The sequence below is a fragment of the Crinia signifera genome, chromosome 8, assembly GCF_055691185.1.
Source record: "Crinia signifera chromosome 8, ASM5569118v1, whole genome shotgun sequence".
NCBI lineage: Eukaryota > Metazoa > Chordata > Amphibia > Anura > Myobatrachidae > Crinia > Crinia signifera.
In genome coordinates, this window is record NC_139224.1 from 11,304,158 (window position 1) to 11,376,246 (window position 72,089).

At 48.9% G+C, this 72,089-nt stretch overlaps 1 protein-coding gene across 2 annotated transcripts; it reads right to left on the reverse strand.

The window, feature by feature from the left end:
- Positions 1 to 11,203: 11,203 nt before the first annotated feature.
- On the reverse strand, positions 11,204 to 33,299 carry LRRN1 (leucine rich repeat neuronal 1). 2 transcript variants are annotated; one of them, XM_083155754.1, is made up of 2 exons: positions 33,030 to 33,299; positions 11,204 to 16,028 (listed from the first exon to the last, which is right to left on the reverse strand). In XM_083155754.1, the coding sequence occupies exon 2, from the start codon at positions 15,912 to 15,914 to the stop codon at positions 13,758 to 13,760; it is 2,157 nt and encodes a 718-aa protein (XP_083011880.1). In that variant the 5' UTR covers positions 15,915 to 16,028; positions 33,030 to 33,299; the 3' UTR covers positions 11,204 to 13,757. The 2 variants fall into 2 exon arrangements, with proteins under 2 accessions (XP_083011880.1, XP_083011881.1); XM_083155755.1 differs by lacking the exon at positions 33,030 to 33,299 and adding an exon at positions 30,869 to 30,885.
- Positions 33,300 to 72,089: the final 38,790 nt, after the last annotated feature.

Here is a 72,089-nt window from a genome sequence, read left to right on the forward strand (position 1 = left end):
TGCCCCCCTCTGCTCCCCTCTCCCATCTCCCCCTCATACACTTCTGACCACACCGCATGATGTCCCCTCTGCTCCCCTCTCCCATCTCCCCCTCATACACTTCTGACCACACAGCATGATGCCCCCACTGCTCCCAACTCCCCCTCATACACTTCTGACCACACCGCATGATGCTCCCACTGCTCCCCTCTCCCATCTCCCCCTCATACACTTCTGACCACACAGCATGATGTCCCCTCTTCTCCCCCCTCATACACTTCTGACCACACCGCATGATGCCCCCACTGCTCCCATCTCCCCCTCATACACTTCTGACCAGACAGCATGATGTCCCCTCTGCTCCCCTCTCCCCCTCATACACTTCTGACCACACAGCATGATGCCCCCCTCTGCTCCCCTCTCCCATCTCCCCCTCATACACTTCCCCTCTCCCATCTCCCCCTCATACACTTCTGACCACACTGCATGATGCCCCCACTGCTCCCATCTCCCCCTCATACACTTCTGACCACACCGCATGATGTCCCCTCTGCTCCCCTCTCCCCCTCATACACTTCTGACCACACAGCATGATGCCCCCCTCTGCTCCCCTCTCCCATCTCCCCCTCATACACTTCTGACCACACCGCATGATGTCCCCTCTGCTCCCCTCTCCCATCTCCCCCTCATACACTTCTGACCACACAGCATGATGCCCCCACTGCTCCCAACTCCCCCTCATACACTTCTGACCACACCGCATGATGCTCCCACTGCTCCCCTCTCCCATCTCCCCCTCATACACTTCTGACCACACAGCATGATGTCCCCTCTTCTCCCCCCTCATACACTTCTGACCACACCGCATGATGCCCCCACTGCTCCCATCTCCCCCTCATACACTTCTGACCAGACAGCATGATGTCCCCTCTGCTCCCCTCTCCCCCTCATACACTTCTGACCACACAGCATGATGCCCCCCTCTGCTCCCCTCTCCCCTCTCCCCCTCATACACTTCTGACCACACCGCATGATGTCCCCTCTGCTCCCCTCTCCCATCTCCCCCTCATACACTTCTGACCACACAGCATGATGCCCCCACTGCTCCCAACTCCCCCTCATACACTTCTGACCACACCGCATGATGCTCCCACTGCTCCCCTCTCCCATCTCCCCCTCATACACTTCTGACCACACAGCATGATGCCCCCACTGCTCCCCCCTCATACACTTCTGACCACACCGCATGATGCCCCCACTGCTCCCATCTCCCCCTCATACACTTCTGACCACACAGCATGATGTCCCCTCGGCTCCCCTCTCCCCCTCATACACTTCTGACCACACAGCATGATGTCCCCTCGGCTCCCCTCTCCCCCTCATACACTTCTGACCACACAGCATGATGTCCCCTCTGCTCCCCTCTCCCATTTCCCCCTCATACACTTCTCACCACACAGCATGATGCCCCTACTGCTCCCCTCTCCCATCTCCCCCTCATACACTTCTGACCACACAGCATGATGTCCCCTCTTCTCCCCCCTCATACACTTCTGACCACACCGCATGATGCCCCCACTGCTCCCATCTCCCCCTCATACACTTCTGACCACACAGCATGATGTCCCCTCGGCTCCCCTCTCCCCCTCATACACTTCTGACCACACAGCATGATGTCCCCTCGGCTCCCCTCTCCCCCTCATACACTTCTGACCACACAGCATGATGTCCCCTCTGCTCCCCTCTCCCATCTCCCCCTCATACACTTCTGACCACACCGCATGATGTCCCCTCTGCTCCCCTCTCCCATCTCCCCCTCATACACTTCTCACCACACCGCATGATGTCCCCTCTGCTCCCCTCTCCCATCTCCCCCTCATACGCTTCTCCATCGATGGCGTCTGCACCAATGCCCATCCCTACTCTGCAACAGGCAAAAACCTTTACTACCCCTCATTCCCGAACACCTCTATCACTGCCCTGCCTCCTGTTCTCCTGCCCCTTAACTTCCGCCAGTGGGGACCCGCTCACCCTGTGTTGCCCACATTCCCCTATCATGCTTTACCACCCAGCCTCCTGCTCTCATGCACCCTAACTCCCACCCAGTAGGAGGAGTCGTGACCTCCGCCAGTGGGGAGCCGCTGACTCAAAAACACCCTACTATACTATTGCACACACACACCTAAACAACACGCACGCACGCCCCACACCCACAAATGTCACTGTACCATCCACACTATCAATGTACATCTTACTCTGTAACCGCTTTTTAATTAAACAAAACAATACACACCCCCTTCCACATCATATGCTCTCTATTTAACACATTTCACCTATAACTCAAGTTGCAATACAGGGCATCTTTCATACAATTCTAACCATCTTTCTCATATACAAATGTTCACAAATTAAGGGGGCGCAGCCCCTTACGACGGTGTGAAGAGCGCCCGTAGGGCGCGATGAATCACCTAGTGCTACATAAGTGCTGTTTGCCAGGGGTTCCATGCTCGTTGCCATGTGGGATTCCATGCTCATTGCAAAGGGGGAATACTTTGCTCGCAGTAACTGGGGGACAGCCACCGCCGGGCAGAAATGACAGTCATTGACAGCTGGGCAGCGAGCAGGGGGCTGCCCGGCTGTATTCAGAGCACTGCAGGTCCCGGCTATTTGAAACAACACCAGAAAATGCAGGGATTTACCCGGTAATATGATCCCAGGATCATGCAAGGACATTCCTGGGCTGGCCCCTTTTACATCAACCTAGTCCCTGCAAAAAATCACTTTACCCGCAATATCTCTAGAACCAATGAACTCATATGGACGAGGTATCAGATTGAAGGACCAGCAATTTGGGTTTGACTGAGCTCTACCTCGAGCTTCTGTGATGCCAGGTGGGAAATGGCAGCCGTTGGAACCTGGTTCTATGTTATCCTATGGGGAAAACGTTCCAGCTTTGCTTGGCGGTATCTCCGGTTCCCGAGGGGCTAGGAACGCCGGGCCAGGCTTGTTGGAAAGCCCTGTCTCTCAGCTACAATATGGGCCTATTTGGAGAGTGGGCCTGGAGCTGTAGCTCCTAACCCCGATGAAGCCCCGCCTCCAGGCTCTTATTGGCTCATAGCTCATTTAACGCTAAAGCATGGGTGGCCATCAGCGGTTAAAACCATTGATAAATCCCTTACAGATGGATTCAAATCATCAAAGTTATCTATCCATGGTACTATCAATGGTGACCATCGATGGATATCTCTCCGGGTATGGGTCTTAGGGTCGACAGCACTAAAGTCGACATGCATTGGCTTGACCACTGAAGGTCGACATGGGCCAAGGTCGACAACTGAAAAGGTCGATATGGGCTTAGATCGACACAAGCATTAGGTTGACATGGACAAGGTCAAAAGCTCCACATGGGGTTTTTCACTTTATTTGTCCTGAATGTCGACACAGTTGACATGGACACCGTATTGGTGCTCCGCTGCACTCGCCATGCTTTGGGCACAGAGCCTCGATACACTCATCACACTATATTATTCTCCCACCACGCCCTAGTGGATGGCAAGGTATGAAATACGGCCTGTCGGCACATGTCGGCTAAAAAGTGAAAAACCCCCATGGAGACCTTTTTTATGGTCGACCTTTCCTATTTCGATCTAATGCTTTTGTCGATGTAATGATCGGTCTACCTAAGCCCATTTCGACCTATTCAAATGTCAACCTTGGCCCATGTGGAGCTTCAGTGGTTGACACAATGCATGTCGTCTTTAGTGCTGTCGACCGAACGAGTGTATACCAACTCTACGATGGCTATTCCTTGTCTAAACCTATCAAGCCCTCCGAACAGCCCCCTCCACTCCTTTGAACTGTAGTTGCAGGATTTCTAGCATTGCCTGTAAAGTGACAGTTAGGAGCTGCCTGAAACTTTATCTCTCTCCTAAATGTGATAAATCCCCACCACAAGCTCCATAAATAAACTCTCCTGGTTGTGGAACGATTTGTACTATATACGGAGCAACACCTGAAATAAAAATACATTTTCTGTATCATTTATTCCAAAATAGAAACAGCGATGGGCCGCGCCAGGCTGTTCGGGGTGCACCGCTGCCACAAGCGGATGTCTAACCCTCTCCAAGCAGCTTCCGCGCGGTGCAAAAAAGTGGGATAAAACCTAAATCCAAATGTTTGTTTTAAACCTATAAAATGTATGTATACGTCTGGCCATGGGGGTTATTCTGGTTCACTCCTTCCGGCAAATTCCTTCTCAGATGGACAAAACCATGCTGCATTGCAGGTGGGGCAGATGTAACTTGTGCAGAGAGAATCAGATTTGGGTGAGTTATTTTGTTTCTGTGCAGGGTAAATACTGGCTGCTTTATTTTTACACTGCAATATAGATCTCACTTTGAAGTAAAACCCCACCCAAATCTAATTCTCTCTGCACCTGTTACATCTGCCCCACCTGCAGTGCACATGGCTTTGTCCATTTGAGGAGGAATTTGCCAGAAAGAGTGAACCAGAATAACCCCCATGATGATTATTCCCCATACACCATCTCAGCGTCCTGGCAGCTGCAGCGTAATTTGTGCCGCAGAGAAGTTTTGACGGACACATTATTATTATTTTTTTACCAAAACTCATGTTGACCGTTTTTCTGTGTCGACCTTGACTTTTTCAAGGTCAATCTTGTCTATTCCCACCTACTGTCTATATCGATCCTTGTGCATGGTGACCTTTTGTTGTCTATGCCTGTTGACATTGTCGACGCTATCATCCGCATACCCACTGACTTATTCCTACTCTTATCTGAATAAATGAATTTCACCCCAGTTCTACGCGTGTGACCCCCCCTTCCACACATTGTTTATTTCCCAGCAACCCCTGCTGCAGAACTAGAAGTCTCAGCATGCCCAAGGGTGTCTATGGAAGCGAGAGGGAGTCACATTTGCATTAAACAGATTCTCTTTGCCTATTTTTAGAACATAAAGATCAGATGATATTTTAGGTAACGCCGGTTCCAGAGCGTACAGACGGCACTGCAGACCGTCACTCCCTATAATGATGTGACCAGAGGCAGAGCATGTGCCATATAGCCCTGATCTGGACACAGCATGAAATCTGATTCACACCTGGTAGCAAGGCTACATTTATAGCAGATGGACAAGCCCATGCTGCACTGCAGGCGGGCAGATGCAATGTGTGCAGAGAGAGCTAGATTTAGGGGGAGTTATTTTGTTTCTGTGCAGGGTAAATGGGATGCGGTCATTTGGTCTACAGCATGATGGTCGACAGTTATTAGGTCGACACCATTAGGTCGACATGGGAAAAGGTCAACATGGGTCTAGGTGGACATGGGAAAAGGTTGACATGGTTCTAGGTCAAAAGGTCATTAGTTCGACAGTGTCTAGGTCGACAGTCAAAAGGTCAACATGGGTTTTTCTTTGAGCCGACATGTGCCGACAGGCGGTATTTCATGCCTTACCATCCACTAGGGCATGGTGGGAGAATAAAATAGTGTGCCCGAAGCATTGCCAGCGCAGCGAGCGATGCGAGGGGATGTGGTGCACTTTAAACTGTGTCCATGTTGACTGTGTTGACATTCGGGTAAAAAACCCAGTGAAAAACCCCTTGTCGACCTTTTGACTGTCGACCTAGACATTGTCAAACTAATGACCTGTCGAACTAACGACCTGTCAAACTAATGATCTTTCGACCTATAACCATGTCGACTTTTTCAGATGTCGACCTAATGGTGTCGACCGAATGCCTGTCGACCATCATGCTGTAGACCAAATGATCCCAACCCGGGTAAACCATGTCGACCTTTTCAGATGTCGACCTTTTCAGATGTCGACCTAATGGTGTCGACCGAATGCCTGTCGACCATCATGCTGTAGACCAAATGATCCCAACCCGGGTAAATACTGGCTGCCTTATTATTACACTGCAATATAGATTTCAGTCAGAACCCACCCAAATCTAATGCTTCTACTTTGCAAAATTACAAAAAAAGGTTCTAGAACCCCCTATTCAGCCGGCTGAATCCATTTATATATTGAGTTATGTACACAGCGGAAGTTTATGTTGTTCCCCCCCATACCAGTGATAAATCTGGCCCATGTACATAGCCCAGAGGGCCATCTGGACAGCCCCGGGTGCCGGAGGTTATTGTTAAACGTTGGCGACTGAAATAGATCTTTCTCTGAGACATGTACAGTATGACATTGCTGTGGAAGCGCGGCGGTACAGCGGCCTATTATCTTCTATGCCCTAACAGAATATTCCATGTCTCTGTTACATCTGCTTTCTAGTACTGTGAGCAGAACAAGGGGAATCTTATCCCAATTGTAACTATGGGATGAGACAGGACAAGTACCGGCGGCTCTGCTACTCCGCTTGCAACCTGATCCGAGATCTGTCACTTCACATCATCTGCCTGTTCCCCAGGAATGAGGGGGGGGGGGGCTACCTGCAGCTTCCGCACCGCTCATGGAGAGAGACTATGATAGCTTACACCGGTGCCTGGAGGTCTGGGGTGAGGGCCGGGGAGAACTCTTGCTTAGCTGGGATCTGAAGCCAGTACAATGGGTGCATGGTCACCCCCCCCCCCCTATTTTTAGACTGTGCACCCTGGCATACTTATAATCAGGATTACGGCACAAGCATCTCCACTGATGTTGGCATTCTGGTGCCGGTATTGCTGCCCGCCACATGGGATACTGGCGCCAGTATTTCAACCGCCGGCATCCTGATTTCCACCATCGTAAATGCATCCCGTTAAAAGCGCCAATAAATTTAAAAGGCAAAAATCGATCTGGTTTTGCCATTTAAATGGTCATTTAAAAAATATGGGCTTGCTGGCCAGAATCACAACCACTGTGGTACCCTATATTCTCCTAGTGGTCTCAACCCAAATACAGCTGTGTACTCATTCATTTAGGGAGGTATGGCTCCTTGTACTTTATCGCAGTGCAAAACAGACGCGAGATGAGTGTGTTATCCGGCAGACAGACCAAATGGGGCAATTTGGGACCATTGGACGACAGGTGTATGTGGGCCCATCTGTAGACCCACAATACACCTGTGGGGTTCATATTAGGGAGAAACTCTTTGTCTGCACCAAACCCCCCTAGATACTGCCTCTGTATGAGGGAATCTCTCTCCTGATACTACCACTCCTGGGTAGAGCTATATAACCTTCTAACGAGGTCCAAGGGAGAGGTGCCCATAGAAACCAATCAGCTAGGAGCTATTATTTAGCAATTTGCACAGGGCCAGATGCACTACGCATAAAATGGAGAGTGATAAACAGCCAGCCAATCAGCTCCTACCTGCCATGTCACAGACAGTGTTTGAAAAATATCAGGCAGGAGCTGATTGGCTGGCTGTTTATCACCCTCCATTTTATCCCTTTTGAAACTTAGTGCATCTGGTCCAGTCTGTGACATGACAGCTATAACCTCATTGGTTGCTATTCACAACTTCTTCACCTCTCTGGGACTCCCGTACTGGGCCCCAGACATAAAGGGGGCCCGGGACTGAAGTATTTCAAGTGTAATTTGTCATAAAAAAATAATTTGTCATAAACAAAGTTGACATTTCCCTTACAGTAATGTAGAGTAGTGCGGCCAGTACCGCCGACACCCGCGGTCTCACCAGACACACCACGGGTCCCAGAAGGGGCTCTATTTAGTCAGTCCCGGGCCCCACAACTTCTGACTGGCTGTGATTTTGCTATTTATCACCAGAGCCATTTATATTTCTTGCCCGCTATCTACCCTTATTTCTGTATTTTGCCATCACACCCGCTGTTGGTTATACAGACACAATCGGCCCTTTGATTTCCCCCTTACAATGACGGACGATGGCTGCAGGTTTTCCCATTCCACATTAGGGTCACTAAAAGCCCCTCAGGGAGAGAACAGAGAAAAGCTTCTAAGGCTGAGTATCCGCAGCCGGAACAGTAATGCGAACGAAGACGTATTGAGCGCCGAGGGGCCGTAGATTTCACTGTATCGATCGGCTGCCTGTCCCTGATTCGCGCTCGTTAACTCTTACAGCTGGACAAAGACCGGGAGACGGGCGGTCTCGCTGCTCCAGGCCTGTGTCACTGACCCTAGCGGTTATTATAACCACTGACCCAGCAGGGAAGTGTCCCATCCGCACAGAAGACAGTACATTATCTATTGTGACATACATACCAAGCCGGTGTCCTAGAGACCATTAATGGGGAGCAGAGGGAACATTGGAAGTCCTCATGGGGTTTACGATATCGCTCAATGTGTATGCGCAATATCTTCTGTCCGGCAGCACCGCCAATATTGCTAACGAATCCCCCAGTGTGTACGCACCTTAAGGGTTAATAATATCTGTCAGAGTTTTCCTTTAAGTACTTTAATGTGGCCTCTTCTTTGGTCATCAGCTGTCTGTATTTACGAAATAAAATACTCGGCATTGGAGAGAGATAAAGTAGCAACCAGCCGGCCCCTAACTGCCATGTTACATGACAGGAGCTGATTGGTCGGTACTTTATACCTCTATACACCAATATGCCATCCATGTCTTTATCTAACTGCATCCCCTCAGGACTGTCTTGTAATCTGGTGGGACTCCCATGCTATGGAATCCTATCCTTATGTATCCCTCCTATAATACCTATAGACTGTAAGCTTACGAGCAGGGCCCTCCTACCTCCATGTTGGTTTGTATCTACCCAGTTTGTTTAATCACTGTTGTTTCCAATTTGGAGCTCAACGGAATATGCTGCGCTATATAAGGAACTGTAAATAAATAATGTCTACATTATAACTGTGTCGGTATTTTAACATGCTCGGCAATATGATCATGTCGATATGTTGACTGTAGGCATTCCAGCAGTCGGTATTATGTGTCGGGATATTGACCCATTGGTATTTACACCCTGCCGGTATAACCGTGTTGGTTTGTCAGTTGTAGGTAAATCGTACTGATCCCGCTTTGTCTTTTCCAAGCGTTGATAAATTATCTGGCCACTGTCACCGATAGATTTAGGTGACATACAAGGACGCAGGCGGCTCTCATATAGGATTCAGTATTAAATCCCGGCGGTCGGGATCCCGGCGTTCAGAATCCCGATCACCGAAATCCCGACAAGGGGGGGGGGACGTGGATCGCCCCACCTTGTGGGCTCGCTGCGCTCGCCACGCAGCGGGCCCGGTGCGCTCGCCACGCAGCGGGCCCGGTGCCTCGCTGCGCTCGGCACACTAATTTAAAGTGTCGGGATTTCGGCGATCGGGATTCCAGCGTCAGGATTCTGAACCCCGGGATCCCGACCGCCGGGATTTACACTGCATCCCCTCATACAATAACCAGTGACCTTACTACGATATATCACACAGCTGACCTTCGCTATTTAACTAGAACCAGACAACAGCAAACTGCTGATTGGTTGATTTGGTCCAGTGTGAATTGGGAGCGCCATTATGATGCTGGGGGATATCGCTGGCCCCCAGACCATTTACAGTCTGCACGCTTATGAATACGGAATTCTCCCACCAGACGCCTGCCGCGCTGTATAAGGAATCGGTACCGTTGTAGTTGGGCTGATGCACATTTATTTTGTGGCAATTCTCCCTTTTCCCCACCATTGATAAATACAGTAGTCATTGGAGTCATAGCACAAATATATGGCGCCTTCCAATGTGTCCAGATTTCAGGATTCTATCTTGATTGGCCGAATATTGGGAAGGGTAAGTACCATTAACCAGCACAGAAGCACCCGGTAAGTTCCTGTGACATGTTCTCATGCTTGCTTCCAAAGCGCGCAACTGCGGCGGACCCACTTAGACCACTACAATGTTGTGCGGCATACAGACGTTCTACAGTACATTATACAGGCAAAATGGGATGCGGTCATTTGGTCTACAGCATGATGGTCTACAGTCATTAGGTCGACATGGGAAAAGGTCAACAGGTCGTTAGTTTGACAGGTCATTAGTTCGACAGTGTCTAGGTCGACACGGGGGTTTTCACTGTTTTTTTGAGCCGACATGTGCCGACAGGCGGAATTTCATGCCCTGCCATCCACTAGGGCGTGGTGGGAAAATAAAAGAGTGTGCCGAGCGCAGCGAGGTGTTGCGATGCACTTTAAACTGTGTCCATGTCGACTGTGTTGACATCCAGGTAAAAAAAAACAGTGAAAAACCCCATGTCGACCTAGACATTGTCGAACTAATGACCTGTTGAACTAATGACCTTTCGACCTAGAACCATGTCGACCTTTTCCCATGTCGACCTAATGACTGTCGACCATCATGCTGTAGACAAAATGATCCCAACCCGGCAAAATACCGCCACATCTCTTTTTAAATGAGGCCCCGGACGCCTTGTATCGCGTTCCTTCCCACTGACTGATCCATATTCCCCGGAGTACAGACGCTTTCATTCGTCGGGCTAAGATTCTAACAAGAAACCTTAAAATAGAGGTGTTGGAAATGGACCAAAATATAATCCAGAATCATAAAGAGGCCAAAATCTCCGCCAAGGAATAGCCGGGGAGTAAAGTGAAACGTTTGGGACAACCGCCACAGAAACTGTTTAATTATCACTTCAGGCTGATTAACTCCGCGCACTTCATTAATTCCTGGAGTAAGTCATTATCGATCTACATGTGCACCCCCACCCCGTAACTAAGGCGATTACTGAGAAAATTATTTTGGTTTCCCCGTCAGCTTAGCAAATCCAATAAGACTGGTGCCGCCTTTATTCCCAGTGAATAGCTGCCAGCATTCTGATTGGTTGCTGGCTGAGCTTCAGCTCATCCACCAATCAGAGTGCAGCATTCTCTAGCTGCCCCTAGCCTGCAGCCAGATGGTGAGTGTCTGTCAGCGTGCTGATTGGTGAATGTCTGTGGAGCTGTCCAGCAATCTCAGTGCTGAAGTTATTCACTGTATGAAAGCATGGGGATAGACAGCAAGGGACTGCAGGAGGTAAAATGGCCAGACCTACAGTATAACGTAGCATCATGTCCCCATATTCTTACCCTTCCCACAACTGCGCCTCAGTCGGCCTTCTTTGGCGCCCTGATGATGTACAACGGCGATAAATGAATCATTTTACGCCACAACTTGTGGAAAACAAAAAAGAAAAGATTTTATTTGTATTTTTTATATAGAAAACAGCATATCGTACAGGATAAAGTGTAACTAAGTTCTATATAATTGCTCTACGTTAGGCTTTATTCAGGATGGGGGGGTTTGTACGCTACGCTCTACAGTGTCTCTAGGGATCGGCGGAACAGTCTGACATTGTGCTTTAACGAGGAAGGTGACATGCGGTAACAGTCATGTGACAATCAGCTGACCCGATGGCGCTGACATGCGATAAACTACGGTGAGATGGCGCTCGTCAGGTTGAGAGGCGTCTTCTTCCTGAGGTCTCTTTGAACCTTGAAATGCTATTTTAAAAAAGGTGTGTGTGGGGGGGGGGGATTACATAAAACGAGGAAGCTCGACATGGTGAGAACAGCCGCTCATCTCTCACACATTACAAGGGGACAGTATGTAAAGAGCGCCCAATGTCTAAAGCGGAGCCAGCCATTTTATTTTTAAGGGTCCATCAGTTAGGCAGTCAATGAAATCACTCGGAACCTATGACATCACAGAGAAAGCAGCCTATCATTTCACTCCGTGCCTCACCGGCTCCTGGTAAGGTTGATGGGCCACATTTTCAAAATGGCTGCCCGTGACGAGTGCAGAGGACCCTCTCTGAAGGGCAGGAGGGCGTATTGCTAAAACAGCTCTACAAGGAAGCTTAATCTTCTACTACAAAAGAAGGGATCCAGGCTTCTGTTCCCATCAGTCCCAAAAAATTCCAGAGAAGAAGTTGATACAACGATACAGTCAATTCACTTGTTTTTTGGCGGAGAAGGATCTCTGAAGGCGAAAGGGTGGGGCGGGGCCTTTAGTCCTCCGGGGTATGGCCTCTAAAGATCTGCCCGCGCCAATGCAACAAGTGTTCACGTGGAAAGCCCGCTTGTTAAAAAGCCGGCCCTTTCAAAACGAAAAAAAAAATAATCCTAAAAGAAAATACATTTGGGAGTGGGAGGAACATGAAAGAAAATCACCCCAAATCTTGCCGCGATACGCTATACTAAAATAACCAAAAAGAATCCGGTCCAAATAACATTTGCTGCCAAATCAGCAAAACCAAAGATACACATCTGGGTGCGCGGCCCGGCCAAAACGGCAAATAATTTATTCACTCGCTCCGGTTCAGTGCCATATCTCATCTATGACAGGGCCCTCAGCCAAGGGTACGCGTCATGTGCTACATAGTGATCCAGGGCGGTCTTTTCCGGCAGAACGGAGGCAGTTTTATGTTCATTCAACTCTTCCCTTGGATAACCAATGGGAGGTGAATGGAGCTGTACGGACCATTACTAACCTAGGCCATAGTTACCCACAATGCTTAGGGAAGCCTCTGCTCCATTGGTGCCCAGTCTACGTATGGATTGGTACCCCTTAAGCTTATACATATATAAAGCCCCACCATAGTGTGGGTAAAGGGTTAATGTATCTTATGCTATAATCATACAATAATTACTAACACAAGGGTTTTATGGGAAAATAAATTGTGGGTGTTTATGTTCTGTAACTTTTACTAAATTTGGGGCTGATTCAGCCCTGCACGTTGCGCAGAGATTTTAGGCTCTGTATTGATGTCAAACTCATGGCCCTCCAGCTGTTGTGGAACTACACATCCCAGCATGCCCTGCCACAGTTTTAGCAATCCATTATATCAAATCTGTGGCAGGCATGCTGGGACATGTAGTTCCACAACAACTGGAGGTCCATGGTGAGTTTGACACCACCGCCCTATTGCTTTTCCTTTACATATATTTCTATAATGATAGGTCAAACTCACATCCTATATAATACAAGGATAACGCTGCTCATCATCTTTAGGGGAATTACTCCTTTGTGTGCTAAAAAAAGCCATCACAGAAAGTGAAAAGCAATTTTCGCAGGGACACTCATCTGTTTCCTACTTGCTGGATATGGAGAGAGGGAGCTGGGAGGACAGAGACTGGAGGTAGGGACTTTGTATAGAGTTTGTGGGCTAAAAACTGTCACAGCTCAAAGTGAAAGTAAAAACGGTCACAGCTCAAAGTGAAAGTACTTTGCAGAAGCCGTCATTGTGACTGGCTTTTAACTAGTTATAGTTAAAACTAGTTATAACTTGCGTAAATTGACATTTTAAAAAATGAAATAATTTATCTAGAGTTGCAGGAGTGCGTTGAACCTGCACAGTTGCTCTTGGTTACAGGACATTGCTGGGGATGGGGCACGCAATAGAGATTGCAGCTGAGACAGCGCTATGGAGATCAGACCTTAGTCGCATTCAGAAAACAATGGCTATTTAGAGCGTGTGCCCCAGGCTCGGCTGGGAAAGGTAATGATGAGATGGCACTTCTGTAAGCAGCGGCCTGCTGCGTGGCTTTAGAAGAGGGATTAAATTGATGTTCTATAGTAATCTAATAGACAAGCATCTTCAACTCAGAATGGAGAAAATCTATTCAGTTGCCCATTCAGCCCCGGCACAGGGGACGTCAGCGGCTAACGTTTGGCAGATTTTCATGTTTTTTTGGCCGGGCAGCGCACATCATTTCATACAATGAAGAGACAAAAAGAAATGAACGAAGCAAAGATAGAAGGGGGCATAAAGGAGAACCTAGGGGAGAAATGTTGGGGTGTTGTAGACATCTCCACCAGTCTTTGTGCTCTTCAACGGTGTCTCTGTTCTGGGAGTTACCACATGTAATAGCTCCGGGATGTATCAACTTGTGAGGCTTTGGCCTCCGCTGTCCCTTCCTTCTCCTTCTCGCTGTCCCCCTCCCACAGGCTGATCAGAGGTGGATACAGCTCATTCAGCGGGATGGACGACGTCTTCTGCATGTACTTCTTCAGAGAGTGGCGATAGTTTTTCCGCTGAAATCTCTTGGCTGCGTAAACAGAAACAGAAGCAAAACTGATCAGCGCAAAAAGAGAGCCCATGACAGCGGCCAGGGCAGCACTGGTCTCCTGGTCAGTGACGGCCAGCGAGTAGGAGGTCCCCTTGGTGGTGACATTGATGCAGGCCCTCTGAGCTTGTTGGTGTAGGCCAGATACTGTCAGACATACTTCGTACTCTGTGGCTGGCTGGAGATGGGTCAGGTTGTACTCATGGACATCAGCAGGTACCCGGGCGGTGTACGTGATGTGGGGGTTGTCGATCTTCATCGTGGCTGATGACCACTTCAGATTAGAAGCCAAGAAACTGGAGCTGACTTTCCAGGACACCAGGACCGAGCTCGGCTCAGTCTGTTGGACATAGAGCCTCAGAGCCTGTGACCCATCTAACAGTGTCCCATTGATGCGCAGTGTGGCAACCCTGGTGTCTGCTCCTTCTGAGTTTTGTGCCACACATGTGTAGCGGCCAGAGTCCTCCACCTGGACATTGGAGATCTGCAGTGTGCCTTCTCCGCTCAGACGTAATTTATCAGACAGTGTCTCTGTGGTGACCTTATGGCCCAAGGGAGTCACCCAGTAGATGTCCGGCTCAGGTTCTGCCATTGCCCGGCAATCCAACGAGACGGTCATACCCAGGTCTAGGCTGAGGTGGCTAGGGAAGGTGTCTTGAGATATCATGGGTAGACACTGCTCCCCGGCAGGGTCCTGAGCCAAAGCCTCTTTTACAGGCTGGCCACGATACTCTGGGGGCAGTGCACAAAACATGGACAGCGGCTCCATGAAACGGATGGTGGTCTGGTTGGAACCCATCCAGTGTAGGACACAGTCACAGCGCAGTGGATTGCTGTGGATGCTAATTTCCCGGAGATTAGGGAGGGACTCCACTGTCCCTTTATACACAGAGTTCAGTGCATTGTTGTTTAGCATTAAGCTCTCAAGGGTAGGCACATTGCGGAAGGCGGACCGGTGGATGTAGGACAGTTTTGGATTATTAGTGGCTTCAAGCTTTGTAAGCTCAGGGAGGTTTTCTAGAGCACACCGGTCTAGAGATACTAGCTCCGCCATGTTGTTAATTCCAAGCTCCTTCAAACGTAACATGTTCTTGAAGTCGCCTTCTTGAATCTTTCGAATAGGGTTTTTATTAAGGTCCAAAAACTTTAGGTTAGGTAGTTTCTGTAGGGCAACCCGGGGCACATTGCTTAGTTTATTGTCATAGAAGGATAAACTCTCCAAATTATCCAACCCCAGAAAAGCATTCCCTGGGATGTCACTAAGGTACATTCCTGCTAACACCAGGCTTCGCAAACTGCCAAGAGGTTGGAAATTTAAATCCAGTATGCCAATAACTGGGTTTTCCCCAATCATCAGGATCTCCAAATTGGGTGTGGACTCAAACCAGCGACTGTCGATAATCCGTAGTTTATTAGAATTTAGATGCAACCGGAGTAAGCTGCGCAAACCTGAGAAGGCACTAGGTGAGATAGAACTTAGCTGGTTATGGTTGATGTAGAGTTCCTCCAGATTGGCCAAGTCTTGAAGACAGTAGTCCGTCATCTCAAAGACTTGATTCTCTTCCAGGTGCAACGTTGTGAGCTGGCTAAGGTTGGACAAGCCCACATCCTGAATGGAGGTGATGTTATTCTGGGAGAGGTCTAGCTCTGTGAGGTTCACCAGTTGTTGCAATTCTCCGTTGGTTCGTTCAATGTTGTTGCTTTGCAGAAGAAGTACTTGTGTGTCTGCAGAGAGATTTGCTGGGATCCTAGTCAAACGAAGGTCATTGCAATCCACGGTTTTAGCCTCACGGTAGGTGGACTGTGGCGTAAACCAAGGTCGGCTGCCACAGACGCAGAGCTGTGGGCATTCATTAGTGGGAAATGAAGATTCTGTTAATGAGCTGGTGAGAATTCCAACCATCAACTGCCAGGCAGTCAGCACAAGGATACGATTTGGACCCATGGCGGCTCTTGTGACAGCAGTGTTGAAGAAAACAGGGTGGGTGTTACGGAGAATTATGTGAGAATTATGTGTCCTGTTCACGTTTTGTCCCAGATGCAGCCAGATTTAGATCACCTGAAAAAAAGCACAGGAAAACATATAAGTTTTACTATATACAATAGCGTCTCTCACATCTACTAATTTCTCCATCACTATCAGAAGCCCTAACCAATACAATATGCCCAACAGACCGAGGTGCCCCGGCCCAACAGACCGAGGTGCCCCGGCCCAACAGACCGAGTTGCCCCGGCCCAACAGACCGAGTTGCCCCGGCCCAACAGACCGAGGTGCCCCGGCCCAACAGACCGAGGTGCCCCGGCCCAACAGACCGAGGTGCCCCGGCCCAACAGACCGAGGTGCCCCGGCCCAACAGACCGAGGTGCCCCGGCCCAACAGACCGAGTTGCCCCGGTCCAACAGACAGAGATGCCCCGGTCCAACGGACCGAAGTGTCCCGGCCCAATGGACCCAAGTGCCCCGGCCCAATGGACTGAGGTGGCCCAACACAATGGACTGAGGTGCCCCAGCCCAATAGACTGAGGTGCCCCAGCCCAATAGACTGAGGTGCCCCGTGCCCAACAGACCGAAGTGCCCCGGCCCAATAGACTGAGCACGGACAATGGACACTGTGGTAGATAAAACAACGCTCTATGACTTTCACACTATCATTACACAAAATAATAATGTTAATGCCGCAAATAACTTGTATGGGGAAAATTAAAACACTATAAATATCCCTATAACAGGCACAGAAAAGTGTCTGTAACAGATCAGCCTGTACTGTAGCTTCCCACACACCAACCCCTTCCATAGATCCAGGACGTACAGACCTTCACACTCATTGTTACCCAACACATCCCCGTCCCCCCTCTCTTTGTCCCATTCATAAACAAATGCTGCAGCTGGGACTGGAAACTTTAGCTGAGGTCATAGAGCGTCACCCCAGGGGAGACCCGGCTGGTGCTACAGACCTCTAATGTTAAAGGCGGGGGATGGAGCAGGGTTGTATTATGGGAGTCCCACGTGTATAAATGTTTCTTTATAGAAGTATACAAATGCAGCTGAGTAATACCTCTGTCACATCGCAAATGCTGGGTCGCACCTCGGATTTGGACAGGGGTCCATCGCGGTAACAAGTGTGCACAGTATGAAAGGGGTAGAATATATTTCACCAGGTTCTCGCACTAGACACCATACTATGCACTTGACGGCATACACACTGCGCACTGGACGCCATACACACTACGCACTGGACACCACACACTGCGGATTGGACACTATATACACTGCGCACTGGATGCCATACACACTGCGCAGTGGACGCCATACACACTACGCACTGGACACCACACACTGCGGATTGGACACTATACACACTGCGCACTGGATGCCATACACACTGCGCAGTGGACGCCACACACACTGCGCACTGGATGCCATACACACTGCTCACTGGACGCCACACACACTGCTCACTGGACGCCACACACACTGCCCACTGGACGTCACACACACTGCCCACTGGACGTCACACACACTGCCCACTGGACGCCCTACACACTACATACTGGACACCACACACTGCGCACTGGACACCATACACATTGGACACCATACACACTACACACTGGACACCACACACACTACACCATGGGTCCTCAAACTGCGGCCCTCCAGATGTTTTGAAACTACAAATTCCAGCATGCCTTGCCACAGTTTTAACACTCCCTTATAGCAAAACTGTGGCAAGGCATGCTGGGACTTGTAGTTTCACAACATCTGGAGGGCCGGAGTTTGAGGACCCATGCACTACACACTGGACGCCATACACACTACACACTGGACACCATACACACTACACACTGGACACCATACACACTACACACTGGACGCCATACACACTACACACTGGACACCATACACACTACACAGTGGACGCCATACACACTACACAGTGGACGCCATACACACTACACACTGGACACCATACACACTACACAGTGGACGCCATACACACTACACAGTGGACGCCATACACACTACACAGTGGACGCCATACACACTACACACTGGACACCATACACACTACACACTGGACACCATACACACTACACAGTGGACGCCATACACACTACACAGTGGACGCCATACACACTACACAGTGGACGCCATACACACTACACACTGGACACCATACACACTACACACTGGACACCATACACACTACACAGTGGACGCCATACACACTGCCCACTGGACGCCATACACACTACACACTGGACACCATACACACTACACAGTGGACGCCATACACACTGCCCACTGGACGCCATACACACTACACACTGGACACCATACACACTACACAGTGGACGCCATACACACTGCCCACTGGACGCCATACACACTACACACTGGACACCATACACACTACACAGTGGACGCCATACACACTGCAGACTTACTATCAACCTGATTCAGGCTGGATTGGACAGGGCCGGATTTTGGCAGCTGGTAAGATGCAGATAATGCATATGAACTGATCTGGGTACTTGTGTATTAGCACAGCGCCCACGATTTCCATCTTATGGCATCTTATACAATTTAAAATTGTATACCATTGTATATGGCATACGATGAGATGAGATTTTAAATTGTATAAGCACCCTAATGGGTGCTTTCAATGTTAATTGGCCTCCCTATAAGATTTTTAATTGTATAAGCAATGGGTGCTTACAATGTTAAATGCACCCCCACGCCACCCCCACTATCAACGCCAACCCCAAGCGTGGCGAGCGCAGCGAGCCCGCGAGGGGCGGCGGTACGCATCCTCTGACCTTTTCATACCCCCACTATCCATGTCGGCGTGGAGTTGATTTTATATAGTGTGGCAAGCCACCAAGCCCGAAGCGTGGCGAGCGTAGCGAGCCCTGCAAGGGGCCGCGTTTTACTTTACATATATTACGCGTCCGCTCGCCACGCTTCAGGCTCGGTGGCTTGCCACACTATATAAAATCAACTCCACGCCGACATGGATAGTGGGGGTATGAAAAGGTCGGAGGACGCGTACCGCCGCCGCTCCGAACGCTTCGGGTTGGCGTTGATAATGGGGGTGGCGTGGGGGTGCATTTAACATTATAAGCACCCATTAGTGTGCTAATACAATTTAAAATCTCATCTCATCTTATCATATGCCATATACAATGGTATACAATTTTAAATTGTATAAGATCGGGTCCCATCGCAGCACATCTCATCTCATTGCATACCATCTTAAGCCTTATGGTATGCAATGCGATGGGCGCCGTGATAATACACAAGTACCCTGATCTGTTATAAAATAATACTTTAGTCTTGCAAAGCCAATGTATGGTGTGTCCTTCATTTTTCCTGATGGATGCAGCGGTGGGAATAGGGCCCCTCAGTAATGGATGCAGCGGTAGGAATAGGGCCCCTCAGTGATGGATGCAGTGGTGGGAATAGGGCCCCTCAGTGATGGATGCAGCGGTGGGAAAGGGGCCCCTCAGTGATGGATGCAGTGGTGGGAAAGGGGCCCCTGGGTTACTGATTTCCATTTGTTATCCTGTAACATTGTATCCGCTATTCAGTTCATTTATTTTAGCAGAAAACAAATAGATGTAAGAGGAGGGGTTGGCGATCTGCGCCAGGACTGGGATTAGTTTCCTGGCACCCGATGAAGAGGTGGACGGCTCCTGATTGAGGGTCTGTGTCAGGCGAGCGTGGGGCCCAGTCCTGGCTGCCACTGCCAATAGATTGTGCTGTGCAGAACCAGGAGCCCTGACAGAGCAGAATGGAGACTGCACAGGGGGGAGTGCACATTGCCATCACCCCTAACTCTGTGTGTGTGTGTGTGCGCACACACACACACTCACACACAGCACCTACCACACCTCCAACCCTACCGAGCACACACTCACACACACAGCACCTACCACACCTCCCACCCTACCGAGCACACACACACAGCACCTACCACACCTCCCACCATGCCGAGCACACACACACACAGCACCTACCACACCTCCCACCCTGCCAAGCACACACACAGCACTTACCACACCTCCCACCCTGCCGATCACACACACACACACACACACACACACACAGCACCTACCACATCTCGCACCCTACACACACAGCACCTACCACACCTCCCACCATGCCGAGCACACACACACACACACACAGCACCTACCACACCTCCCACCATGCCGAGCACACACACACAGCACCTACCACCCTACCAAGCACACACACACACAGCACCTACCACATCTCCCACCCTGCCGAGCACACACACACACACACAGCACCTACCACACCTCCCACTCTGCTGAGACCACACACACACACACACAGCACCTACCACATCTCCTACCCTGCCGAGCACACACACACAGCACCTACCACATCTCCCACCCTGCCAAGAACACACACACAACATCTACCACACCTCCCACCCTGCCGAGAGCACACACACACACAACATCTACCACACCTCCCACCCTGCTGAGCACACACAGCACCTACCACACCTCCCACCCTGCCGAGCACACACACACAGCACCTACCACACCTCCAACCCTGCCGAGCACACACACACACACAGCACCTACCACCCTGCCGAGCACACACACACACACACACACATAGCACCTACCACACCTCTCTCCCTACCGAGCACACACAGCACCTACCACAACTCTCACCCTGCCGAGCACACACACACACACAACTTATCACACTTCCCACCCTGCCGAGCACACACACATAGCACTTACCACATCTCCCACCCTGCCGAGCACATACACACACAACATCTACCACATCTCCCACCCTTCTGAGCACACACACAGCACCTACCACACTTCCCACCCTGCCGAGCACGCACACACACACACACACAGCACCTACCACACCTCCCACCCTGCTGAGCACACACACAGCACCTACCACACTTTCCACCCTGCCGAGCACGCACACACACACACACACACAGCACCTACCACACTTCCCATCCTGCCGAGCACACACAAACACACACAGACACACACACTGCACTCTTGTTCGACAGATTCATTATTGTGTAATAAATTCCTCCAGATGAACACTGAACGAGACATCTGTCCCTGGTGCCTCATTGCCATGCAAATCACGGCACTGGAAGGGGGCATGGCTGGTGCGAACCCACACCTCAGCTGGGTACACAAAACTCAGAGAACTAGGAGGGTCCTCTGATCAATACAAAAGGATAGGTATGCGAACAGGACGACTCAACAAAACCCCTATACACCGAGGAGGAACAAAGGCTGAGCTGCAGTACACACAGCGCGGCAATAATCACATCTGTAACTAGCACAATACAGAAAATGAACTACACAATTATACACACAAACACACTGTAGCAAAACAAAAACTCCTACAGATGGGGTTCAGCATATGTGCCCGTCTTATGCCAGCCACACCCAAATGATACCACTTTGCCAGGCACATATATGTGTATCTGGGAGCTGATCTGCATGTGTTTGCAATGGCTTGTACACGCGTGTACCTGGGCTGTGATAGGACACTCCCACTTTCTCTACCAATTTGCACTGCAAAGCGACTCTACCGGAGTAAACTGGTTCCCAGCTCACGTTCCAATTAGCTTAATTAGTACGAGTCTGAAGTTAGCTTCTTATTCAGAAAGTTTACTTTTCCAAGGGTTAACGAGTGTTGGGCCACAAATTTGACAACTAAAATCATCGGGGGGGGGGTTCACTTACATATGACCCAAGTGTATTTTGCCTGGCCCAATGCTGGTTTGGGCATAAAAAATGCGAGCAAAGTGGGCACATGCAAATATGGTGAATGTGCCCACTTTGCCCTCGTTTTTTATGCACAAACCAGCTTTGGGCCAGGCAAAATACACTTGGGTCATATGCTAGTGACACCCCTCTGTTGATTTCAGGTGTCAAACTTGTGGCCCAATACCTGTTAACCCTTGCAAAACTGCAACTTATTCAAAATTGTTAAATATGGTGAATGTGCCACCTTTGCCCATGTATTTCATGCCCAAACCAGCGTTGGGCCAGGCAAAATACACTTGGATTATATGGTAGTGACACCCCCTGTTGAATTCAGGTGTCAAATTTGTGTCCCAAGACTCATTAACTCTTGCAAAAGTGAATGTTCTGAATAAGAAGGTAACTTCAGCCTCGTTTAATTAGTGGAATGTCCTTGTTGGGAGGGAATCGGTACATCTGTTAGACTGAACTTAGGTCTACAGTCATTAGGTCGACATGACTTAAGGTCGAATTTGCATAAAGGTCGACATGAGGAAGGTCGACTGGTCATAACGTCGACATGGGTTTTTCACAGTTTTTTTATCCGGATGTCGACACAGTCGACATGGACACAGTTGGCAATGAGAATCGGACCCTCGCATCGCTCGCAATGCTTCGGGCACGGTGGCTCGCTTCGCTCGCCACAGCTTTAATAACCTCCTCCACGCCCTAGTGGATGGTAGGGCATGAAATACCGCCTGTCAGCACATGTCGGCTCAAAAAACAGTGAAAAACCCCATGTCGACCTTATGACCAGTCGACCTTCCTCATGTGGACCTTTATGCAAATTCAACCTTAAATCATGTCGACCTTAAGTCAGGTCGACCTTCCTGCCAGTCGACCTAGTGGGGTCGACCTAATGACTGTAGACCTAAGTTCATTCTAATAGATGACCGCTTCCCGTTGGGAGCTACAGAAAAAAAAAAGCCACAAATCACCCCGAAATCAACTATTTTGTATGCACCCCAAGTATTATTTATTGAAAAATAATTGATGTTTATATTTTTTTTTAAAGTCACCACAAAGACCCCTAAAATGATATGGAACTACAAGTCCCAGCAAGTGGAAAATCCATTCCCATTTTTTTAAATCCGGGATTCAGCGTGATTTATAGCATCACACCAGGTTTTCCAGGCAGCGCTTGAGCCGAACGCTACTGGCGCTCATCGCTGCCCATCAGAAAGGGATGAAATGTGCATTTAAATCCCAAAATCCCAGCAGAAATTGCCCTTAATCCTGGGATTACACCGATCTCGATCCCGGGCAAGGGCGTAACTACCATAGGTGCAAGGGGTGCAGCTGGGGCCCAGAGCTGAAGGGGGCCCATCTTTACAGTCTAAGTTATATGTTTTACATACATTTATCACCATCAGTTGCTAAATAGCGGGACCTTACAAACTTTTGCTATGGGGCCTATAAATATCTAGTTATGCCCTTGGTCCCGGGATTGGCATCCCTCCCAGCAAGCCTTACTGCAGCTTCCTTACGACAGGGTATCCGCGGGGTTCCGTCTCTGCACGCCGGTGGCACACTAATGGTTATTGCTGCAGGACACCGAGTTCCAGACGCTGGTCAGAGGCCTACCTCTGCAGTATTGCACAGTCCTGCCGAGTAACACAGAAATATGGCATCTACCTCCCTACATTTCATGTTTAATGAACCGAATCATTAGCTCAGCGCTCAGGGTAAAGCTGCGCAAATCACCTCCATCAATTTTTATTTCATTTTTCTTTGATGCCTGAATCCTCTGGGAGCTCCCCTTAGGACCGTGTATCTGGTATCTGCCTCGCCGCTGACAGAACGCACTACACGGTCCCTGGCTCATTCTCAGGGGAGCGACAAACAACGCCCCGGGTTCTGAACGGCCTGCGCTTTTTAGTACAACAACAATAGCAACTGTAACCCCATATAATTTGGTCATCAGGGGCCAAACTGAACCCTTAAAATAAATGCAGACCGGTGTCAGATTGTTTTTTTTTGGTCATCCCGGTAATCGCGGGAAATTTTCGCCAAATTGGAGGCTCCAATATGAGAACTGCCCACTAGAGCCCCATAGACACTGAGCGATATTATAAATGATATCGCTCATTTTAGCCCTTCTGACCGATATTTCTAATATCGTTCAGAGTGTACGCTCAATATCGTTCAATATGCGCGCTCCTGTGCTGCATGCTTAATACGGACTATATCGCCAACAATGTACGCGGACAATGTCAATGACAATATCCTTCAGTGTTTATGCCCTATATTGTTCCCCCGGGAGCTCCGGCGTTATCGACATAGTCGACATGGACACAGTTAAAGTGTACTGCTGTCCATGCTTCGGACACGATGCCTCGCTGTGCTTGTCATGCTTTGGGTACGATGCCTCGCTGAACTCGCCATGCTTTGGAGTTGGGGAAGCTGACGCGGGCATTCCGCTGAAAGCAGCTTCGTTCAAAGACACATCATGGCTGCCGTTAGAGACAGGTCTGTGGTGTCAGATAATCAGATATCTGGTGCACTGTAGCATTGTGCAGCCCCAGCCGCATAGTAATACCAGCACCACGTAACCAGGTAACCAGGTATAGCTTCCACATTACACAGAGGAACTGGGGTAATAAACATCATTACTTCTGCAGCACAACGGGACACACGAGCAATAACCACACATACACAATGTACTGGGTTTAGTCATTAATATAGGAGACAGTAACCGCTGCATGTGAATCAGACAAAAGGCTGCAACCGGAGGGCATTAATCCTGCCATTAGTGTATAAGTAGATATTAACATCATATACTGCATTAGCAACATGTACACAGCAGCACCAGATTACCTCTAGGACAGGGCATGTACACGTAATGTCACCATGCACCCACGGTGTATGGTCCCCCTGCTCACTCTGACCCCTAGTCCCATAATGTATGGTCCCCTGTGCACTCTAACCCCCCAGTCCCATGTTGAATGGTCCCCTTTGCATTCTGACCCCCCCAGTCCCCCTGTGCACTCTGACCCCCCAGTCCCACTGTGTATGGTCCCCCTACGCACTCTGACCCCTCAGTCCCCCTGTGCACTCTGACCTCCCCCCCCCCCAGTCCTTAAGTTTATGTTCCCCCAGTCCCACAGTGTATGGTCCCCCTGTGCACTCTGACCCCCCAGTCCCACGGTGTATGTTCCACCTGTGCACTCTGACCCCCCAGTCTCATGATGTATGGTCCCTCTGTGCACTCTGACCCCCCAAGTTCCATGGTGTATGGTCCTCCTGTGCACTCTGCCCCCCCCAATCCCACTGTGTATGTTCCCCCTGTGGGCCCCCAATCCCCCTGTGTATGGTCTCCCTGTGCACTCTGCCCCCCCCCCCCCCCAATCCCACTGTGTATGTTCCCCCTGTGCCCCCCCCCAATTCCTCTGTGTATGGTCTCCCTGTGCACTCTGACCCCCCAGTCCCACTGTGTATGGTCCTCCTGTGCACTCTGACCCCCCAGTCCCACTGTGTATGTCCCCCCTGTGGGCCCCCAATCCCCCTGTGTATGGTCCTCCTGTGCACTCTGACCCCCCAGTCCCACTGTGTATGTCCCCCCTGTGGGCCCCCAATCCCCCTGTGTATGGTCCTCCTGTGCACTCTGACACCCTAGTCCCACTGTGGCAGGTCAGAGTGCAACCCGGAAAAGTGTGAGATAGCAGTGATCAGAACTGACCCCTACAATAAGGAATAGATTAGTGACACCAGTTCTATTCATGGTTCACACAACAATCACATCGCACTCATACAACAAGAGATCACTGACTCGTCACTAGTACATAGCAAGAGATCACTGACTCATCACTAGTACACAACAAGAGGTCACTGACTCATCACAGATCACTAGTACATAACAAGAGATCACCGACTCATCTATAGTATATAACAAGAGGTCACTGGAACATCACAGATCACTAGTACATAACAAGAGGTCTCTGACTCATCACAGATCACTAGTACATAACAAGAGATCACTGACTCATCACTAGTACATAACAAGAGGTCACTTAAACATCACAGATCACTAGTACACAACAAAAGGTCACTGACTCATCACAGATCACTAGTACATAACCAGAGATCACCGACTCATCGATAGTACATAACAAGAGGTCACTGGAACATCAGAGATCACTAGTACATAACAAGAGGTCTCTGACTCATCACAGATCACTAGTACATAACAAGAGATCACCGACTCATCGATAGTACATAACAAGAGGTCACTGGAACATCACAGATCACTAGTACATATCAAGAGGTTACTGACTCACCACAGATCACTAGTACACAACAAAAGGTCACTGACTCATCACAGATCACTAGTACACAACAAGAGGTCACTGACTCATCACAGATCACTAGTACATAACAAGAGATCACCGACTCATCGATAGTACATAACAAGAGGTCACTGGAACATCACAGATCACTAGTACATAACAAGAAGTCACTGACTCATCACAGATCACTAGTACATAACAAGAGGTCACTGACCCATCACAGATCACTAGTACATAACAAGAAGTCACTGACTCATCACAGATCACTAGTACATAACAAGAATTCACTGACTCATCACAGATCACTAGTACATAGTAAGAGGTCACTGGAACATCACAGATCACTAGTACACAACAAGAGGTCACTGACTCATCACAGATCACTAGTGTACAACAAGAGGTTATTTTTATTCTGTGCAGGGTAAATACTGGTTGCTTTATTTTTACACTGCAATTTAGATTTCAGTTTGAACACACCCCACCCAAAAGTAACTCTCTATGCACATGTTCCATCTGCCCCACCTGCAGTGCAGCATGGTTTTGTCCATTAAAGAAGCGTTTGCTTTTGCAAACCAACTAGAATCAGGCCCTGTATGCACGTCCCAGTGCAGATCACTAGAATATCAGAGATCACTAGTACAGCACAACAGATTACTAGAATATACATCACAACAGATTGCAGGCCCATCACACTACAGATCAATAGTACAGCACAATAGATTGCAGACACATCACACTGCAGATCACTATTCCAGCACAACAGACGGCAGACACGTCATGCTACAGATCACTAGTCCGGCACAACAGATCGCAGGTGTGTCACGCTACAGATCACTAGTCCGGCACAACAGATCGCAGGCGCGTCACGCTACAGATCACTAGTCCGGCACAACAGATCGCAGGAGTGTCACGCTACAGATCACTAGTCCAGCTCAACAGACTGCAGGTGTGTCACGCTACAGATCACTAGTCCAGCTCAACAGATCGCAGGTGCTTCATGCTACATATCACTAGTTTAGCTCAACAGATCGCAGGCGCTTCATGCTACAGATCACTAGTCCGGGACAACAGATCGCAGGTGCATCACGCTACAGACCACTAGTCCGGGACAACAGATCGCAGGTGCATCACGCTACAGACCACTAGTCCGGGACAACAGATCGCAGGTGCATCACGCTACAGACCACTAGTCCGGCACAACAGACTGCAGGCGCGTCACGCTACAGATCACTAGTCCACCTCAACAGATCACTAGTCCGGGACAACAGATTGCTGGCGCTTCACGCTACAGATCACTAGTCCGGCACAACAGATTGCAGGCGCGTCACGCTACAGATCACTAGTCCAGCACAACAGATCGCAGGCGCACCACGCTACAGATCACTAGTCCAGCACAACACATCGCAGGCGCGTCACGCTACAGATCACTAGTCCAGCACAACACATCGCAAGTGCGTCACGCTACAGATCACTAGTCCAGCACAACAGACTGCAGGCGCGTCACGCTACAGATCACTAGTCTGGTACAACAGATCGCAGGCGCGTCACGCTACAGATCACTAGTCTGGTACAACAGATCGCAGGCGCGTCACGCTACAGATCACTAGTCCGGCACGACAGATCGCAGGCGCGTCACGCTACAGATCACTAGTCCGGCACAACAGATCGCAGGCGCGTCACGCTACAGATCACTAGTCCAGCACAACACATCGCAAGTGCGTCACGCTACAGATCACTAGTCCAGCACAACAGACTGCAGGCGCGTCACACTACAGATCACTAGTCCAGCACAACAGATCGCAGGCGCGTCACACTACAGATCACTAGTCCGGCACAACAGATCGCAAGTGCGTCACACTACAGATCACTAGTCCAGCACAACAGATCGCAGGCGCATCACACTACAGATCACTAGTCCGGCACAACAGATCGCAGGCGCGTCACGCTACAGATCACTAGTCCGGCACAACAGATGGCAGGCGCGTCACGCTACAGATCACTAGTCTGGCACAACAGATCACAGGCGCGTCACACTACAGATCACTAGTCCGGCACAACAGATCGCAGGCGCGTCACGCTACAGATCACTAGTCCGGCACAACAGATCGCAGGCGCGTCACACTACAGATCACTAGTCCGGCACAACAGATCGCAGGCGCGTCACGCTACAGATCACTAGTCCGGCACAACAGATCGCAGGCGCGTCACGCTACAGATCACTAGTCTGGCACAACAGATCGCAGGCGCGTCACGCTACAGATCACTAGTCCGGCACAACAGATCGCGGGCGCGTCACACTGCAGATCACTAGTCCGGCACAACAGATCGCAGGCGCGTCACGCTACAGATCACTAGTCCGGCACAACAGATCGCAGGTGCGTCACGCTACAGATCACTAGTCCGGCACAACAGATCGCAGGCGCGTCACACTACAGATCACTAGTCTGGCACAACAGATCTCGGGCGCGTTACACTACAGATCACTAGTCCGGCACAACAGATCGCAGGCGCGTCACACTACAGATCACTAGTCCGGCACAACAGATCTCGGGCGCGTTACACTACAGATCACTAGTCCGGCACAACAGATCGCAGGCGCGTCACACTACAGATCACTAGTCCGGCACAACAGATCGCAGGCGCGTCACGCTACAGATCACTAGTCCGGCACAACAGATCGCAGGTGCGTCACGCTACAGATCACTAGTCCGGCACAACAGATCGCAGGTGCGTCACGCTACAGATCACTAGTCCGGCACAACAGATCGCAGGTGCGTCACACTACAGATCACTAGTCCGGCACAACAGATCGCAGGTGCGTCACACTACAGATCACTAGTCCGGCACAACAGATCGCAGGCGCGTCACGCTACAGATCACTAGTCCGGCACAACAAATAGCAGGCGCGTCACGCTAGATTATGAGATCAGTAAGACAATGAATATGAGTCTCACTAGTCAGAAGTGATATTAAATGTCTACCAGAAGGAATCCCACACTCTGGATTACTGGTATTGATCACCGGATTTATTTATAGCCTCTGATTTACACTGATATACAGATTGTTATTAGATGTAATCTCTTACAGAGCAGCACCACTAATATCCTTTCTCCAGCCAGATGGTGTCAGCTAAGACTATCCTATGGTGCCCCTGCTACTGTATTATCAGCTGGTGCCAGGGTACCTCAGTCATATGATACACGGGCACACCCCAGGGCACCGCTATCCTGTATACACAGTCATATGATACACGGGCACACCCCAGGGCACCGCTATCCTGTATACACAGTCATATGATACACGGGGACACCCTACTCATGATATGATACACAGGGTAACGCTGCCTGCCGGTAGTATACATGGGTAAATCTCGAGGGCGCTGCTGTCCTATACACACATGTGATACACAGGGTAACACTGCCGGTAGTATACACGGGTACACCGCAGGGCACTTCTATCCTGTACATACATATGATACACATAGTATCGCTGCCAGCCGGTAGTATACATGGGCACACCCCAGGGCGCTGCTATCCTGTACACACATATAATGATACACAGGGTAACGCTGCCTGTGGGTAGTATACACGGGTACACCCCAGGTCACCGCTATCCTATACACACATATGATACACGGAGTAATGCTGCCAGCCGGTAGTATACACGGGTACACCCCAGGGAGCCACTGTCCTGTACACACATGTGATACACAGGGTATCGCTGCATGCCGGTAGTATACATGGGTACACCTCAGGGCACTGCAATCCTGTATATACATATGATAGACGTGGTAACACTGCCAGCCGGTAGTATACAAGGGTACATCCCAGGGCACCGCTATCCTGTACATACATATGATACACATGGTAAATCTGCCAACTGGTAGTATACACGGGCACATCCCAGGGCACTGCTATCCTGTACACACATATAATGATACACAGGGTAACGCTGCCTGTCGGTAGTATACACGGGCACACCCCAGGGCACCGCTATCCTGTACATACATATGATACATGGAGTAACGCTGCCAGCCGGTAGTGTACATGGGCACATCCCAGGGTACCGCTATCCTGTACACACATGTGATATACGGAGTAACTCTGCCAACCGGTAGTATACACGGGCACATCCCAGGGCACTGCTATCCTTTACACACATATGATACACATGGTAAAGCTGCCAGCCCGTTGTATAAACGGGCACATCCCAGGGCACTGCTATCCTGTACACACATATGATACATATGGTAAAGCTGCCAGCCTGTTGTATACACGGGTACACCCCAGGGCACCGATATCTTGTACACACATTTGATACACGGAGTAACTCTGCCAGCCCGTTGTATACACGTGCACGGATTCAGTATTGAATCCCGGCGGTCGGGATCCCGGCGTTCAGAATCCCGACAGCCGAAATGCTGACAAGGGGGGGACGTGGATCGTCCCCCCTTGCGGGCTCGCTGTGCTCGCCATGCAGCGGGCCCGGTGCCTCGCTTCTGTACTGTATACACATGTACTGCACCATGCACTGAGTGTACACACACATACTGTACTGTATACACATGTACTGCACCATGTACTGAGTGTACACACACATACTGTACTGTATACACATGTACTGCACCATGCACTTAGTGAACACACACATACTGTACTGTATACACATGTACTGTAACATGCACTGAGTACACATGCACTGTAACCATGCACTGAGTACACACTGCACTATACACATGCACTGTAACCATGCACTGAGTACACACACCTATTTACTGTACTTACATAGTATTTAAGACTGAATAAAGACCCATGCCGATCCAGTTCAACCTTGGTATATTAGCTTCATCCCTTGTTATACATAGAGTATACTGATAACCAATAATATAGTGTTCTATGTACAAATGTACTGTACCATGCATTTAGTACACACACATATATACTGTACTATATACACATGTACTGTACCATGCACTGACACTCACACATACATATATACTGTACAGCGTGTGGAGTTTGTACATTATCCCCGTACTTGCGTGGGTTTCCTCCGGGTACTCCAGTTTCCTCACACAATCCAAAAATATACTGGTAGGCTAATTGGCTCTCAAAAAACTTAACCCTAGAATGTCTGTGTGTGCGTGTACATGTGGTAGGGAATATAGATTGTAAGCTCTACTGGGGCAGGGACTGATGTGAGCGTTCAGATATTCTCTGTACAGCGCTGCGGAATATGTGTACGCTATATAATTAACTGGTAATAAATATAAAATATACACATTTACTGTACCATGCACTGAGTACACCCACATATATACTGTACTATATACACATGTACTGTACCATGCACCAGGTACACCCACACATATACTGTACTATATACACATGTACTGTACCATGACTGAGTACACACACGCACAAATATATACTGTACTATAAACACATGTACTGTACCATGCACTGAGTGTACACACACACACAAATATATACTGTACTATAAATACATGTACTGTACCATGCACTGAGTACACACACGCGCACACATATATACTGTACTATACACACATGTACTGTACCATGCACTGAGTACACACACGTGAACACATATATACTGTACTATATACACATGTACTGTACCATGCACCGGGTACACCCACATATATACTGTACTATATACACATGTACTGTACCATGCACTGAATACACCCACATATATACTGTACTATATACACATGTACTGTACCATGCACTGAGTACACCCACATATATACTGTACTATATAAACATGTAATGTACCATGCACCAAGTACACCAACATATATGTTGTACTATATACACATGTACTGTACCATGACTGAGTACACACACTCGCACACATACATACTGTACTACACACACATGTACTGTACAATGCACTGAGTACACCCACATATATACTGTACTATATACACATGTACTGTACCATGACTGAGTACACACAAATATATACTGTACTATATACACATGTACTGTACCATGACTGAGCACACACACGCACACACATATATACTGTACTATACACACATGTACTGTACCATGCACTGAGTACACACGCATAAATACTGTACTATATACACATGTACTGTACCATGACTGAGTACACACACACAAATATATACTGTACTATATACACATGTACTGTCCCATGCACTGAGTACACACATGCGCACACATATTTACTGTACTATACACACATGTACTGTACCATGCACTGAGTACACACGCATATATACTGTACTATATACACATGTACTGTACCATGCACTGAGTACACACACACACTGTACTATATACACATATACTGTACCATGCACCAGGCACACACACACATACACTGTACTATATACACATATATGGTACCATGCACAGGGCACACACACACTGTACTATATACCATGCACCGGGTACATACACACACACACTGTACTATATACCATGCACTGGGTACACACACACACACTGTACTATATACACATATACTGTACCATGCACCGGGTACACACACACACACACACACACTGTACTATATACACATGTACTGTACCATGCACCAGGTACACACACACACACACTGTACTATATACACATATACTGTACCATGCACCAGGTACACACACACACACACACACACACACTGTACTATATACACATATTCTGTACCATGCACCAGGTACACACACACAGTACTATATACACATATACTGTACAATGCACCGGGTACACACACTGTACTATATACCTTGCACTGGGTACACACACTGTACTATATACCATGCACTGGGTACACACACACACACACACACACACACTGTACTATATACACATGTACTGTACCATGCACCAGGTACACACACACACATGCACACTACACACATGTAGAGCTGCTCGGGGAATAGAGTGCACTCACCTCTGTGTGTCCTGTACCCCCCAGTTCCTCATGCCTCCTGTCACTGTCCCAGTGCCTCATGCCACTACTCCCAGTGCCTCATGCCTCCTCTGTCACTGCCCTCTCTCGCCCCCCATGTAACCTCTCCCTTCTGCAACTTCCCCGGGACTGAGCGGCTGCTGCTCTGCTCCTGCCCCTGGGGTAAGTCCGAGACTGGTCAGCTGATCCGCGGGATGTGATTGGCCGCTGCCGGGAGCTCCATCTGCACCAGGAACAATGGATGGGGGGAGGTAAGAGCATGTGTAGCCGGGAGGGGAGGGAGGACCCCGGCTGGGAGAGAGGAAGGTGCCGGGAGGAGGAGGGGGAGCAGGTGGATGCAGAGCCTGCAACTTCTGCTACATTGTATCATCACTGGCCAGACACACATTGACACACAGCTACACAGTAACACACTGACACACACTGATACACTGACACACAGCTACACAGTAACACAGAGCTACACAGTGACACACACTGATACACTGACACACAGCTACACAGTAACACACTGACACACAGCTACACAGTAACACACTGACACACACTGACACACTGACACACAGCTACACAGTAACATAGTTATACAGTGCCAAACAGCTACAAAGTAACACACAGCTACACAGTGACACACAGTTACACAGTAACACACTGACACACAGCTACACAGTGCTATACAGTTACACAGTGACACACAGCTAAACAGTGCCATACAGTTACACAGTAACACTGACACACATCTACACAGTAACACAGCCACACAATGCCATACAGTTACAAAGAGACACACAGTAACACACTGACACACAGCTACACAGTACCATACAGTTGCAGTGAAGCACAGCTACACACTGACACACAGCTAAACAGTGACACACAGTTACACAGTGACACACAGCTAAACACTGACACACAGCTAAACAGTGACACACAGTTACACAGTAACACACTGACACACAGCTACACAGTGCCATACAGTTACATAGTGACACACAGCTAAACACTGACACACAGTTACACAGTAACACACTGACACACAGCTACACAGTGCCATACAGTTACACAGTAACACACAGCTACACAATGCCATACAGTTACACAGTGAAATTCAGTAACACACTGACACACAGCTTCACAGTACCAGTTGCACAGTGACGCACAGCTACACACTAACACACTAGAACAGCTACACAATACCATGCAGTTGCACAGTGACTCACAGCTACACATTAACACATAGCTACACAGTAACACACTGGCACACAGTTACACACTGACACACTGACACCCAGCTACACTGAACCAGACACAGTTGCACAGTACCATACAGTGACACACTTACACACAGCAGCTACACAGTAACACAGCTACACAGTACCATACAGTTACACAGTGACAAACAGCTACACAGTAACACACAGCTACACATTGACACACAGCTACACAGTAACACACAGCTACACAGTATCATACAGTTATTCAGTGACACACAGATACACAGAACCATACAGTGAAACACAGTTACACAGTACCATAGAGTGACACAGCTATACAGTACCATGCAGTATCACAGTGGCACACAGCTACACAGTAACACACAGCTACACAGTACCATACAGCTACACATTGACACACAGCAACACATTGACACACAGCTACACAGTATCATACAGTTACACAGTGACACACAGATACACAGAACCATACAGTGACACAAATTACACAGTACCATAGAGTGACACACAGCTATACAGTACCATAGAGTGACACACAGCTATACAGTACCATGCAGTTTCACAGTGACACACAGCTACACAGTAACACACAGGTACACAGTAACACACTGGCACACAGCTACACAGTAACACACTGACATACAAGTACACTGTAACACAGTGACACAGAGCTACGCAGTAACACACTGACATGCAGCTGTGTGAAAGTGCTGTGTTATTCGTGTAATAGCGCTGTGTGATAGTGCTGTGTTATTGGTGTGATAGCGATGTGTGATAGCGCTGTGTGAATGGTGTGATAGCGCTGTGTTATAGTGTTGTGTGATTTGGTGTGATAGCGCTGTTGGATTGTGCTGTGCTATTTGAGTGACGGTGCTGTGTTATTGGTATGATAGCACTGTGTGATTGGTGTCATAGCGCTGTGTGAATGGTGTGATAGCGCTGTGTGATTGGTGTGATAGCGCTGCATGATTAGTGTGATAGCGCTGTGTGAATAATGTAATAGCACTGTGTGATAGCGCTGTGTGATTGGTGTGATGGTGCTGTGTTAGCGCTGTGTGATTGGTGTGATAGCGCTGTGTGATTGGTGTGATAGCGCTACATGATTAGTGTGATAGCGCTGTGTGATTAATGTGATAGCACTATGTGGTAGCGCTGTGTGATTGGTGTGATGGTGCTGTGTTATTGGTGTGATAGCACTGTGTGATAGTGCTGTGTTATTGGTGTGATAGTGCTGTGTTATTGGTGTTATAGCGCTGTGTGATAGTGCTGTGTTATTGGTGTGATAGCGCTGTGTGATTGGTGTGACGGTGCTGTGTTATTGGTGTGATAGCACTGTGTGATAGTGCTGTGTTATTGGTGTGATAGCACTGTGTGATAGTGCTGTGTTAATCGTGTGATAGCGCTGTGGGATAGTGCTGTGTTATTGGCGTGATAGCGCTGTGTGATTGGTGTGACGGTGCTTTGTTATTGGTGTGATAGCGCTGTGGGATAGTGCTGAGTTATTGGTGTGATAGCGCTGTGTGATAGTGCTGCGTTATTGGTGTGATATCGCTGTGTGATAGTGCTGTGTTATTGGTGTGATAGCACTGTGTGATAGTGCTGTGTTATTGGTGTGATAGCACTGTGTGATAGTGCTGTGTTATTGGTGTGATAGCACTGTGTGATAGTGTTGTGTTATTGGTGTGATAGCGCTGTGTGATAGTGCTATGTTATTGGTGTGATAGTGCTGTGTTATTGGTGTGATAGCGATGTGTGATAGTGCTGTGTTATTGGTGTGATAGAGCTGTGTGATTGGTGTACCGGTGCTGTGTTATTGGTGTGATAGCACTGTGTGATAGGGCTGTGTTATTGGTGTGATAGTGCTGTGTGATAGTGCTGTGTTATTGGTGTGACAGCGCTGTGTGATAGTGCTGTGTTTTATTGGTGTGATAGCTCTGTGTGATAGTGCTGTGTTATTGGTGTGATAGTGCTGTGTTATTGGTGTGATAGCGCTGTGTGATAGTGCTGTGTTATTGGCGTGATATCGCTGTGTGATAGCACTGTGTTATTGTTGTGATGGTGCTGTGTTATTGGTGTGATAGCGCTGTGTGATAGTGCTGTGTTATTGGTGTGATAGCGCTGTGCGATAGTGCTGTGTTATTGGTGTGATAGCGCTGTGTAATTGGTGTGATAGTGCTGTGTTATTGGTGTGATAGTGCTGTGTGAAAGTGCTGTGTTAATGGTGTGATATCGCTGTGTTATTGGTGTGATATCGCTGTGTGATAGTGCTGTGTTATTGGTGTGATAGTGCTATGTGATAGTGCTGTGTTATTGGTGTGATAGCACTGTGGGATTGTGCTGTGTTATTGGTGTGATAGCGCTGTGTGATAGTGCTGTGTTATTGGTGTGATAGCGCTGCGTGATAGTGCTGTGTTATTGGTGTGATAGCACTGTGTGATAGTGCTGTGTTATTGGTGTGATAGCGCTGTGTGATAGTGCTGTGTTATTGGTGTAATAGTGCTGTGTGATAGTGCTGTGTTATTGGTGTGATAGCGCTGTGTTATTGGTGTGATATCGCTGTGTGATAGTGCTGTGTTATTGGTGTGATAGTGCTGTGTGATAGTGCTGTGTTATTGGTGTGATAGTGCTGTGTTAGTGGTGTGATAGCGCTGTGGGATAGTGCTGTGTTATTGGTGTGATTGCGCTGTGTGATAGTGCTGTGTTATTGGTGTGATAGCGCTGTGTGATAGTGCTGTGTTATTGGTGTGATAGTGCTGTGTGATAGTGCTGTGTTATTGGTGTAATAGCGCTGTGGGATAGTGCTGTGTTATTGGTGTGATAGCGCTGTGTGATAGTGATGTGTTATTTGTGTGATAGCGCTGCGTGATAGTGCTGTGTTATTGGTGTGATAGCGCTGTGTGATATTGCTGTGTTATTGGTGTGATAGCGCTGTGTGATAGTGCTGTGTTATTGGTGTGATAGCGCTGTTTGATAGTGCTGTGTTATTGGTGTGATAGCGCTGTGTGATAGTGCTGTGTTATTGGTGTGATATCGCTGCGCGATAGTGCTGTGTTATTGGTGTTATAGCGCTGTGTGATAGTGCTGTGTTATTGGTGTGATAGCGCTGTGTGATAGTGCTGTGTTATTGGTATGATAGCACTGTGTGATAGTGCTGTGTTATTGGTGTGATAGTGCTGTGGGATAGTGCTGTGTTAGTGGTGTGATAGCGCTGTGTGATAGTGCTGTGTTATTGGTGTGATAGCGCTGTGGGATAGTGCTGTTATTGGTGTGATAGCGCTGTGTGATAGTGCTGTGTTATTGGTGTGATAGCGCTGCGTGATAGTGCTGTGTTATTGGTGTGATAGCGCTGTGTGATATTGCTGTGTTATTGGTGTGATAGCGCTGTGTGATAGTGCTGTGTTATTGGTGTGATAGCGCTGTTTGATAGTGCTGTGTTATTGGTGTGATAGCGCTGTGTGATAGTGCTGTGTTATTGGTGTGATATCGCTGCGCGATAGTGCTGTGTTATTGGTGTTATAGCGCTGTGTGATAGTGCTGTGTTATTGGTGTGATAGCGCTGTGTGATAGTGCTGTGTTATTGGTATGATAGCACTGTGTGATAGTGCTGTGTTATTGGTGTGATAGTGCTGTGGGATAGTGCTGTGTTAGTGGTGTGATAGCGCTGTGTGATAGTGCTGTGTTATTGGTGTGATAGCGCTGTGTGATAGTGCTGTGTTATTGGTGTGATAGTGCTGTGTGATAGTGCTGTGTTATTGGTGTGATAGTGCTGTGGGATGCTGCATACTCATTGTGATCTGTGCGTGATCTTCCTGTTCAGGGTTGCATTACAATATGTGATCTCATTGGTACTATGTATTACTAAGCACAGGCAGGGACAGGGCTACGCATGCAGCCGGTCCCTGCGATGTGCTCTGCCGGCTGCACATCGCTGCGCATTGCACATCTACATCATGCTGCACATCGCTCACATCTGGGGAGGGTTACAGAGGAATCCCATAGACTTCAATGGGCTACCACCATTTTCATGCTTTGCATTTGCTGGTCCACAGTGAGGGGCTGAGCCTGAGATAAATGATGTAATCTGGTCATTTAGCCCCGCCCCTTTATTGTGGCTGCTCTTCTGGGACTGCGGGGGACTACCCCAAAAATCAAGAGCCTCCCGCAATTTCCAGTGTATGATATTTTAGGTTCAAAGCTAAGTAATTGGGTCTGATACATTGCCCGACCTGAATTGTGGGACATTTCTTTCTCAGTGACAGCACTGTTGTGCCACAATATGAACAGGAGGCACTGTAATGTGGCACAATAGGAACGGGAGGGCACTGTAATGTGGCACAATATGAACAGTAGGCACTGTAATGTGGAACAATAGGAACAGGAGGCACTGTAATGTGGAACAATATGAACAGGAGGCACTGTAATGTGGCACAATAGGAACGGGAGGGCACTGTAATGTGGCACAATATGAACAGTAGGCACTGTAATGTGGAACAATAGGAACAGGAGGCACTGTAATGTGGCACAATTGGAACGGGAGGGCACTGTAATGTGGCACTATAGGAACAGGAGGCACTGTAATGTGGCACAATATGAACAGGAGGCACTGTAATGTGGCACAATAGGAATGGGAGGTCGCTGTAATGTGGCACAATGGGAACGGGAGGGCACTGTAATGAGGCACAATAGGAATGGGAGGGCACTGTGTTGTGGCACAATAGGAACTGGAGGCACTGTAATGTGGCACAATGGGAACAGGAGGCACTGTAATGTGGCACAATGGGAACAGGAGGCACTGTAATGTGGCACAATATGAACAGGAGGCACTGTAATGTGGCACAATAGGAACAGAGGGCACTGTAATGTGGCACAATGGGAACGGGAGGGCACTGTAATGAGGCACAATAGAAATGGGAGGCACTGTAATGTGGCACAATAGGAACAGGAGGCACTGTAATGTTGCACTATAGGAACAGGAGGCACTGTAATGTGGCACAATAAGAACAGGAGGTACTGTAATGTGGCACAATGTGAACAGGAGGCACTGTAATGTGGCACAATAGGAACTGGAGGGCACTGTAATGTGGCACAATAGGAACGGGAGTGCACTGTAATGTGGCACAATAGGAACGGGAGGGCAATGTAATGTGGCACGATAGGAACAGGAGGGCACTGTAATGTGGCACGATAGGAATGGGTGGGCACTGTGTTGTGGCACAATAGGAACTGGAGGCACTGTAATGTGGCACACTAGGAACAGGAGGTACTGTAATGTGGCACAATAGGAACAGGAGGGCACTGTAATGTGGCACAATAGGAACGGGAGGGCACTGTAATGTGGCACAATAGGAATGGAGGGCACTTTAATGTGGCACAATAGGAACGTGAGGGCACTGTAATGTTTAACAATAGGAACTGGAGGGCACTGTAATGTGGCACAATAGGAACTGGAAGGCACTGTAATGTGGCACAATAGGAATGGGTGGGCACTGTGTTGTGGCACAATAGGAACTGGAGGCACTGTAATGTGGCACACTAGGAACAGGAGGTACTGTAATGTGGCACAATAGGAACAGGAGGGCACTGTAATGTGGCTCAATAGGAATGGGAGGGCACTGTAATGTGGCACAATAGGAACGGGAGGGCACTGTAATGTGGCACAATAGGAACGGGAGGGCACTGTAATGTGGCACAATAGGAACTGGAAGGCACTGTAATGTGGCACAATAGGAATGGGAGGGCACTGTAATGTGGCACAATAGGAATGGAAGGGCACTGTAATGTGGCACAATAGGAACAGGAGGGCACTGTAATGTGGCACAATAGGAACTGGAGGGCACTGTAATGTGGCACAATGGGAACTGGAGGGCACTGTAATGTGGCACAATAGGAACGTGAGGGCACTGTAATGTGGCACAATAGGAACAGGAGGGCACTGTAATGTGGCACAATAGGAATGGGTGGGCACTGTGTTGTGGCACAATAGGAACTGGAGGCACTGTAATGTGGCACACTAGGAACAGGAGGTACTGTAATGTGGCACAATAGGAACAGGAGGGCACTGTAATGTAGCAGAATAGGAACGGGAGGGCACTGTAATGTGGCACAATAGGAACGGGAGGGCACTGTAATGTGGCACAATAGGAACTGGAAGGCACTGTAATGTGGCACAATAGGAATGGAAGGGCACTATAATGTGGCACAATAGGAACTGGAGGGCACTGTAATGTGGCACAATAGGAATGGAAGGGCACTGTAATGTGGAACAATAGGAACTGGAGGCACTGTAATGTGGCACAATAGGAACTGGAGGCACTGTAATGTGGCACAATAGGAACTGGAGGGCACTGTAATGTGGCACAATAGGAATGGAAGGGCACTGTAATGTGGCACAATAGGAACAGGAGGCACTGTAATGTGGCACAATAGGAACTGGAGGGCACTGTAATGTGGCACAATAGGAACTGGAGGGCACTGTAATGTGGCACAATAGGAACTGGAGGGCACTGTAATGTGGCACAATAGGAACTGGAGGGCACTGTAATGTGGCACAATAGGAATGGGAGGGCACTATAATGTGGCACAATAGGAACTGGAGGGCACTGTAATGTGGCACAATAGGAATGGGAGGGCACTGTAATGTGGCACAATAGGAACTGGAGGGCATTGTAATGTGGCACAATAGGAATGGGAGGGCACTGTAATGTGGCACAATAGGAACTGGAGGGCACTGTAATGTGGCACAATAGGAATGGGCGGGCACTGTAATGTGGCACAATAGGAATGGGCGGGCACTGTAATGTGGAACAATAGGAACTGGAGGGCACTGTAATGTGGAACAATAGGAACTGGAGGGCACTGTAATGTGGCACAATAGGAACGGGAGGGCACTGTAATGTGGCACAATAGGAACTGAAGGGCACTGTAATGTGGAACAATAGGAACTGGAGGGCACTGTAATGTGGCACAATAGGAACGGGAGGGCACTGTAATGTGGCACAATAGGAACTGGAGGGCACTGTAATGTGGCACAATATGTACTGGAGGGCGCTGTGTGGCATAATGTTTACTGGCAGTCCTACAATGTGACCAGAGGCATTTTAAGCCAGGAAGGGGCCCGTGTGCAGCCTATATGCGGGCCCCCTCTATCTGACAATGCCTGCACAGCATTATACATCAACCTATTACACTTTATGTTATTCACAAGGGACTTCCCAAAAAACAATTGGGAATCACTTTGGGGCTTCCAATCAGAGCCAAGTCCTGGGTCTGTTGTCAGCTCGGAACATCCACAAACTCATAGATTCTTTTACATATTTTCATCAATGTTTATCAACATTGGAATCCAAAACTGAACCAAAAACTGAATCCAAACCAGAACACTGGAGGGTGGAGTTGCCACAACCAGAACCAAAACACGATGATGAATTGGAACCAAAACCATAATAAAACAACATTACTCCTACCTTATTTTGCACCTAATTTCAAATACCATTATTTTGGAAGAAACGTTAACAAAAAAAATGAATAAACACATAAATAAATAAATTGTGAATGAACCATCTAAGAGAAGACTGAATATATAAAGTGTATACTATCAGTGTTACATGAGACGCAGGCTGCCATACATCTGCTGTACACCTGCTGGACGGATCAGGTGGGGGCATATGGGTATACAGAGAGATCACAATACAGATATAAATGGGCGGGGGACACACGACAGACCCTTTATTCCTGCATGGGAATTCCCAGGGTCTGTTTTGCAATGTGCTTATTATCAGCACAGGGTCAGATGTCACAGGTTAGAGGTCATAGACACTTTTGGAGATGCCATCTGTCCTTAGGTGCAGTGACGATGTGACCAAAATTATGCAAATTCTTAGGAGCTTTATGCAAATAGATTGTACATTCAGCAGGGTTGGGGGACATTCCCATAGAACGTTGTGGTAGAACGTTCTCCATTGTGTCCGGCTGTATACAAACAGCTGTCTGACCAGGACAATGGGTTGGTCATCAATTGGGAGACATCCTCCCATTTCCTTCTACCTTCTGAGCTGCACACAAGCGACAACTAGGTCTAACATGGAACAGAAAGTATCTTCCAATATCTCTGTCCTATCCCCCTCTGCCCTTTGTTTTTTTTTCATGAAGGGCCTTATTCAGCTTTATTATCAAAACATAAAATCAGACAATTGGGCGAAACCATGCTGCTCCGCAGGTGGGGCAGATGTAACAAGTGCAGAGAGAGTTAGATTTGGGTAAGCTATATTGTTTCTGTGCAGGGTAAATACTGGCTGCTTTATTTTTGCACTGCAATTTACATTTCAGTTTGAACACACCCCACCCAAATCTAACTCTCTCTGCACGCGTTACATCTGCCCGACCTGCAGTGCAGCATGGTTTTGCCGGGATACAATCAAAATCCCGATGGTCAAAATCCCGACAGGGTCAAAATACCGACAAGGACAAAATCTCGAAAAGGTCAAAATCCCGACAAGGTCAAATTCCCGACATTTAAAATGCCGACAAGGACAAAATCCCGACATTTAAAATCCCGGCAAGGTCAAAATACCGACATATAGAATGTACAGGTGAAACAGTCAACATGACTTTCTGTCGACAGATCACGAGGTCGACATGGGGTTTTTCACTGTTTTTTGACCCGACATGTGCCGACAGGCGGTTTTTCATGCATCGCGAGCGAAGCAAGCGATGTGAGGGGCTGCGGTTTACTTCCAACTGTGTCCATGTCGACCGTGTCGACATTCGGGTCAAAAACCAGTGAAAAAAGCCATGTCGACCTTGCAAACTGTCGACAGAAAGTCATGTTGACTGTTTCACCTGTACATTCTATGGGTGAGATTTAATAGGATGAGAGATTCAGAAAGTGAAAGATTTGGTAAGAAATCTACAGTTTTTTTAAAGCGGCAATCATTTACAATTCAAAATCAAACTGGCTCTGCAGTGTATATGATTGCCGCTTTAAAAAAACTGGAGATTTCTTACCAAATCTCTCACTTTCTGAATCTCTCATCCTATTAAATCTCACCCTATATGTCGGTATTTTGACCTTGTCGGGATTTTAAATGTCGGGATTTTGTCCTTGTCGGGATTTTGACCTTGTCGGGATTTTGTCCTTGTCGGTATTTTGACCCATTCGGGATTTTGACCCTGTCGGGATTTTGACCGTCGGTATTTCATACCGAATCCGTTTTGCCAAGTTGTGTTTTGTTTGCTTTTCTAGCAAAGCTGACCCATGCCGTTTATGCAAAAAAAAAAGGATTTTTCAGAAAATGAGGCTACAAAGTGGCAGTCACAATATTTTTTATAAAAGCTAATAAGATAATTGTAACAAATGCTAAAAATATTTAAAAAAATATCGACAAAAAACTAGAGGACAAATACACTGCCTTAAGGTGCATACACACTGAGCTATTTTCACGGGGGACAGTAGGAGACTATGGAAAGTAATTCAGTCCTCCTGTAAAACAGGCAGACGGACCAAGGGGTGCGACAATGAAGTGGGAACGTGAATCAGCACTCGCCGTTCATCGTTTGACCATACACACAAGGGGATTTTGAGCTCAAAATCGCCTAGTGTGTATGCGTCTTTATAGATAATATCATCTCAATTTTTCTACTTTAAAACACTTTTCTGAGCTACAGTGATATATTCTTAACTTTTAGAAGTACGAGTCTATTTATGACCCTCTCCAAAAAAATCCTGTCTCCTACAAAAATGTCTGCTGTCGCCAGAACGAGGGTTTGTTTGTTACTATAAATCAGTTTTGCTGCACATTCCTAGAAAGTCCCAACTAGGAAGGCCAATCCCGGATCATTTATATAATCCCGGGACGGGATTGTACAATGCTCAGTCCCAGCATTCCCGGAATCTCAGGATTAAAGTGTGGATCGTATAGGGGGCAGCGAGGAAGGGTGAAAGTAGGGAGCAGTGAGGAAGGGTGGAAGTAGGAAGCAGTGAGGAAGGGTGGAAGTAGGGAGCAGCGAGGAAGGGTGGAAGTAGGGAGCAGTGAGGAAGGGTGGAAGTAGGGAGCAGTAAGGAAGGGTGGAAGTAGGGAGCAGTGAGGAAGGGTAGAAGTAGGGAGCAGTGAGGAAGGGTGGGTGTAGGGAGCAGTAGCCATCCATACCTCCCAACAGTCCCGATTTTAGCTGGACAGTCCCGATTATCAGGGCCTGTCCCGCTGTCCCTCCCGCAGCCGGCAGTGTCCCGCGGTGAGGTGGGGCTGTTGGGAGTCCCCCCTGTCGGCATGCGCACAGCGTCTATTCCCGCAGCCAGGGGGCTGGGGGCATGGCCAGAGGCTCACAGAGCCTCTGGGTCATGCTCCCATATCGTAAAAATGAGGGCGTGGCCTCGTGGGAGAGCCGCAAGTATAGGCCGTGAGTATAGGCCACGCAAGTCGCCCCGCCTCCGCCTCCTCCAAAGTTGGGAGGTATGGCCATCTTCACCAGGGCCACACAGCCGGGCAGTGTCTGACCTGCTACTACCCAGCGCTGCCTGGCACAACTAATTAATGCCTGTGTAGAGTAAAGCGTTAGACACATGTATAATGGCCCTGGGTTGTATGGCGATACCGTACGTGGACGTTGGAAGTGTCTGACACAGCTAGAACCACAGAGGAGCAGTTCCACCCGGCTCCCCCATACACTCAGTGCAAATAATATAACATCTGTTATATCTGATTCACTTCACCTGGAATAAAATTCTTTCTGAAATGATAACTAAATGTTTAATTTTTGCAAAACGCCATTGGGCGTCCTGAGATGAGGCAGAAACGGAGGCTGTTTCCCGGCTGAATTAACTGCGCAGAATGCTAATAACGATTATAATTATACCAGGCAGACTCGTTAATGGTTTAACCCTCTCAGTGTATTACTCATTTGCTGCATTTTATTATGGGGCATAAAACTGATTCTGTTCTTACTGTCATATGTCACCTACATTTGTGTTTACATGTATATATATAGAATTCAGCTAACAAAGCACAGGGTGCAGTAACTATCGCTCCCATACCCGAACCCTAGTGCCAAACCATTACCTAACCTCCCTTCCTATAGCCAACCCCTAACCCTAGTATCTAACCCTAGCCCTCCTCTCCAACAGCCTAACCATAACCTCCACCCCTGCAGCCTAACCCTAACCTCCCCTCCTACAGCCTAACCCTAACCTCCCCTCCTGCAGCCTAACCCTGACCTCCTCTCCAACAGCCTAACCATAACCTCCACCCCTGCAGCCTAACCCTAACCTCCCCTCCTACAGCCTAACCCTAACCTCCCCTCCTGCAGCCTAACCCTAACCTCCTCTCCCACAGCCTAACCCCAACCTCCCCTCCCGCAGCCTAACCCTAACCTCCCCTCCTACAGCCTAACCCTAACCTTCCCTCCTGCAGCCTAACCCTAACCTCCCCTCCTGCAGCCTAACCCTAACCTCCTCTCCTACAGCCTAACCCTAACCTCCCCTCCTACAGCCTAACCCTAACCTCCCCTCCTGCAGCCTAACCTTAACCTCCCCTCCTACAGTCTAACCCTAACCTCCCCTCCTGCAGCCTAACCCTAACCTCCCCTCCCACAGCCTAACCCTAACCTCCCCTCCCACAGCCTAACCCTAACCTTCCCTCCCACAGCCTAACCCTAACCTCCTCTCCCACAGCCTAACCCCAACCTCCCTTCCTGCAGCCTAACCCTAACCTCTCCTCCTGCAGCCTAACCCTAACCTCCCCTCCTGCAGCCTAACCCCAACCTCCCCTCCTGCAGCCTAACCCTAACCTCCCCTTCTACAGCCTAACCCTAACCTCCTCTCCTACAGCCTAACCCTAATCTCCCCTCCCACAGCCTAACCCTAACCTCCCCTCCCACAGCCTAACCCTAACCTCCCCTCCCGCAGTCTAACCCTAACCTCCCCTCCTGCAGCCTAACCCTAACCTCCCCCCTGCAGCCTAACCCTAACCTCCCCTCCCACAGCCTAACCCTAACCTCCCCTCCTACAGCCTAACCCTAACCTTCCCTCCTGCAGCCTAACCCTAACCTCCCCTCCTGCAGCCTAACCCTAACCTCCCCTCCTGCAGCCTAACCCTAACCTCCTCTCCTACAGCCTAACCCTAACCTCCCCTCCTACAGCCTAACCCTAACCTCCCCTCCTGCAGCCTAACCTTAACCTCCCCTCCTACAGTCTAACCCTAACCTCCCCTCCTGCAGCCTAACCCTAACCTCCCCTCCCACAGCCTAACCCTAACCTCCCCTCCCACAGCCTAACCCTAACCTTCCCTCCCACAGCCTAACCCTAACCTCCTCTCCCACAGCCTAACCCCAACCTCCCTTCCTGCAGCCTAACCCTAACCTCTCCTCCTGCAGCCTAACCCTAACCTCCCCTCCTGCAGCCTAACCCCAACCTCCCCTCCTGCAGCCTAACCCTAACCTCCCCTTCTACAGCCTAACCCTAACCTCCTCTCCTACAGCCTAACCCTAATCTCCCCTCCCACAGCCTAACCCTAACCTCCCCTCCCACAGCCTAACCCTAACCTCCCCTCCCGCAGTCTAACCCTAACCTCCCCTCCTGCAGCCTAACCCTAACCTCCCCCCTGCAGCCTAACCCTAACCTCCCCTCCCACAGCCTAACCCTAACCTCCCATCTCACAGCCTAACCCTAACCTCCCCTCTCACGGCCTAACTCTAACCTCCCCTCCCACAGCCTAACCATAACCTCCCCTCCTGCAGCCTAACCATAACCTCCCCTCCTGCAGCCTAACCCTAACCTCCCCTCCCACAGCCTAACCCTAACCTCCCCTCCTGCAGCCTAACCCTAACCTCCCCTCCTGCAGCCTAACCCTAACCTCCCCTCCTGCAGCCTAACCCTAACCTCCCCTCCCGCAGCCTAACCCTAACCTCCCCTCCCGCAGCCTAACCCTAACCTCCACTCCTGCAGCCTAACCCTAACCTCCCCTCCTACAGCCTAACTCTAACCTCCACTCCTGCAGCCTAACCCTAACCTCCCCTCCTACATCCTAACCTCCCCTCCCACAGCCTAACCCTAACCTCCTCTCCAACAGCCTAACCCTAACCTTCCCTCCCACAGCCTAACCCTAATCTCCCCTCCCACAGCCTAACCCTAACCTCCCCTCCTGCAGCCTAACCCTAACCTCCCCTTCTGCAGCCTAACCCTAACCTCCCCTCCCACAGCCTAACCCTAACCTCCCATCTCACAGCCTAACCCTAACCTCCCCTCTCACGGCCTAACTCTAACCTCCCCTCCTACAGCCTAACCCTAACCTCCCCTCCCACAGCCTAACCCTAACCTCCCCTCCCCCAGCCTAACTAACCTCCCCTCCCGCAGCCTAAGCCTAACCTACCCTCCCACAGCCTAACCCTAACCTCCCCTCCTGTAGCCTAAAGGCCCATACACACTGGGCAATTTTGAACAGCAGGTGTATGCACTGAGCGGCTTTCTCCGCAGCGATGAACGCTATCATCGCTGTCCATACACGCTGGGCATAGTTGTCCAGTGTGTATGGACCTTAAGCCTAACCTCCCCTCCTGCAGCCTAACCCTAATCTCCCCTCCCTACAGCTTAACTCTAACCTCCCCTCCTGCAGCCTAACTTCCTCTCCAACAGCCTAACCCTAACCTCCCCTCCTACAGCCTAACCTCCCCTCCTACAATCTAACCCTAACCTCCCCTCCAGCAGTATAACTCCAACCTCCCCTCCCACAGCCTAACCTCCCCTCCTACAGCCTAACCTCCCCTCCTACAGCCTAACCTCCCCTCCTACAATCTAACCCTAACCTCCCCTCCCGCAGCCTAACCCTAACCTCCCCTCCAGCAGTATAACTCCAACCTCCCCTCCCACAGCCTATCCCTAGGACACCTCTAGTGTCTAATACTAAACTACCCTCTACAGCCTAACTCTATCCCTAGTGTCTGACCCTAACTTTCCCTCTAATAGCATAACCCAGTGTCATACTGGGGCATTATGGGCTCCCAGGGTAATGCACTGGAAGGGGCCCATGCTAGTTTGGCTAACCAACACTGAGACTTAGCGATTAAATGGTCTGGGGCCCTTTATAAATATATTCCATGCATGGTAATTTACTAGATTAATGCACTTTTGAAAATGCACAATTGTGCACAATCTGAAACCTGGTTCCTAGAGGAAGCCCTCCCTCTCGTGCCTATCCTTAACTCCCCCTTCCCTTAGCCTCACCCTAACCCTTCCCTTCCTTAGCCTCACCCTAACCCCAAGCAGAATGTTGATATTGTAAACATGTTGACATTCTGCACATGTCAATATGTTAATTGTTGACATTTCAACAATGTGTATATCATAACTGTTGACATTATCAACAACATTGACATTTGTGACAGGGACAGCATACTTCCACATGAAGGTAATGTGGAAGATCCAGTCCAGGATTTGGTACAGCAGCATGCCTAGAGAGATCCAACACGGATTTCTTAAGATGTATTTTAAATCATTGTCTGCTGATTAACAGCACCTGTTACTTCCTGTTATATATTTGTCCAGAGCAATGCCTAAAAGTGGCTGGGTGATAGGCGAGGATTATGTTGACTGTCCCAAACTTTCAGCAAGTGCCGGACTGTGATTGGTGGGAGCAGGTGCGGCCTGTCGGAAAGAAAGAATGGGATCGAGTAGCTTTAAACATGGCCATGAAGATATTTAAAAGTCTACAGCGCACTGGTATATTCATATAACGCATCGCGCTGAGACAGAACAGGTGGGCGCTGAGCTGCAGTGTGTCTGGATTGCTGTCTGGCTGCCGGGTTCTCTACCAGCTGCCATAAATATGCCCACAAACGCTCAGCTAATCACCGGCCCTCTATATGTGCACATGCTATTTAAAACAAAATAAAAGTATCTTCACATATAAGTGGAGACAGACACGGATTCTCGACGCACCCTGTCTCCGTCGGCATTTCAGCGTCAGCTGCTCGGATGGATTTTATTTTAAGACGGAAGTTTTTTTTGGTGTAAGTTTATGTTTACTGGTTTTTCTGTTCATGCCCAATTAACCCCAAGCGATGTTCCAGAGACTGATACAGTCTGAGACCCGGGGCTTTATAAAAGTGCTCCCATGACCTAGTTACTGGGGGAATGTTTAGCTTTCTTAGCCCAGTGGAATAACCCCAATATATGGAAATGGGTGAAAATGCACTTTCCATAAAAAAAAAAAAAAAAAACAGAGTCCCCCTCCCGGCCCCCGGAGAGGGGCCAACCCCCCCGAAAAGCTGTCCGGCTCCCGTGACATCCCCCCAACCCCCAGGAAATGACATGAAACACGTCATTTAGCCCCGCCCACTGCAGTGCAATGCCTGAAATAACGGCATTGCCCCTCACACACCTGGCCACGCCTGCATTTTCGCTGACACTCCCAGAAAAGGATTGGTTACCGCCCACAAACTCCGGCTTCCTGTCAATCAACTTGTGTACGGCCAGCGATTAAAAAATGAGCAGGATTTTATCGCAGGACGGCCTTGCGCATGTATGAGCAGTCTATCGATAAGCGCCAGGCCTGAGAATTCGCAGCCGTGCACCAGGTCTGAATCCCCTTTAAATACATGATTGTATTACAGACTGATTCTATCCATTTAACATGATGTAAGTTCCCGGGCTTGCCGCTGAGATTTGGTCTAGATAAGTCATCCATCTTTGCCAGTGGCTCTGCGGGCAGCACATGTCCTTCTGTCCACGGCTGGGCGCACAGGGGACAGGTATCGGAAGGAAGGAGCCTCATACGCCGGCAGCGCTGGCATCCGCACCTGGGCAGAACTGTGGCCATGCAGGCAAGAGACGTGCCATTATTGTAACACTTGTCTCCCCACTGTCCTGGGCTGGAATACCTGCTGAATCTGTGCTCACTGTCCTGCGCTGGAATACCTGCTGAATCTGTGCTCACTGTCCTGGGCTGGAATACCTGCTGAATCTGTGCTCACTGTCCTGGGCTGGAATACCTGCTGAATCTGTGCTCACTGTCCTGGGCTGGAATACCTGCTGAATCTGTGCTCACTGTCCTGGGCTGGAATACCTGCTGAATCTGTGCTCACTGTCCTGGGCTGGAATACCTGCTGAATCTGTGCCCACTGTCCTGGGCTGGAATACCTGCTGAATCTGTGCCCACTGTCCTGGGCTGGAATACCTGCTGAATCTGTGCTCACTGTCCTGGGCTGGAATACCTGCTGAATCTGTGCCCACTGTCCTGGGCTGGAATACCTGCTGAATCTGTGCCCACTGTCCTGGGCTGGAATACCTGCTGAATCTGTGCCCACTGTCCTGGGCTGGAATACCTGCTGAATCTGTGCCCACTGTCCTGGGCTGGAATACCTGGCGGCACACTATTGTATTCTATCTCTATGGGTGTCGTGGACACCCATAGAGGGGGAAAGTGCCGGCATTGCGGCGGTCGGGATTCCGGCGTCAGTATATCGACCGTCGGGATTCCGACCGCCGGGATTTTGACCAGATCCCCTGGATACTGTACGGAATTCCATGCTACTACAATCCGCTGAGTAACTGACAGATAGAATTAGGGGGGGGGGGGGGAGGGGTATTCAATCCCTGCCACTATTTCTGATGGGGGAAATATTGGCATGACAGAATTGAAGAGGCAGATCGATAGAACGGGCCCGACTTTAAAAGCTGTCGGCCCTGTTTTGTCTTAAAAGGCCGGTAATTGTCCCGATCACGGTCAAATCTTGACAATCCACAGCCGTTTACATGGACACGCCCCCTTTTCGACGCCCGACAGGCAGGACATTGAATCCCGCCTGGTGATATAGGGGGAAATTTACTAAAGGAAATTTGTAAAAAATAGGTGTATTTGTATTCAGAAATTCACTTATTTTTGACATTTACTATCCCGAATATACGGTAATTCGTATTTGTATTGATAGCACATCATTACGAATACGAATTGCTGTATTTTCGGCATAGTAAATGTCAAAAATAAGTATATTTCTGGATACAAATACACCTATTTTTTTACAAATTTCCTTTAGTAAATTTCCCCCCATATGCTGTCGAGCAAAAATAAAACGGGCCAGGGTGTCGGGACGCACCGACAGTCGTGACCCGGTATTGAATACCCCCCTTAGTCTCCGCAGACCAGTTCTGTTTGTTTTGGGCACACAGATGAATACGGACGTCTGTAGTCTCCATATTAGACTTTAGGCACTTCTGTTCTCCCCCCTCGACTCCTGGAACCCAGAATTATTCCAGACTCTCCACAACATAATAATGCTGTTTACTTAAAGTGCACTTGGCCGGGGCGATAGCGGAGCGCCCAGGAGACCTCGATCCTGAAACCCGGAGACTCTGAGTAACCAGCCGCCAATGAAGTGATTATAAATATTGCATATATATATATATACTTCCTGCCAGAACACTTTATGCTTTGAGAGCTGGCAGAGAGTGCCGCCATTATCTCCTCCCCCAGCTTCTGTCCTTGGATGATGTTTTATTTAGAGACGTTGGATGCTGGCTGACAGTGCGGCGTTGTCTGAGATGCCATTTATCATCATTAACATTTTACTTGGTAATGGAGGTGTTATAACCAGCAACCGGGTGACCTAAATGTTAGAAATTGCAATTCTGCTCTAAGCCGGTTATAGGACGGTGCTCCCGGGCTGTATTATCTGCTCCGGGAGGATTGCGGAGCTGCTGCAGAACATCTTGGGAAGATGGCTCGTTGTAGTTAGGATTTGTGAGCGAAGCGTTGTTTCAAAGCCTCTGTATAAGCAATGTGCATACCGTCTCACTGATGACTGCGGTATTAGTGGGAGTAAAGGGTTTCACGGGTTTTGTAACATTTGCAGAAAGTCAGTAAAGATACAAATACACAACTGAAATAATCTTTTTACAGATGTGGAATAAGGACGTCATGTGTGGGATACATACTAGCTCTGGGTCTGGGTCTCATGATCTCATTTGTGTCCAAGATATTATGCAACCGGTACTATGTTCTCTGTTCCACTGAAATGGCTGGTTCAAATGATGTTCCACTGAAATGGCTGGTGCAATCTATGTTCCACTAAAATGGCTGGTGCAATCTATGTTCCACTGAAATGGCTGGTGCAATCTATGTTCCACTGAAATGGCTGGTGCAATCTATGTTCCACTGAAATGGCTGGTGCAATCTATATCCCACTGAAATGGCTGGTGCAATCTATATCCCACTGAAATGGCTGGTGCAATCTATGTCCCACTGAAACGGCTGGTACAATCTATGTCCCACTGAAACGGCTGGTGCAATCTATGTCCCACTGAAACGGCTGGTGCAATCTATGTCCCACTGAAATGGATGGTTCAAATTATGTTCCACTAAATTGGCTGGTGCAATCTATAAGCCTGATTCAGACCTGATCCCACCGGTGATAATTTTTGGAGCCCTGTGATCAGAGAGCCGCCGCCAACCCTGTCGACGGTAAGGGTGCCACCCAGGGCCGGTGCTAGGGTGTCCGGCGCCCTCCTGCAAACCATACATGTTGCGCCCTTTCACATTGCCATTGCAACAAGCTGCAGCCCGATTGTGGGAGTGTATGCAACATGCGATCCTATGGAGGATCTCAGGTGCATGTACATGTATGCATACACCATCTCAGTGCTGTGTCCGCAAAATGTTGCAGGCACTAAAGGTGCCCATGCACACTGCGAGAATCGCATACCGTATGGGCTAGATCGCATCGCACTGCATGCATGCAATGTGTGTGCGATGCGATCCGAAAGCAGTACAAAAAGTATGTGCAGCACTCGTGACTGAGGGGGAAAGGAGGGGAGAGAAGGAGGAGATGGAAGAAGAGGGGAGGAGATAGAGGGGGCGGAGTGTTGAGGACTGGCAACGGCACTGGCACAGCACACTGAGAAGAGGGAAGGAAGGGGAGGCGGCGCTGACAGGCGCAGGGAGCAATGGGTAGGGGGCGGATCCGGACATGACATGTCATCCAGGCATTCACAGTCAGCGCTACATGCCTTAGCGCAAGTGTCCATGAGGAAGAGGGGGCAGGTCGCAGGAGAAGGACAGTGTGTGCGGTGCAGGGAGCTGCTCAGCCTCTCCATACTGCCGCCCGCTGTCAGACAGGCGCTGCGGGCTGCATGCAGGAGGCAGTGACAGTGAGGGCTGAGGCAGCTTTAGCAGAGCAGGGAGGGAGAAAGCACCTTTTCAGCATGGCGCCTCCCTGCTTTGCAGGAGCTGCTGAGTGGGTAGCGCTGGCCCTGGTGCCACCACAGGTCCCACCTTGATCGCTCTTGTCTTATAATGGTAGTTCTATCTATACAGCAGGAAGTGGCTCCTAGTAGATGCCGGGACGTATCCAGCCTGCTCCAGGGCTTGGTGCATATAACACCCGGCTCCGCCCCCATGCAGGAACCTCCAGTGTGATTGGTCTGTAGCTCTGGCAGTTACCCATCTGTAGATGATGAATGTGCTGCAGGCCCGTGTGAGCGTTGGGATACCGCTCCCGTCTATTCTCTGTACAGCTAGATAAGCAGAAGCTCCAGCAGTATATTATTAACAATGCAGAACAGCGGATATTCTCTGTGGATGGATTACGGCAGATTGTTGTCCCACTTTTGCCGACGTTGATAAATTAGCCCGAGATGGAAATATGAAACGCTGTTAAAAGTGGTTTTTACATGTTTTTTTTTTTTGTATTAAAATCTATAGGAGCATTGAGAGGTGATTCCACCGCTACCTATTCCCGTAGGCGTGTGCTGAGCTAGATGGAAATCCGGCATTTGTGTTCCCGCATAGATGCGTATATGTCCCACACCCATGTGCGCAATTTTGTATCATTGTTACACACTTCCCATTGGAACTGTTTATACGCTGGGAACATGCGCACTCACACTAGCCCTGCAACGCCGCAGTTTTCTGGCCGCGCCCTCGCGTGACAACGTCCCTTTTGCATCCCAGCGACGCCAACTTGGTCTTAAGCAGAGAGTCGATCGGAATGTGCCGGATGCAATCATCCAGAATTGTGCGCGGTCATGGAGAACACGCAAGATAGTGAAAAGCCTGGGGCGGTGCCCTGGCCCCGTCGGAATGCAGAATATCACCCTCAGAATATGGGCTCTTTATTCTGAAGGGTATGGGTCAAAATGCATTTGATCATCCACTGATGGTCGACATCTAAAATAAGTCGACATGAGTAAGATCGACTGGGTCGGTAGGTTGACAAAGCATTAGATTGACAATGAGAAGGACGACAGTCAACAGTTCCACAAGAGTTTTTCAAGTTTTTGATACGGAATGTCGACACAGTCGACATGGACACCGTCTAAGTGTACCACGTCACCTCGCATGGTTCGCTGTGCTCGCCATGTTTCGGGCACGGTGCCTTGGGACACTATTTTATTCTTCCACCACACTGTAGTGGATGGTATGGCATGAAATACCGCATGTCGACAGATGTCGGCTAAAAAACCCTGAAAAGTTCATGTCAACCTTTTTGACTATCGACCACCATTCTGGACCTAATGCTCAAAGCTTGACGAGCAAAGTACAACACAAAATTGGGAATCGGTGTTGGCACTTAACACCCAAAAAAACCATGAAAAACTCATGTCGGCCTTTTCATGTCGGCTTGGTAGAAAGGTGATATTTTGATAGTGGCGCAGAGTTTGCACAAGAGCGAGCGGCACTATGCCCACGTCCAGCCCACGGAGGAGAATCCCTGAGATGTGATGTTCCGTCGTCTCGGAGGTGACCCTTCCGTATACCCTGTTATGTCAGCTTGGCTCACCCTGGCCGGCGGCCTGCTGTCAGGGCAGAACGCGTCTCCGATGAGCTGGAGTTGTTGCTGACACTTTGATTACAGAAGCGCTGCCAGGACGAGAGACGCAATAAATAATGAACTGGAATTCCCAGAGGAACTGAATAACATTTAAACAATATTCTAATTGTAAATCTGCTCCGCTGAGCAATAAGAGGAGGCGGATGTGACCATGATAATGTATAACTATAGACAGGGGAAACCAAGCGCTCATATCATAAGTGATATAGCGGATACTGTGCGTATCAGTTATTGCAGCACACCCACAAAGTCTGCACCGACATCTCATGGGTACTTGGGGCCCATTCATGGACCAGAGATAAAACTCATTGTGAATGACAGTTGGGAGCTGAACACATGAAAGGAGATGATTGGCTGCTAAAGCAACATTTATAATTTACAATTAGCATATAGCTTAAAGTAGGTATTACAGAGGTAGGTGCCGTTACAGAGGTAGGTGCCGTTACAGAGGTAGGTGCCGTTACATAGGTAGGTGCCGTTACAGAGGTAGGTGCCGTTACAGAGGTAGGTGCCGTTACAGAGGTAGGTGCCATTACAGAGGTAGGTGCCGTTACATTGGTAGGTGCCGTTACAGAGGTAGGTGCCGTTACAGAGATAGGTAGGTGCCGTTACAGAGGTAGGTGCCATTACAGAGGTAGGTGCCGTTACATAGGTAGGTGCCGTTACAGAGGTAGGTGCCGTTACAGAGATAGGTAGGTGCCGTTACAGAGATAGATAGGTGCCGTTACAGAGGTAGGTGCCGTTACAGAGATAGGTAGGTGCCGTTACAGAGATAGGTAGGTGCCGTTACAGAGGTAGGTGCCATTACAGAGGTAGGTAGGTGCCGTTACAGAGGTAGGTGCCATTACAGAGGTAGGTGCCGTTACAGAGATAGATAGGTGCCGTTACAGAGGTAGGTGCCGTTACAGAGATAGGTACAGTAGGTGCCGTTACAGAGGAAGGTGCAGTTACAGAGGTAGATAGGTGTCGTTACAGAGATAGGTAGGTGCCGTTGCAGAGGAAGGTGCAGTTACAGAGGTAGGTAGGTGCCGTTAGAGAGGTAGGTGCCATTCTAGAGGTAGGTAGGTGCCGTTACAGAGGAAGGTGCAGTTACAGAGGTAGGTAGGTGCCGTTACAGAGGTAGGTAGGTACCGTTACAGAGGAAGGTGCAGTTACAGAGATAGGTAGGTGCTGTTACAGAGGTAGGTGCCATTACAGAGATAGGTAGGTGCCGTTACAGAGATAGGTAGGTGCTGTTACAGAGGTAGGTGCCATTACAGAGATAGGTAGGTGCCGTTACAGAGATAGGTAGGTGCTGTTACAGAGGTAGGTGCCGTTACAGAGCTATGCGCTGCTGCCCGGAGACGCCACCGACAACATCGCAGATCCAAACAACTGCGTACAAATATGCAGCGGAGTTCACATACCATAATCATCTCCCTGACTAATAATATGGTAGCGCACCGTGCTGGATCACCGGCGCAGGCCCAGAGTCTCCCAGACTGCGAAAGACGTAGCAAATAAATAGGGTCTCACCGCCGTCGCAAGACCATGATGGAACATGCGCATTTCAAGTCGGACACGTGTGCAGTCAGCCGATAATCGATTCACTGTGTAAAAATCGGGTTACATTCAGGCCGACAGATGCACAGAAACACGGATAGTGAATAGAGGAGAGGAAGGGGCTATATATAACACAGCTACTATATATATATATATGTGAGTATTTCGGGGGCTTATCAGCACTCTAGGCCCAAGCTGTAAATTGCAACATCATTTGTTTCAACCCCCCTGGTATATGCCTGTTATGGAACCTTAAGCGCAGATCTTGGAGTGGCTGATAACAGAGAACAATTGCTTGCACTCATATTTACATAAAGTAATTAAAATTCTGTTGTGATAATGAACTGTTGCTCACTTACAATATTTCAATGTGGAACCAGCTTGGGACCCTGGGGTTCTCTCCCTGACGTGCTGGGGTACCACGCTGTGCTCTCCTAGTACATGGAAACAATCATATTGACGAGACATATGGATGTGTTTTATTTGCAGACTGTAGCAATGGTAATGTGCGTACGGCGAGTCCCCGCCATCTCCGAGATGACAGCGCTAACGGCCTCGCAGCACCGGGGGGAGCCACAATGAGCCTCATTTTATCACTGTTGTGACTTTGGCAAATTCTGGAGGTAACGGGGCCTGGTGTCAGGAGACCGGAGCTGGTGTGGAGGGAGACAGGAGCATCGCGCAGGAGGGATGTCCCATGCGATGTTTATCTGGAGAAATGTTGCATTTGGGATGGACATTACGGCCCTTATTCAGGTTCACTCGCAAAGGCAAATTCTTTCTCAAATGGACAAAACCATGTGCACTGCAGGTGGGGCAGATGTAACGTGTGCAGGGAGAGTTCGATTTGGGTAGGGTTTTACTTCAAAGTGAGATCTATATTGCAGTGTGAAAATAAAGCAGCCAGTATTTACCCTGCACAGAAACAATAAAACACCCAAAGCTAACTATCTACTCACGTTACATCTGCCCCACCTGCAGCGCAGCCTGGTTTTGTCCATTTGAGAAGAAATTTGCCTTTGTGAGTGAACCAGAATAAGGGCCACAATGCGATAGGATTGCATTGCAATATGCGATCCTAGGAGCACACGCCAAGACAGGGGCTGCGAAATGAGCCCGCCCCTGCAATGCGCTCTGCCAGCTGTTGTGGGGGTCTGCGCATGTGTCTCTGCTGACTGCACTGCCCGGTCATAGTTGTGGTAAGTAGCCAATATGCTACAATGGGCTATTGCCATCTCAGAATGGCGGCAGCTGCGGGACCCAATATTGATATATTGGGCAGTAATATATTGCACCCCCATAGAAACCCATGGGGTTGCGAATGCAAGCGGGACAGGCGAGACCACAGCAGGTATCTGACATTCCTGCTGCAGCCCCTCAGTCCTACATGCCAGTGGTAGTTAATATTTGCGGCTAACCCCCGAAAGCGGGTGTTTTGGGGTAATTCAGCCACAAATATTAATGAAAAATGGGCCATTAAGGACTTCATATTTGGGAGTTTCCCAGAGGAGGTGAGAAAACCAGACCCCTCCAGACCCACCCTGTTAAGAGAGGTGAGGAAGCAGGTGCATGGAGACGATGCATTGTTCCTAGTGTGTCCTCTGCAGACAGCGGAGACCAGTCGCAGCTCTCATGTCAAATTCATGAGCATCTGAAGGGTGACATGTCCCAGGCAGCTGTACACGCAGAGAACACAGACACAGCTTTACATCTCAATAAATCCCCAAACACCGCAGACAAGGAGAAAATAAGCCCAAGTCTCCGGCCTGGGAAACGGGAGAAGCCAGTGTTATGGTAATGTGCAGTGCGGAGGAGACTTACCACTACGCGCACCGTGCACATGACGTAGGCATACTACAGAGAAATGACCCAAAGGGAACAAGACTTCCATGGCATGCAGCTGTTTATAAACAGGGAGAGAGAAAAGTCCTCTTGTTAAAGATCATTTATAACATAGCGATTATTAATACGGTATACAATGTATCACATAAAGAGAGGCCACGGAGACAAGATAATCTGTAGTGTTATAAGGTCTGGATTATCAATAACGCCATATATCAGAATATGTAAGGAGATCCCTCGCTATGGCGTAGTTACGTGTGACAGTAAGTGTGATGGCTTCATTCATTGTGATCTCGGAATATAGTGTGATGCTAGAGCTCTCGTCTGTGGCATCTTCACAGAGGAGGGTGCCTGTGTGCAGCCTCCTCGGCCGGCCCCCTCCTCTCTGCCGGGAGCAGTATGGTCTGAGTGCTCAGACCAGGGGCTGGCTGTCAACTTTTAGCCTGGGGGCAAATGCAATCAAGTGGCCCCGCAGGGGACTGAATGAATTGGAGTAACCCTCACTGTGCCAAGTAGAGCTCCTAAGTCACTGCACCAGGATTACACACACATAATGCCCATTACATATTACGCCACACACCGTAATGCCAATTACATATTACACCACACACCATAATAGCCATTACATATTATGCCACACGCCTTAATGACTATTACATTTATACAACACACATTAATACATATTACACATTATAACACACTCCATAATGCCTTATATATATTATGCCTCACTGTAAAGCCTTGAACACATTATGCCACACACCATAATGCCTATTACACATTATGTCATGAAAATGCCACTTACCTAGATGCTCATTGCGTGGAGTTACATGCATGTTGGCATGGATTTCTTGCTCGATGCAAGGGGCTACATCTCATTGTCTGGGGTTACATGCTCCTTGTCAGGCGTTTCATGCTCATTGCCATGGTTGGGTTTGGTGTGTGTGTGTGTGTGTGTGGGGGGGGGGGATTACATGATCCTTGCCATGTGTTTCATGCTCCTTGCTAGTGGATTGCTGTTCATTTCCAGGGGGAGTTACATGCTCTTTGCCATGAATACATGCTTGTTGTCCAGGGGGAGTAGTGGATTGCTGTTCATTTCCAGGGGGAGTTACATGCTCTTTGCCATGAATACATGCTTGTTGTCCAGGGGGAGTTACATGCTCTTTGCCATGGAGGAAAACATGCTCCTTGTCAGGGGTTTCATGCTCATTGCCATGGGTGGGTGTGTGTGTGTGTATGTATGTGTGAGGGGGGTTAAATGTCATTTGCCAGAAGGGTTACATGTTCCTTGCCATGTGTTTCATGCTTGTTGCTAGTGGTTTCCTGTTCATTGCCAGGGGGGAATACATGCTTGTTGCCATGTGTGTGTGAGTGGCGGGAGTGCTATTAAATAACATGCTGCACGTGGCCCTGGAACAGAAAATGTTAACCGTCCTGGGGGCAGTGGGCCCAGCCCGCCCCTGGCACAGGCCCTACTGCACATGTGCTGTGCTGTGGAGTCTGAGCACTAGAGCGCTCAGACTCCACTACGCAAATGTCCGCCGCTCCATTTTTCCAGTGATTTCTGCACCGTTTTTGCCGCTGCCACAGTAACATGGAGGGTAAGTATTTCCAAAAAAGAGTGCAGTGTACCCATTATAGATGTGCCACTGGAGAGATGTCATTAACCATCGCTGGTGTTCTGGGCTTAGGACCCGAGAGTCCATCTGGTGCCAACCAAGGGACAAACTCCATTATTTCTTCAAGACGCGTTATGTGTCAGCAGCGCCGACGCCCCACATATGGGATATGGTTGCTAGGTTGACACTGTGAAGGTCAAAATACATTAGGTCGACACATGTCGACAAATATGTCAACATAGCTAAGGTTGACAGGGTCAGAAGGGTGCCACTAGCATTAGGTCGACAATGAGAAGGTCGACATGACATTTAAAAAAAAAAATTGTGTCGACAGGCGGTATGGTATTTCATCCGCTGCGACATGGAGGGAGAATATAAGAGTGTGCTGAGCGCAGCGAGACACCGTGACTGAAGCATGGCGAGCGCAGCGAGGGAATGCGCTACACTGATACCGTGTCCATGTCGACTTACATAGAACGTTGGGACAAAAAAACATGAAAAACTCATGTCGGCCTTTTGCCTATGGACCTTCCCATTGTCAGCCTAATGCTTATGTCGACCTTTCCAACCCTGAAGACCTTAGGCCTGTCAACATATTTCCTGTGTCGACCAATGACCTCCTGCCTTATATGTGCTAGAAATCGCATTGGATCTTGCGTGCCACCCGGGACAAGGCCCGCCTGCCCCTCATTGCCCGCAGCTCGTCTCCCCCCCCCCCCCCAGGGTGTTTTTATCGGGGTGCGGTCATTTGGTCTACAGCATGATGGTCGACAGTCATTAGGTCGACACCATTTAGGTTGACATGGTAAAAGGTCGACACAGGTCTAGGTCGAAAGGTTGTTAGTTCGACAGTGTCTAGGTCGGCAGTCAAAAGGTCGACATGGGGATTTTCACCTTTTTTTTTAGCCGACATGTGCCGACAGGCGGTATTTCATGCCCTACCATCCACTAGGGTGTGGTGGAAGAATAAAATAGTGTGCCGAGTGTAGCGAGGCACCGTGCCCGACACATAGCGAGCGAAGCGAGGGGATTCGGTGCACTGTAAACTGTGTCAATGTCGACTGTGTTGACATTCAGGTAAAAAACTGAAAAACCCCATGTCAACCTTTTTACTGTCAACCTAGACATTGTCGAACTAATGACCTGTCGAACTAACGACCTGTCGAACTGATGACCTTTTGACCTTTCCCGTGTCGACCTTTTCCCATGTCGACCTAATGATGTCGACCATCATGCTGTAGACCAAATGATCCCAACCTGTTTTTATCGTGCTACTGGTGCGCAGGAGGTTACAGTGATCAGAGGGGAATCAGTCGCTAATCCTGCTGGCCCATTTCCAAGGATTTGGACAGATCTGGCTCTTGATAAAAGCCATAAAGCAGAATATTTAATGGGAAGCCGACATCTGTCGTACAGGAGGCGGCAAGTGATAGGCGCAGTTTGTCCGGATGTGTATAATCAGTGCGACCAGGCCCAGAGCGAGCAACCACGGGGACAATAGAGAAACGGGCATAGCTATAATTCTGCCGACACCAATGGCGACACAAGGCGATAACGGCAGCCCAGCGCAGAACATTGCTCCCCGGTCTCGTATTGTTATTCGCCTGGTAAACATTTCTGTGCTAGATCATATGCACAAAACAGTGGGGATGGATTATATTAGGCGGCGAGAAGCCAGACAGCGACGACATAATGTTCCCTTTATGACTGTGCTACAAAAGGCAACAATTTAAAATGATAGTTATTAGCCGCGAACATTAACAGAACGTGCTAATTGCCGAGCGCGGTAATAAAGAGAGAATTGTATGAGAGAGGGTTTATTAGGATCTCAGCTGGAGAAGAGCGGGTAGGGGAACGGAAGCTCTGCCGCTACCATACACACAGCCGGTGACAGTACATCCGTTATTGGGTTGCCAGGTCGGCTAAGAAGGGCGGCGGCATTGTGGGGGGAATCGAAGTAGGAAAGGTGTGGGGGGGGGGGGGGGTGCAAGCGGAACCGCAAAAAGAGGTGGGACAGTAGTGCGGTGGCTGATATTGCATCACTGTAGTCACACCCTACAATGGCGAGATTACCAGCATTGTAACGCAGGGGGCTTAGATATGATGACACGAATTGCGTCATCACCCACAAGGACCGCTAAGCTTAACTCGCTAAGTGGGCAGCCGGGTAGGGGATCACGTAAAATCAGGAGATTTTCCTGTACTTCCGGGGCACCGGAAGGGCCACCCAATTTTCGAGAGCCTCCAAGCCGTTCAAGGAGGGTCCCCACAGATCGCGGTAAGTATTTTTACCTAACCCTCCTGAAGCCTAATATTAATCTCCCCTTCCCATAGCCTAACCATACCCCCTGCCCCATAACCTAATTTTACTCCCTCCTCTGCAGCCTAAACTTAACCTCCACTCCTGCAGCCTATCCGTAACCTCTCCCTCCTGCAGCCTATCCCTAACCGCTCCCTCCTGCAGCCTATCCCTAACCGCTCCCTCCTGCAGCCTCACTCTAATCTCCGCCTCCTGCAGACTAACCCTAACCTCACCTTCCCGCAGCCTAACCCTATGCCCCTCCCCCATACATATACTAACCCGACCCCCTCCCCTGCAACCCAACCCTAACCCCCCCCCTGCACAGCCTAACCCTAAACCCTCCCAAGCCTTGTGCCATTGTGAACTGTGCATGCACAGGTCTCCGGAAACATGCACTGGGCTTAGAGTGGTCCTGGAAGGTGGTGGAACTAATTTCCCCTAACACCCCCCATTAGGAGCACCCCGGGCTAGTTCCAGGATTTTCAGCACCCCATACAAATTATACATTTGTGCCCTACCTTTCATATGTTATTAAAGAACAGTTGGTTCACAAGGAAGCGGTGTGGTCACACAATAGTACCCTCAATTCAAATTACACCACACAAGCTCATAATCACATTACACTGCATGTAGTGCCCCTGATTGATTTTATACCACATAATAGTGTATCTTATTCATGTTATGACACACATTAGTGCCCCTTTTGGGAGGAGTTTTATAGGCTGCACCATGATATTCATGGCAAAACGCGTTACGTGGCACCAGCAGTGGCACCTCCAGCCTAACCGGCAGATGGTATAAACACAGAGGTTCCATGCATTCAAAATGTTTCTGTGAGTGACCCACAAAGGACTATAAACCCTGTGTGTGTATGTGATGACACAGACACACAATCAGTGTAGGAGTGCTGCCTCTCAGGAGCTTGCTAATTAGTTCATTAGGAATAGATGATCTCACTGTAGTTTCCATTCTACATTAACTCCATTCAGCCTTCATCTTCCCTCACACAGGTGACAGCACCTATACGATGCACAGGGCTGTGGTGAGACCCGCCAGGTCCCGGTACAGGCATGGGAGTGTGGCCATCAAGGGGTGTGTCCATGCCAAAAAAGTGCACTCTGCAATGGTGGAACTATTTAAATCCATTGGGGTGCGGGGGCGGACAACCACTTCCTGCCTTGCTCACTCCTTGAATGGCACACTCTACTCAGTGATTCTTGCCCTAGAAATCATAGACTCTCCATTCGGAAGCTCCTGATTGGCTGCCTGTCCACAAGCTCCGATTGATTCATTGCCGGCACTAATTTCATATTTCCGCAGCGGCTCTGTACCTCTGTGTGCAGTTGGCACCGCCCGATCTACAGGCCCCCTCTCATTCTGGGAACAGGGCTTAAGCCCCAACCATACACCCCTGTTGGCGGTCCTGGTGGATGGACTAGATTTTCCAAGTGGTTCTTATCAGCCGTCACATTCTATGTTTCTATGCACAGTACGTGACTGTCGATGCAGTGGTTTTGAGTCTGACTGAAGGCCGGCAGTATTACAGCCAATGCTCCCCTCTCCTGTAAGATAAACGGTACAGATGCTTCTCCTTTATATGAGGACACGTCAGCCTCTCCAAAAACACTCCTGACATAATCAGCTCTTCACCTTAATGAATCTGCACACACAGGTTAACGATCCAGACACGTTCTCTGGTTAATTAGAAAGAGAAGCAATTATGTAATGGTCCCACTCTAACGGGCACTGTAGTTTCCTATTACCGCGGCCCCTGATAAGTGCGTTTGTCTGTCCCCGGAGATAAGAGGTTTGTCAGAGGCGCATCATGTGGGGGGGGGGGGGGGGGGGGGGGAGTGCGCTGGGTCAGAGCGGACGAGGCTGCTGGGAACACTGGCAGCCAGTCACTGGATAGTCCACTAATCACATCACCAAGGACACAATCAATAGCTGCACTCTGGGGATGTATAAATGGCTGATTGTGTGCAGGCCCCCACCCGCGTCCCGCACCATGGGCACAGGCCGTACCCATCCTCACTTCCCTATTATGCAGGGGCACAGGGGGAGATGTACCAAGCATTGGAGAGTGATAAAGTGGAGAGGTTTCCCAAAGCAGTCAGAGCTTTACAGCGATTACTAATACCCCTTTCACACCAGCCTAAATTCCCGGGTTGGGCCTGGGAAGAACGTGCAATTAGCGCTGGTGTGAAAGGTTCTCGGGCCAAAATCCAAACCCTGGATACAAGCCGGTGTGAAAGGTACTCACCCGGCTTCCTGGTCCTGGACACAAACCTGCCGCTGACCGTCACTCTGGGAACACGGAGCTGCCTCGCCCGCCACTGCTCTCCATCGCTCTTGGTACATGGAGGGGGCATCAGGGGGGGGGGGGTGTTTGGCGCTACCTGCTCATTAGGCAACTACTATACGCTGCCTCGCGAGGGGTGTGGATCATTAGGCCTACAGCAAGATGGTCAACAAGCATTGGGTTGACATCATCAGGTCGACATGGGTGTAGGTCGACTTGGGTCTAGGATGACAGGTCATTAGGTCGACACAAGCATTAGGTCGACATGGGCAGGTCGACATGGGCAAGGTCGACAGTCAAAAAACTCGACGTGGGGTTTTTCACAGGTTTTTTTACCTGACTGTCGACACAATCATCATGGACACAGGTTAAAGTGCACCGCGTCCGTTCGAGCTAGCTGCGCTTGCCATGCTTCAGGCACGATGCCTCACTGCGCTTGGCACACTATTTTATTCTCCCACCACCCCCTAGTGGATAGTAGGGCATGACATACCACCTGTCGGCACATGTTGGCTCAAAAAACAGTGAAAAACCCCATGTCGGCCTTTTGACTGTTGACCTTGCCCATGTCGACCTAATGCTTGTGGCAACCTAATGATCTGTCAACCTACACCCATGTCAACATTTCAGCATGTCGACCTAATGGTGTCGACCCAATGCTCTTCGACCTAATGACTGTATGGTCGAGCGGGTCTGAATTAGACTCATTGTTCTCTGTGCCCGCAGTCAAGGACGCGGTTATCATGCGAGGCGGTATACAGGGCAGTCATTTCATTGGAAAAAGACATTGTTATGCGGGAAAGCAATAGCATTTTAAAGAAGGATGAGGCCCATCTGCCCGGACAGCCTGGAAGTAGGCGATAGAGAGAACGCTGGGTAATATAACGTGTGAACCATTGGCATACAAGACAAGCTGGAGGCAGACATCCATCAGACCCAGTTAGCAGGGATAAAGGACCCTAAGACTTGGAGCTGGAGCTACAATGTCCTTTAATTGACGGATAATGGACTCTTAAAGCTCCCTGAGGGCCGGAACACACTGCTCGGAGACGCTTTCCTGCAGCCTCAGTGGTTAAAGGGTTAAAAAGCGTCTGATTCAGCATCCCCAGGGTGTTTTATAATAGGGTCACAGAGACATGCATTGTGGCGGGGCCTGCTGCAATCATGGCCACTTCTGCTGTGCAAAAACCCGCTCAGATGTCTTCATCTCACAAGAAGAAGAGAACCCCCCCCCCCTCACCCCCACCCCCACTCTCCCCCCCAGCCGCCCCACGCAGGGCACAATCACAGAATCATCTCTTCTGCAAATTGGCTGGAACTTAATTAGCTAATTTCTCATCCTCCAGCAGAGTGCGGCTCATAATAAGCATTGGCTTCCTCTGCGCTCGTCTCGAGTTTACCAGTGTTTGTGGAATATCGGCCGTAGAGGCGATGGGAAGGGAACATACAAGACGACAATAAAGAATATTTATTTCAATTCCAGGGAAGGATCCTACACGTAGCATTAGAATGGAGCAGTGACACAGTCGGCGGCGGAATGAAATGCCGACGTCTATAGTATGTTGTCTGTCAATGGTGACGACTAAGGGTTAAAAAGTCGCAACTATTGCTGTCAATGTGTCACACGTCAATCATTTGGTGATGCAGGAATTATGGCAGTGGCACAGGATGTGATAATATAATATGCCACCTCCTATATATTTCAACTGCAGCAAACACTTATAACTGACATCCTTCGGACCTACTTCTAAAGGGGTGTGGTATAGGGCTCCGATAGTGGGGATACCGACTGCCGGTGCTCCGCCGGGGGGGCGAGCGCAAAGAAGCCCCTCGCTACGCCCGCCACAGATTCTATTCTGCCTCTATTGGGGTCGTGGACCCCCACAAGGGAGAATAACCCATGAGTCGGGATCCCCCTTGTCGGAGCACCGGCAGACGGGATCCCAACGTTGGAATACTGACTGTCAGGATCCCCACTGTTGGAGCGTCATCCGGCTCCCCTTCTACAACAACTAGGTCGACAAGCATTGGGTTGACACCACTTGGTCGACAGGCAACAATGTAGACATGGGTTTAGGTCAACATGTGTCTAGGTCGACAGGTCATTAGGCCGACACAAGCATAAGGTCAACATGGGCAAGGTCGACAGTCAAAAGGTCGACATGGCTGCACTCGGCACACTATTTCATTCTCTCACCGCGCCCTAGTGGATGGTAGGGTATGAAATACCGCCTGTCGGCACATGTCGACTCAAAATACAGCAAAAAAATCCATGTTTGACTGTCGACCTAATGCTTGTGTCGACCTAGACCCATGTCGACCTTGAACCATGTCGACCTTGACCCATGTCAACTTAAACCAATGTCGACCTTGTTGCCTGTTAACCTAGTGGTGTCGACCCAATGCTTGTCGACTGTTGTAGACCTAATGACCGTATCCCTTTAAATCTAAGGCTGCGTCTACACATTGCGCTTTGTCAGGATGCAGTTGTACAGGAGCTGTTTAGCAGGATGCGTACTGAAGAGGATATATACACTAGCCTGCTGCATCCTACTAAACTGCAATGCACACGGTCAGATGTGCCTTCAGATACTATCCACGATCAGATTGGATCGTGGATAGTATCTGAAGGCACATCCGATTTGCATACAAGTCTGACTTTATTGTGCAGATCTGCACTATATACAGGGGCGGATCCAGGATAAAATGACAGGGGGGGCACCATGATAAAAAAGGGTTTGGGTGGGGGAGGGGCGGTGTTAGTGGTGCCAGTGTACATGCTAAGAGAGCGGCAGGAGAGGGTGGGAATGGAATTAAAAATAGGCCCTTGCATTTAAAGTACGCAGGCCCACCATGGCGACAAAAGTGAAGGATGTAGTTGTGTGAAAAGGGTGTGTGGCCACTCAACAGGGGGCGTGTCAACACCATATACAACTTCTACACATTATGCAACAAAATACTAGACCCCATTATACTTGCCCCTTACACATGATGCCAAATGGAATGAGCCAAAATTGACATAATGCCACATGGATTGAGCCAAAATTCAAATAATGAAACATGGATTGTGTCAAAATTCACATAATGCCACATGGATTGAGCCAAAATTTACATAATAACACACACGGATTGAGCCAAAATTCACATAATGTCAAATGGATTGTGTCAAAATTCACATAATGGGCGAGATTTACTAAAGGGAAAATGCCGTAAAACCCCCGTTTTACGGCATTTTCCTATGTATCAATCCCGTCTGCCCCGTTTTCGCAAGGCTGGGTATCGCTATGGGCTTCTTTCGCCTCCCGCCGTACGACGTCCGCGCGCCCCCCCCCACTCCTGTCCTCCAAAATCTCCTCCTCCCCCTGGTGTGACAGCCGGGAGGACATCCGGCTTCAGGGGGGACGAGGAGACGCAGGGGTACGCTGCCAGCCGCTGGGAGGTGACGGAGACCCCCGCAGCCCACATCACAGGTATCGCGGGGGTCTCCGTCACCGCAACCCGATGTGGGCCGCATATGTTAGTACATATGCGGCAGCATCGCGGCGGCTGCAGTGCGAAGGGAGGCGATGTATGTTAATACATCTCGCCCAATGCCACACGGATTGAGCCAAATGCATAAAATGTCATACAGATTGAGCCAAAATTCACATAATGCCACACGGATTGGGAAAAAATTCACATAATGCCACACGGATTGGGAAAAAATTCACATAATGCCACACGGATTGAGCCAAAATTCCCATAATGCCACATGGATTGAGCCAAAATTGACATAATGCCACACGGATTGAGCCAAAATTCACATAATGCCACATGGATTGAGCCAAAATTCACATAATGCCACACGGATTGAGCCAAAATTCACATAATGCCACACGGATTGGGAAAAAATTCACATAATGCCACACGGATTGAGCCAAAATTCCCATAATGCCACATGGATTGAGCCAAAATTGACATAATGCCACACGGATTGAGCCAAAATTCACATAATGCCACATGGATTGAGCCAAAATTCACATAATGCCACACGGATTGAGCCAAAATTCCCATAATGCCACACGGATTGGGAAAAAATTCACATAATGCCACACGGATTGAGCCAAAATTCCCATAATGCCACATGGATTGAGCCAAAATTGACATAATTCCACACGGATTGAGCCAAAATTCACATAATGCCACATGGATTGAGCCAAAATTCACATAATGCCACACGGATTGAGCCAAAATTCACATAATGCCACACGGATTGGGAAAAAATTCACATAATGCCACACGGATTGAGCCAAAATTCCCATAATGCCACATGGATTGAGCCAAAATTGACATAATGCCACACGGATTGAGCCAAAATTCACATAATGCCACATGGATTGAGCCAAAATTCACATAATGCCACACGGATTGAGCCAAAATTCCCATAATGCCACACGGATTGGGAAAAAATTCACATAATGCCACACGGATTGAGCCAAAATTCCCATAATGCCACATGGATTGAGCCAAAATTGACATAATGCCACACAGATTAAGCCAAAATTCACAATACACTTCATAAACAGGGACATTGTCCACCAATGGCGCGCATTAAACATTTACACCATAATGTCCATTACACGTTAAGTTACACGCCATTATGTCCATTATGTGTTATGCCAAACACCATAATGCCTATTAAAAATTATGCTACATAAGTGCTGCTTCTCTACATGCTCATTGCCAAGGGTTCCAAGCTCATTGCCAGAGGTTCCATGCTCGTTGCCATGTGGGATTACATGCTCATTGCCAAGGGGGAATACATGCTCGTGGTAAATGGGGGACAGCCGCCGCCAGGCAGAAGTGATAGCCACTGACAGTGTCAGAGCCTGGCTGTATTCAGAGCACTGAAGGTCCCGCCTATTTGAAATAATACCCCTTTCACACCAGAAAATGCATTCCCAGGTTGGCCCCTTTTACACCAGCCTAGTCCCTGCATTTTCTGGTGTGAGGGGAATAGAAAACCACCCCTCCCCCCTTTAACCAGTTATCTCATTTAACTGGCTATATCTTCGGAACCAACTGACCCATTTACATGAGACAAGTATTATATTGAAGAACTTTTGAGTGGGCTTTGAATGATTTTGGTCCAGTGAAACTGGAACGTTTGGTTCCAGAGTAATCTGCCCTCAAAAACATGAACAGCCATGAAATTACATTTAAAAAATAAAGAAATCGGTTTACACGCAATATCTCTGTAACCGATTAACCGATTTGGACCAGCCTGGTATGATATTGAAGGCCCAGCGATTTGGAATTGAATGAAATCAACCACAAGCTTCTGTGATGCCAGGGCGGGAACTGGCAGCCGTCGGAACCGGGTGGGGGTCGGAATTGACGGGTCCCATATTATCCTATGGGGAAAAAACGTTACAGGTTTGCCAGGCGATATCTCCGGTTCCCGGGGGGCTAGAGACACGGGGCTGGGCTCGTTGGAAAGCCCTGGTCCTCAGCTACAAAATAAATGACAGGGGGGGCACGTGCCCGGGTGCCCCCCCCCTGAATCCGCCACTGACTATATAGACAAGGCAGACAAGACTTTCTGGCTTGCGATACGTGAACGCGCATCGGAATCGGATCGGGATCGCAAGGGTTAAAAACCTTGCGATCTGCATCCGATTCCGATCCGATGTTGACTATATCGTCAACATCGGAAGGCAAAAAGTACCGTGTGTACACACTATTAGTGCATATTACTGCAAATACACAATTTGTAAAATATGCAGAACCGCAGGTTAATTAAATTGCCTTTGCATAATGTATACAACATGTGTGTTGTGGTAATTGACTCAATCATGCAGTCAGGTGAAGAGGTAATCCTGCGTACTGTGCACCCGCCCTTCCTTCCTCCGTACCGCTTCTCTTAGCGCACATCCAGATGAGATTACTCCACATTACTGCGGGCATACAGGTATCATAACGCATTTTGTGTTTCCCTGCCGATCCAGCTCTGTATCCCCCCGTGGGCCAGCGTATTTATATGTGTAAATGAGACGGACCTCCGCTCACTTTGGCTGTGGAACACTCTGATGTTTGTTCAGGTTTCGTTGCTTTAGGTCCTTTAATGCTGGTTTATGACAAAACAAATGAATTTGACTGACAGGTTCTGTCACAACGCTGACAAGATGTGGAAGCACTGGAGTAAATTAATCCCAAACCTGGGAGTGCAATCAGAAGCTGTACAGTACTGGATGCACATACACAGCGATAATGGGTAATTTGCCGGATATACCGCAGTGTGTGGCCCCAAACTGACCTCGATCATTGCTAGATAATAATCCAGGCGCTATAGAATGGATCATTATGCCTGGATGTGCTGGCAGGAATAGCTGGCCTGTGGCTGCAGATAGTTCTGTTAGACTGCACGCATGGTCACCTTCTGTCAGAGGGCACTCCCAGGCCCAGTGATGACACACAGAGGATGTGACAGCTGAGCGTTGGTCCTGTTCAATTACATGCATGTCTAAAGATGATGGTACTGTGTCTGGTCATCAGTAGGAAGCTGGGGTCTTGTACCCAGGTGGTCCCAGGACCATCTCCTGCTGCTTGTCCATCATTGTCTCCTAGATGTAGGTGTGGAAGCATCACTAAGAAGACAGCATTTAGTTTTCCTCTGACTCTTGTGAAGAGCAGTGATGGGACTTTGTGGTCACTAATATTAGTGCACAAGAGGCACTAGATGCACATGTACGGATGGTGTAAGTGTAATGTATATTTAGTTTAATATATTCGCAAATATTGCACACTGCTGTGACACTGACCTGATTAGGCCTACACTGTGACACTGACCTGATTAGGCCTACACTGTGACACTGACCAGATTAGGCCTACACTGTGACACTGACCAGATTAGGCCTACACTGTGACACTGACCAGATTAGGCCTACACTGTGACATTGACCAGATTAGGCCTACACTGTGACACTGACCAGATTAGGCCTACACTGTGACACTGACCTGATTAGGCCTACACTGTGACACTGACCAGATTAGGCCTACACTGTGACACTGACCAGATTAGGCCTACACTGTGACACTGACCAGATTAGGCCTACACTGTGACACTGACCAGATTAGGCCTACACTGTGACACTGACCTGATTAGGCCTACACTGTGACACTGACCAGATTAGGCCTACACTGTGACACAGACTAAACTAGGCATACACTATAACACCTACCAGACTAGGCCTACACCATGACACCAACCAGACTATGTCTAACATTGACCAGACTAGGCCTACACCGTTATACCAACCAGACTAGGCATACACCATAACATCAAACAGGCTAGGCCTATCCCGTAACACCAACCAGACTAGGCTTACACCGTGACACCGACCA

Excerpts from the sequence above, each read along its gene's own strand:
- LRRN1 (XM_083155754.1), bottom strand. The coding sequence starts at position 15,914 with ATGGGTCCAAATCGTATCCTTGTGCTGACTGCCTGGCAGTTGATGGTT.